The following is a 72,089-nucleotide window of genomic DNA, read 5'->3' on the forward strand; positions in this document are numbered from 1 at the left end:
CAACCAAAAAAAAATTCATTTTATATATAATTTTTTGTGTGTATATATAAATATGTGTGTCAATCTATACTATACTCAATATATTAAATATACCATATATATATTATAATAAACATGTAATTATTCTAAGTAAAATTGTAAGATATGTAAAATCTATGTTTTATCAATTATAAGTACTCTGCCACACTGTGGGCTCATTTTGAACTTAGATCCAGTGATTCTTTGTTATGAACTGTAGCAAAACAATTCTGTTTTTTCCAAATTCAACTCAGCAGGACCTCCTTATCCCTCAAAATATCACAATAAAGTCATCATCTTCTTAGCAAAGTCATAACATCATGGCGATGATAGGTTTCAGGTAACATGAAGAAAATTAATGTTGAGGGGCTATCACCAGGAGCTAGGACATAGGAGAAAGGTACATGTTCCTCATACTGACAAGGGATTAAATCTGAGTTATTTCAGGGGCACCTGGGTGGCTCAGTAGATCAAGCATCTGCCTTCAGCTCAGGTCATGATCCCAGGGTTGGGGGATGGAGCCCCGCATTGGGCTCCCTGCTCAGCGGGGAGCCTGCTTCTCCCTCTGTTGCTCCCCCTGCTTGTGTTCTCTCTCTCACTCACTCTCTTCTCAAATAAATGAATAATATCTTTAAAATAAATAAATAACTGAGTTATTTCAAAGTAATAGTTAAAATTGAGTAGCAATTCACATATGTCAAAGTAGTATTACATGTAAACTCTGATATGAACTACAACTCATATGAATAGGCATGGTGAATATCATTAGGCCCACTATTAAAAAAAAAAAAACCAGTCAAATATATAGGTGACCTGAATTCTAGGTGGCAAGCCTGGTTAAGAGCACATTACTTTAACCTATCAATTCACGAGTTAGTGCAGAAAATGGGTCAATGAAAACATAAAACAATGGGGAAAGGTAAGGCTAGATTCTGGGATTTCAAGCCAAACTGGAATTGACAGGCAAGATGTGACGTGTGCATTAGTTTATCAAGAAAGACATAGGGACAACCAGGCTATGTGGGAAAACAGGTAGAGACATGTCCAAGAACATAGACAGATCTTGGATCAGAAGTGTATGCTGAATATGAAAGATCCAAAATTTCTTTGAATATGCATAAAGCTAATCATCAAAGATAGATTCTTATACTTTGATATTTTGCCAAAGGCAAAAGAGTAATGACATACTGAATAGCTTAATATCAGTTTAAACAAATACAACATTATGAGTGTATCTAAAAGCTCTCTGAATTTACTTTTTATTTTTTACCTTTTGAATTTACTTTTTAAAAACTGGAGCTTTACTGGGAACATTTATTGAATATTAACATTCAACTGAATATTAACATAAAAGTGCACTTATTAAAAACACCGAGTCTGGAATAGAACTATGTGGTCTGAAGTCCCACCTGCCCCAATGCCTAACTTTTGTGCCTATGGCACAGTTTCCCCATTTGTAGAATGGAAGTAAGAATAGTCCTACCTCTTAGAGAGGTAAGAGAACTAAAGAATTTAATAAATGAAAGCACTAAGAATAGTGCCTGAAGCACAGAGTCAATACTCCTCAACTGTTAGAACTTCCCAATGTAAAAAGAAATTGCAATGAATGTACTCATTTTTCACTGATGCTGGAAAGCTGAATACTATTTCATAATCTGTCAAATTGAAGATATACAATTATTTATTTTTGGTAATAAAATATTTTTAATTTTTATTTTTGAATGTACATATTTTATTTCCAATTTTTGTAAAAACATATCAAAGTAAGTGGTGTCAGTGCTGAAATTAGAAAAAAATTATCACCTTGCAATATTCAAGTTAGAAGATAAATTATTTAAATCAATTTGGATTCAAAGTAATATAGGCAATGTAAGGTAATACAAAACATTAATTCATCTATAAAAATCTAATTTTTAGTAATATTGAACTTTCTTAAATAGTTTAATTCTGAGTATTGCAATGCACATTATGGACACCTTTTATTCAATGTAACTAATTTGTGTGTGTGTGTGTATGTGCACGCTTCAATAAAAATATTAATACTTGTGGAAATACTCTTCACTAATGATTTTTTAAATTTGCCTTTATTAGTTGAATCTTTGATTTTGTACCACTATAATAAAATAAGAGTAAGATTAAAATAAAAGAGCTCATACCACGCTAATAGTAAATAAAATTATTCAGGCATTATGTGTAATGTATATGAGGAGATATGCAAACACATCTGTAAGTTATTAAATATATAATTATGAAAGTAATATTAGTAATATCCTGAAGAGCAAATAGAAAGCATTTGAAAAAAATGGTTTTAATCTTACTACCCAAGATTATTTATATTGAAATATCATTTATCTTTCTGTTTTATTTTTTTAAAGATTTTTTTTATTTTAGAAAGAGAGAGAGTGCACGAGTGGGGAGAGGAGCAGAGAGAGAGAGGGACAAGCCGACTCTGCACTAAGCACAGAGCCCACCGTGGGGCTGGATCTGGATTCCACAACCCTGAGATCATGACCTGAGCTGAAACCAAGGGTGGGATGCTTTAACCGAATGAACCACCCAGGTGCCCCTAGGTTTCCATTTCAATACAATATGTAAAACATCTATCTCTATATTATCTTTCTACAAAGAAATAATTACCTGAACCAAATATTAATAGTGCTGATTGAAAAACCATGTGTGTGAGTTTATCCTTTTTTTTTAAGGCTTTATTTATTTGAGAGAGAGGGAGCGCTTGAGAAGAGAGCATGAGATAGCGAGTTCAGGAGTGGGGTGAGGGCAGCGGGAGAGGTAGCCTCCCGACTGAGCAGGGAGCCCGGTACCGGGCTCAATCCCAGGACCCTGGGATCGTGATCTGAGCCGAAGGCAGACGCTTAACCAGCTGAGCCACCCAGGTGCCCCGATAGGTCATTTATCTTACCCAAATTAAGTTGGCACTATCAGTCATGTTTGAACTATTAAGGATGAAGACAACATTCAATATCATAGTCCTGAGACTTCTGAACTCAGTTCCCGTCTTCATACTCTCCTTTGATGCTCAGAATGAAGGGTTGTCTTCCGCTGACTATATTTCTAAGGCTCCTACATCAGCCCTAGCAAATATCAAACTGTATTAAAAGGGTATTTATAATATACATGGATAATACATTATAATTATATAATTTACATCTATAATATTACATAAACAAACACACAGCTCTAACTCTAAATATACAGTTGTAATATATAACTGGATAAGAAGAGACTAACCATAATGAAATTTTTATTTCCCTACCATCATATTTTCTTATGTGACCTCAAATGTGAGTTCATGGATTATTATTTTTAAGCTACATTTTTTCTAAATATTGTTAATTTATCTTTTTAAGATATTTGGGTAATAACTATAATTTCATTCAATTTCCATTCTTAATCATTTTGATTTCAGCCATATAAATTGGTAGAGCTTCACCCATTAGAAAGTTATGAAAATATAATTATGCATGCACAATAATCACTATTTTGATGATTTTTGCAGTTGTGCTAATATGCAGTTATGGATTGTTGAGTTATGGAGAAAAGCACACAGGCTGGATAAATAAGAGCACAGAGCCTCTCGGTTCTCTAAATATACAACAAACACACAAGATTCAAAGAAACAATGCACTTCTTCAGTCAAATATTACTACAGCTGTTACCTATTGCACAAGCTCACTTGATTCTTCTTTCTCAAAACAGAATTTAAAACTCTCTTCATATAAAAACTCTGAATGATGCCTTATTTCGGTTTTAAAAAGAGACCTCTAAAAAATAGCAACTGCATTAAAGAAATAGGACCTTCATTTTAATTGTTATATTGCACAGAATCAGATTTGATTAAGTGATATTGGACTTATCATTGATCATCCAAACCATAGCAGATTTTGAGATTTAATAAATCATTTGAATTGTTAACAGTTACGTTGTAAATAACACAAACCCAAGTGACTATTTAATCATTTAAATCCCCACGATAAACAAAAACCCTACCACTCAATGCAAAGACACTTTAATGGAGATAAAGCCATCTCTCAAAAATTTTACTGGGCACATTTGTATTCTAATCATAATTATCATTATGTATCTTTAATAGTGACTTATTTTTCATTATCTCAATGATGTCATCACCCTATAATTTGGATTATAGATAAAGCTTTTTCATTATCATGAAGGATTCAGTGAACTCCTACTCCCAGTTCAATTATTGCAACAATTTTAAACCCATGTACAAGCTAATTATAAGACAGCATGAATAGCCAGAATGAATATAAATAGTATCAATGGTTCACATCCTCACAGCATGATTCTGTTAAACACTTACTATAAATAACCAAATTTTTTTAGGTGTCACTGGGAAAATGTGCTTATAGAATGATTTCCTGTGTTATAATATTGCAAGCCAACCATCCTACATTTCTACACCGTTCTGCTTCATGTTTTCTTCTGAATTAAAACTTTCCCCATCTATTGTTGCAACACTGAAGTTTATGGATTTCATTTGTATTGTGCTATAAGTTCAAAGAATATCTGGTTAACTACACATAGGGTAGCCATTAAATAGGTACTCCATTATGGATTGGATGATATAAAAACATATATTTAGGGGAAATTTTAACATCTAAAAGGATTTCATAATTACAGAATTAAAATTCTAAATTACATCTGAATGAGGCAACATGATGCTGTAGAAAAAGATCACTGTGAGCCAAGAAATGCAGACTCATTTACTGATCAACTCTGTAATAAAGGCCAAGCCACTTTATTACTTTGGTTTCTAGTTTTCGTTTTCTGTACAATAAGAGAATTGAGCTAAATTATATCAAAAGTTAAAACTATAACATCAAAGTTTTTTGCTTACAAATTAACAAAAAATCAATAAAACAGATGAAGAAAAATAGCAAGATACATAAAAACAATTTCCCAGAGAAATTTTTTTACCAGATAATTTAACGTCCTTAAAACTTTAAAGAGGGGCACCTGGGTGGCTCAGATGGTTAAGCGTCTGCCTTCGGCTCAGGTCATGATCCCAGGGTCCTGGGATCGAGTCCCACATCGGGCTCCCTGCTCCTTGGGAGCCTGCTTCTCCCTCTGCCTCTCTCTCTCTCTCTCTCTCTCTCTGTCTCTCATGAATAAATAAATAAAATCTTTAAAAAAAAACTTTAAAGAAATTCTAACATTAATTCTAGAGAAGTAAATACATGAGAAAAGGATTTCTTTCAGAAACATTTGAAACTTGTATTTAACATGAAAGGGAAATATTAATTTAGAATTTATATACTATAAAGATTCTTATACAATTCATAGGCAAATAAATTAAACATTTAACTGTTTTCCTTTACTACTCAGCATTTCAGAAAGATAATTTTATCTCTCAAAACAATCGTATTTTTATCTTACTAAAGGTGATTATGTTATAGAATTTCTAGATATTCTAAATATCTGTGGCTGAGTATATGATATTACATTGAAATTTTGGAAATAAATCCAAGATTATTCCAAGGAGTACTGATGTGGAAAGATTTAGTTTCAACATGAACTATTTTAACCTCAATAAAGAAAAGAGGACAGAGAGATTCTGTTTACTAAACATGTCTCCCGAATAATATTTATTGGTTACTAGATGAAAGGAACTGCAAGCTCACAATCATGCTCCCCAGTCAGGGGATATACAAAAAGGTGTTTTATATATGCAAAGATGTAGAAATCTTAATGTTCATTAACTTCCTGTTGTTACCTTATGCTTAGTGTAGAACTTGGGGTGCTGGAGTGTTTTACTTAGCGTTCTTCTATGGCTTCAGCTCTCATCACTCCCTGAAACACTTTTGTCACCAAAAACAAATAAATAAAAATAAATAAATAAAAATCTATCTCCTGTTCCTGCCCTCTTCCTTCTGTTTTGGTGGATTTCTAAGGCTGACTACTCAGTACTAGTCTCATGATGGGGCACACGAGGTTTCTAGGCTCTTCTGGTTCAAGTCTAGATTAGTTTCCTATTGCTGATGTACCACATCATCACAAACTTAGTGCTTCAAAACAATGCACATTTTTTATTGAAATTCTGGAGTTTCAGAGTCTAAACTTCATATTCCTGAGCTAAAGTAAGGTGTCAGCAGGGCTCGCTCTTTCTGGAGTCTTTAAGGAAGAATTTATTTGCTTGCTTTTGCTAGCATCCAGAGACATCTGCATTCCTTGACTTGTAGGCCCTTCACTGGCTCTGCTTCCATCAAAGTATCTCCTGCCCTGCTTCAACCCTCCTGTCTCCCTCCGCAGGACTTTTGCCATTACATTAGATTCTCTGGGATAATCTAGAATAATCTTGCCATCAAAAGATCCTTAGTTAATCACATACACAGGGTTCCTTTTCCCAGTAAGGTAAGATATTCAGAGGTTCCTGGAATTAGGATGTGGACATCTTTGTGAGGTTATTATTCAGCTTATCACAAACTTCAATCTTAGGGAGATCATATGGACTTGGGCCTGTGGACAGTGCCTTCCACGTCTTCCTCTCAACAAACTGCCTACTTTTTGGGGTTGGTTTTGGGCAGGAAAGAGGTATTATTATTATTATTATTATTATTAGATCTGTCCTTTGATTTGGGGCAGAATCTTCAGGCCAAGGATTTCTGTACACTTCTCTCTCTCACTGTAAGCCTGTCCCATAAGCAGTGCCTGAGTCCTGGGGGAAGGAGTATTTTCTATATCTCTTATAGTAGCAGATACAGTTTTGTTTTTCTGCCCTATTCCTGAAGCAGAGAATTTTTTATGGTTAAAGGGTAGTTTAGGGTTTTTTGCCCCTTCCCCATTGGTTTAGGGTTTCCAATTCAAAGAAAAGAGTGCAGGGAAAGCAAATGTCATCTGCTCCATGGCTGTAGCCATCACGTCCTACATGGGTGCATCTCCAAGGCAGAGGTGGTGAGCGGGAGGGCAATTTTCCTGGCTCACATCTTCCAAATCTTGGCATTACTGACATGTTGAGCGAGATAATTCTTTGTTGTAGTGGGCTATCCTGTGCATTTTAGGATGTTTCACAAAGTCCCTGATCTCTACCCACTAGATGCCAGTAGTACTCTATATTACTTTTCTATTACTGCATAACAAATCATCACACATGTAGGAGCTCAAACTAATACATGAATTTACTATCACAGTTTTTGTGGGTCAGAAATCTAGGCATGCTTAGCTGGGTCCTCTGCTCAGAGTCTTATAAGGAAGCAGTCAAGATGTTGGCTAGGCTGTGTTCTCATTTGGTGCTCAGGTTCCTCTTCCAAGCTCACTGGCTATTGAGATTTAGTCCCTTGCAGTTGTAAGACTAAGACCCTCAGTTTTCAGAGACCACCTACAGTTCCCTGCTACGTGGCCCCATTTATATGCTGTTCACATCGTAATAGCTTGCTTCTTTAAAGCCAGCGAGAGAGAAAGAGAGACCCATACTCCATGGCCAACATGGGAGTACTATGTGATGAAACACCATCAGGGGAGTGACATCCCATCACTTTTGCCATGTTTCTTGTTAGAAACAGGTCAAAAGTCCCACCCACACTCAAGGGGAAGTAGGAGGTGATAACACAAGGGTGTCCATAACACCTCACAACGGTTGTATTAACCAAAAATGTGTTCAGACATTGCCAATTCCCCTGAATTGAGAATCCCTGCCCTAAACTGATCACATTTGACCTTCTGGACTTTATTAAAATATTATCTGGTTTTGCCTTAACTAATTTTATTCTCCCTCCAATGCTCTGCCAAAGATGAAGCAGTCTGTATGTTTCATCCCTCCTCTAAGGGACTTGTCACTTTGGGATTCAGTTTACTGGATTTTCTTGTGAATTCAGTCGGCTGAGGTTCAATGTAATTTATGATATTGTAGATTATCTGGATGTTCTTACTGCTTATAAAGGAGCAATAATCCACAGTGGCTTTCTATATCCTATGTGGGAGTGGAACTTCCTCAATGTATAACTTTTTTATATTTTATCACATAAAAGGTAAATATCCAGGCTATTTTGGACACTGGAAATACATTATTTTATTGTTTCAGCAGTTACCAATAACTAATAGGAGTACTACTCTAGACAGCAGGGGTTAACTACAAGAAAAAGTTTTTGCCTTAAAGTAGCTAATGATATGAGACTCCATGATCATGGTTTCATGTAATATATTCAAAAGGATAATATAATAATGGAAGTATGAAAATTGAACTGTTAATTTGTCTTTGCTCCTGTGTATAAATACCATTTTACTTTTTAAATTTTACAATTCAGATATATCATTTTAATTAATGATACTGCCTTGTTTTCATGGAAGACAGACCATTTAAATATATATAGTGAAAAATTTTATTAATACTTAAAAATTATTTTATTATAGTCTGACTTCTCCTTCAGAAAATATAACATGTTTTATCATTTCTTTGAAATAGCAAAGACTTTTTATGTTTTTCAAGCAGGTGAACATTTTAGTAACAATACATTTTTAGATCAAGGCAAATAATTATCAATATGTGTACCTTAAGTTTCTAAGATCTTTCTAGGTATTAGAAATGTCTATGCATACTAGTCAACTTATTTCAAAAACACTGAAACAACAGCTCAAAGATTAGAAACTGCTATGGACTTATTCATCTTATTACGTGAGAAGAGCTAAAACGGTATTAGAATAAATCTTATGAAAATATCTTTTCCTTTGGTCAAAAGAGTAAAACATTATTCAACCTAACAATACAAAAGTGTTATTTTTTGTCATAATATTGATATTAAAGCATATTTGGAAAAGTTAAAACTATTTGGAGCTTATGGTATTATATCATAAATGTAAAAATTTATTTTTCTGCATCATCCCATTGTTTTTTAAAATATTTGCTCTAATGTAGCTTATTTTATTTCTTTTCAAACATATGCAAGATATTACTATGTTTTTATTACATATTGCTCTGGAACTATATGTCTACAATCACAGATCTGGGGCAATTTTAGTAAAAGAAGACACAGAAGAGACACACAGCACATGGGATATGAACATAGACACAAATGAACAAGGGACTGCCATGATACCGATTAGCAGACACTTGTTTCATTCTTTTAGAATGCATGCCTTACTTTAATGTTTTTATTCTTTTATGATATGCCTGAGATTCTTTTCTTTGCCCTTGATTGTTTATTGCCTTTTATTTGTAATAATCAAAACATACCAAGTGTCCACTAAATTATCCAAGTAGTTCCCATTTCTTGTATTAGCAGTAGAGCGTGAGCATGCTAGAATACAATTTTGTCCCTTTCTTTGTTTCTCTCTTTATCACTATCCTCTTTCTTACCTTGGAGCTCAAACTACAAAGCCCATTTGTTAGTGTCTCTCCTAAGGCAACAACTTTCAGTTTCAAGCTGATGTTATCTGTGCAACTGCCTTTTTCCTCCAGAACATACTGAATTAGTTTCAAATTGACTGAAAACCTCTTGTTGTCTGTTCCTATAATTGAACTTCCCAGAACCCATTGCAAATTTTTATTCTTCCTAGTGGGAACTAACCTTTGGGATTTGTTCTCCTTGAGCCTTTAAATTTATTTTGTAGTGGCTTTTCCCTACAGTGGGTTAAATCTTGGGTAACCTAGATTTATGGAAGAGTTAACATTGTTGTCACTCTCCTTACGGTATTTGTTTCTTACTGCACTGGGAATCAAATAATAGAAAACTGATCATTATTTTTAGTTGTATGAGTATTTACAGACACCAAAACAACAAAAAATCAGTAATAATACAGATTTTAATGTTACTCTCAATTCAGAGTATTAACCTTAAATACAGATACAAAGTACTTTCATTTTCCTGTTACATTTTTAAGCATGCCTATCTTCTATTTTACTAAAAAGGTACTTCAATTCTTTTCACCTGTTATGGTTAACAATAAAACTTACTGTCCATAATTAAGGAGTAATTCAAATTTTACCCAACTGTGTAAATTCCTTGGTATGTTTTTACAAAATTAAGATTTCTTCTTAGATTCTACTCAAGTGTAATTTTTAGAGAAATTTGCCTCTTTGCTTCTCCTTAATGGCATCATCATTGGGCAGTTCGGAGGTGAATTAGTAAAGATAACTAAATCACATCCTGAGGAAGGAGGATGCATAATGGGAAGAGCATAATGAGTGAGCACATGAGTCTAGAAAAACCACTGAGGATATGGTCATATGGAGGGCATCTGCATCTATGAAACGATGATTAATTAGAAATTACAGATGTTTTACGAATTCCTTCCAAGTTCTTCCCTCCAAGGAGAAAAGATATTTGCTCTTGGGTGACTATATCCTACAGAGCTTGTGCAACAAGATCTGACAGCCAAAAGGAAAGAAAAAAGCCACTCTGGAACTTGCTGCTATGAGGAAAGTAGCTCAGTCTACGGCTCTTTGGGCATTCTGATAACACAGCACCGCAGCGACTTCAGCAAGCCATTTCAGGATAGACATGCAGTGTCAACTTTGCGTCATGCTTAGGATAAGAGAATCTGTCAAGTAAAAACAACACTGAGCTTCTCGTGGATGAAAAAGATTTGCATTTACAATATGGTCAGAAATGTTACCACAGAGAGGGGCACTGGCCGGGGCTGAGATGGGGATCTGTTTAAGAAAGTCACAAAATCAGTGATTTTCCCAGCTGGAGATTTGACCTGATTCACCATAGTCCCCTTTAACTTAGAGAAAGAGAAGGTAAAAGTGGCAGCAGGCCTATGCAAGCAAATGAATTCCATATTTGGTTTCAATGCACAGTCACACACCTTTTACCTGTCCAAGGAAAAGACTCCAAAGCACAGAGTGTCAAGATGACAGAATGTGTCTTGGCCTGCCATTAATTAATGGCTTAAGGAGAAACACTAAAGCTTAATGCCTAAGATACTGTATCTACTTCTTAATCATTCTCCATGCAAGATATTTTTGCTCCCGTGAATTTGGAAACAAGGTATCCTAAGCAATATCCATGCTTCAAATATCAGTATATCAATACCTGTATCAATATGTCTATATCTGAAGAGTGTTGATATAGTTGCTTAAAAAGCCAAAGCTAAAGCTCTGATTCAAAATTTTCTGTTAATCCTATAATAAGCTTCCTGCATTGATGAGAATGCTGTCTAATAGAGTTTGTGCCTCTTGCAATTGCTAAGTTGAAAGTTGTCATCAAATACATTTTATAGTTCTGGGGCGCCTGGGTGCAGGTGCCTCAGTCGGTTAAGTGTCTGCCTTTGAAGGCTCAGGTCACGCAGGATCGAACCCCAGAGTCCTAGGATCGAGCCCTACATTGCGCTCCCTGATCAGCCGGGAACCTGCTTCTCCCTCTCTTCCCTGATTGTGCTCTGTGTCACTATCTCAGCCTCTCTCTCTCAAATAAATAAAATCTTTATATATATAAATATATACATATATACATGTATACACACACACACACACACACACACACACATATATATATTATAGTTCTAATTGTGTTTTTGCATAAGCTACTGCATTCTTTCAAGCAATAGGAAGTTTCCTTGGCCCCAATACACAGTTTCAACAAACCTTCAGCTATAGCATACTCTCTTCTTCTATGCCAAGTGTTTTCAGGTTATGTTATGCTGTTTGTGTGTGATGGGATGGGGCAAGGGGGGGTGGGGAGGTGATTTGGCTTTTTTTTTAAAGCCAATAAAAAGAAAAAAAACTAGTTGCTGTAGAATGAAGTATCATGTTCATAATAATATTCAAATATTTTGGTTAAATTATATATAGGAAATCCATAAGCAAACTATTTTACACAGTCTATTTTCTTAGTGAGTTTATGCTTTGTTGTGAAAAACAAGTAAGTAATAAGGTAATCTGATTAGAAGATTAAAAGATATGCTTTATATTCAAGATCTCAATGCCAAAGGCTAGGGGCAAATAACAAAAGATATTTATTTTTTTTTCTTTAATTTTTATTGTTATGTTAATCACCATACATTACATCATTAGTTTTTGATGTAGTGTTCCATGATTCATTGTTTGTGCATAACACCCGGTGCTCCACGCAGAACGTGCCCTCTTTAATACCCATCACCAGGCTAACCCATCCCCCCACCCCCTCCCCTCTAGAACCCTCAGTTTGTTTCTCAGAGTCCATAGTCTCTCATGGTTCGTCTCCCCCTCCGATTCCCCCCCTTCATTCTTCCCCTCCTGCTATCTTCTTTTTTTTTTCATAACATATATTGCATTATTTGTTTCGGAGGTAACAAAAGATATTTCTTTGTCAGAATAATGCAATATGGATCAGCAAACTCTTCATATGGCCAAGCTATATAAAATTATAGTTTAACTCTTGTCTCTTTGAATTTTAAGGTCATAGAGTCATAAGGTTCCCATATATTGAGTTTCATATGACATGATATTATAGTTGCACCTAATATGCTAGAATATGTACATATAGCCCAGAGCTTATTTCTCATCCAAAAAATTAGTATTTGCTGTAATCATACTGTTTTGTTAGTAATTTCAAGTCTGACTTTTTCTAATGTCTTATAAAAAATCAGAATTTGAGAACAGGGGAGCTAAGATGACAGTATAATAGAAGGACACTATACTCATCTAGACCCTAGAACACAACTAGTTAACTATCAAATCATTCTAAATACCCATAAAACCGACCCAAGACATGATAGAACAAACTGCACAACTAGAGGGAGGGAAGAGGCCACACTGCAGAAGGTAGGACGTGTAGACACGTGGTTTAGGGGAGAAACAGACTGTGGGTGCTGTGGAGGGTAGGGAGCCCTGGTCCCAAAGGCAAGAGAGAGTGGAAAGCATAGGGAAACGCACAAGGAGAACACTTCCCCAAAGCCATTAGCTAGGAAAATTAGAGGGGCTGATTTTTGTGAAGTTTTGCAACCATTAGGGCTCAAAGACTGGAGTTTTAAAAGTTGGCAGGGCTTGGCTGGGATAGAGCCCTGAGGGCACTGTGCTACTCCTGTAGGGGAGGCGGGCAAGCAACCCTGGGGCAGCTGCTGTGATCTGAGTAGAGCCAAGACTTACATGGGAGACATTATATGCTCTTCCTGGAGCACATCTGTGAGAGGTGGCAGTTTGCAGATACCCCTCCCAGGACAAAAGAGCCAGTGGATGCCATTTCCCTACCCTGCCCCTTGGCATAGGTGCAGAACCACCTACTGAGGGTGGCTAGTCCAGACACTGGCTACCTAGCCAGGTTACTTACATTATTATTATTATATTTACTTTCAAGTGAAACAAAATTCTACCAAGACATTCCCAACTGTAGATTTAATCGATTGTTCTTTGATCTTCCATTCTAGATAACTCCCAGCCATTGGTGTTTTTAATATTGTCTCCTCCTCATCTTTTCCATTGTCTTCTGCTTTCTTTTCAGATGCATTTTTTTTTCTTTTTAGCTTCTATCCTCCATACCTTTTAATTTCTTTTCTATTTTCAATCTCCTTTACTCCACGTGTTACGACTGATTTCAGTACTCAATTTCACAAATTCTCCAAATGTGTCTAATCGATACTTGAGCCTTTTTTAGCCTTTGTCAATACTTATATATGTTCAAGTTCTGCTTTGGACAGTTTTTATGTCAAATATTTATAGTTTCATAACTACTTGTGGTTCCCTTGTTATTTTTGAGCATTAAATTTTTATTTGTTAAAGAACTACTCATATAGTTACATTATAGTGCCTTTGGTCTGAATCATCCATTTTTGTTAGCTTTGCCTGGTTCCCTAAATGTGTTGCAAATTTCTGTTTGAGTGCTCATTGTGAATGACTGAATTTGTTTTCCTTTTTCTCTTAATGTTATATTTAAATGGATAGCTCTGCAGTGACTCAACTCACCAGCAGACTCAAGAGTTTATGGATTATAACTCAAACTTGTGTTAGTGGTTCTGATAAACTTGGTCTATGGATATTTTACAGTTCTCACAACTGGGTCAAAATATGACAGTCTCTTTCTTGGCTAACTGGAGGACTGGTTTCCTCCCAACTGCTTATCTAGTATGATGTAAATTTATTAGCCTGTTGAAGAGCCTAAAGTCAAGTTGGCTGGCTTCTCTCAGGGAATATGTCTTTGTTTTCTCTAATATCTTGCCTGGTAACTTAAATTTTTTGCTTGGTTTCCAGTGCAAAAAAAAAAAATCTGTTCGCATTCTTGTTGATAAAAATTTTTAACATTATTTACATTCCATTCTGCATGTCTTAAAAATTACCCATTATATCATGTATTTATGATGAATAAATGGAAAGACTCCCATATGTATATTTTTCTGACATTTTAAAAAAGTTTCTAAATTTCATTCAAGTATAGCAAGCTTACCACATGTTTAGATTTCACTAAGATATATTCATACATTTTCCACCCTTTCCATTAAAAAGTATTACAATTTTAGGCATTCAAAATGATATAATTTTATATAACTTTATTATAGATGTCATAAAACCTACTAGTGGCTGCATATTCACCACTCTATCATTTAGCACTTCCTTGTTACAGTAAATATCTTAACAAATACCAACACAGTAAGTAATACTTAAGGTGACTTCAGACATGTGGTATTCCAATTTTAATTTTTGAGATCAGGTTGGTTAAGTAATACTTAAGGTGACTTCAGACATGTGGTATTCCAATTTTAATTTTTGAGATCAGGTTGGTTCTCTTTATGGCTACACAATTGTACCATATTTTTTTACCCATGTAGTATTAATTTGCAGTGGATGAATTTCAATGTTCTCTTCATAGATTTTCTGGAAAGTCGCTACTAAATTATCCCAAATCTAACTAATATGAGAGTTATATTTGCCTTTCTATTCAAAACCAAGATATTGAGAACCTTGTCTCAATATCATTTATTCAGTTCTTTAACATGCCAACATTTTTTCTTTTCTTATAATTCATGTTAAAAATGATACACTGCCTATAGTAATTGGTATAATCTCTCTTTTCTAATACTTAGAAATAATATCTAATAATTATTTCTTTTTAAAAACTTTCAGATTTACCCACATAGTTCAGTGTATGTAACAGGCATAGAAAAAAAAAAAAAAACTGAAATCATACAAATAATGAGGTTTTAATGCAACACAACTATAAAAAGTGACACATACATTTCTTAAATTATTTCACACAGATTGAATTTATGTAGTGGGCACTAATATTTGACTTGTTTTAACAGATAAGAAAAATGTAGGTGTGAGAGATAAGTATTTGCCCACAATTTAAAGCAAACAAGTTACTAAGTCACTAATAGAGCTCAAATCTTTCAGCAAAAATTCAACTAGCTGTTCTTTCTATGACTGCACAATCTCCTTAAAATGAGTGCAATCTTACTAGACACCTTGGAATTCGTTATTTGCCTTACTTATTTGACTCTATCCAAGATTCTATCTACTATCTCAAAGTTTATGATTGAATGTTGACTCTTCTGATTTATGATATGGGCATATTGTGATAACTAGTTTTTTTTTTTTACTTTGAAATTACTCAAAGTTTCATGTTTTGGAAACCTTAGTGAAAAATAAAATGTCTACTAATCTTTCTGTCCATGCAGGCAGTTTGGTGGAAGAATGTTCACTCATTCATCATTCACTCTAAAAACATTTTTAAATGCCTTGTGTTTTCCAGGTAGTATGCTCAATGGCTGGGGATACAGAGATGACAAGCAAGAGTTCCTGCTTCAAGGAAAGTAATTTTTATGGTCTATATATCAATATGCATAGAATCATATAACTAAATAATATCAGTAAATACAGTAAAGATCATGGTAGAAAAATATACAGAGCACATTGGGATCACAGTATAGTTGATATGCAAGAATTCCCACAAATATCAGAGACATTGGATGTTCTATAAAATTGAAGTGAGATTTGCAGGGAAAATATAAATGTGCCCCACCAAGAAGGACAGAAATTCCACTTGGTCCAAGCAATATATACATGCTATACACTGAAAGGGAATCATATATTCTGAGAACTACACAAAGTGCTTTATCTTGATTCAACAACACTGTTCAGAACAGAGTATTTGAAAATAATATTTTGTAGCTAATGGATATAACATCCTACCCAGGTTATACATGTTAACCAAGGTATGCTCCTCTTCAGTTCAGTAGGATGATGAGAGGTATTGCATGAATACAAATATTCCTTGTTTAAATATGTCTGGATTAAAACTTAAAACAAATTCATTTAATAAGACCTTCTCATATTAATACATATTTTGAATCTCAAAGAGGAAGTGTTTCCCATACTTAGCCACAGATTTAATTTTTACAAAACAGTGGAGTGAATAACATGCATAACCACAGCTGTTCTCCAACTCAGACTTGACCAGCACATACTCATGTTTATTCATGCTCAGGCATGTTCACACTCACTGGACAAGAATCACTACTTCCCTACCTGACCCACCCATACACATACATACACACACACACACACACACACACACACACACAGTATTTCTTCTTCTCTCTCTGCTCTCTCACTCTTCCACCCTCTCTCTTTATCCCTCTCAGTCCTACAACCACACACATACATATCCAAAACTTACACTTTTAAAATCCTCTCATGAAACTAATAATTCATATTTTAGAAAAATGCTTTGAGTAAACTTTGTCAAGTTATATAATCTGTAAACGTACATTAATTGATAACACTTGAAATTAGTAAAATGCATATCATACCATATAGAAACACAGATCTGTTTTTAATGTTTTATTTTTATATTTAACTGTATACTCTAATACTAATAAAATATTCATGCATAATAATTTTTGGTGAAAAGGTAACAATAATTTTCATTAGAAAAATATTAACTGAACTTTAACCCTAAGGTTTTCCTAATAAAAGAATGTTTACTCTAGGATATTTCTTCAATCTATTACTTATGAAGGTAAAACACTCCCTATCTATCTATCTATCTATCTATATATATAAATTCCAGTTTAACAACAAAGTAAGTAAAATAAAGCTTTTAAACAGTATGTTTAAATTTTGGCTGACTAGGAACTGGTAATATATTCCATTTTACTCTTTTAGTATTTAAGTTGCTGCAAAACTGCATAAATCTTCCTCTATTTTATTTTCCACTATAAAAGAACCACTTGCTATAGCTGAGAACTGCTAGTGCTGTAGAATATAGTAAAATATTAAATATTTTATAAATTCTTTAATATTGAAAAGAAATGTATTAATTTATAAACCTGAAATACTTCAGAATCATTATGACATGTTTTATACTTAAATTTAAATGACATTTATTTACATTTTCTACTTATAAAAACAATATATGCTAGGCATGGAGGAACTGCAATCCCAAGAAATATGTAATATAATAAAAGCCAACTATATTACTATCTTCCAGGGATATTTACTATTGAAGTTTTGATGTTTGTTATTAGTTATTTTCCTAGGCCTATATAGACACACACACACGTACTTTAAACACTGAATATTTACTATACATACATTTTCTATAATAGTGTGTCACATAATATATATGGTAAACATTTCCTGAGGTTATTAAATATTTTTTTCTAAAATACAGATTCAATATAATTTCTTGTGGCAATTTCAAAGGTCTGTGAGCAATGATAGAAATGCTAAAACTCCTGTTCTTGAGAGAAGAGCTAAATTTTAGCAGATCAAGTTTGGTTCTAGGATTAACCCTACAAATATGTTGGTATGCAGAATATGGGGATGGCTGTGAGATATTAAATGTTAAAATAAAATCAATCATCAAATCCTAAGGATTTTAGGGGGAACACTCCACTGTCTTTTTTTATTATTATTATGTTATGTTAATCACCATACAGTACATCATTAGTTTTTGATGTAGTATTCCATGATTCATTGTTTGCGTATCACACCCAGTGCTCCACGCAGTATGCGCCCTCTTTAATATCCATCACCAGGTTAACCTATCCCCCACCCCCTCACCTCTAGAACCCTCAGTTTGTTTCTCAGAGTCCATCGTCTCTCATGGTTCGTTTCCCCCTCCGATTTCCCCCCCTTCATTTTTCCCTTCCTACTATCTTCTTTTATTTTTTTAACATATAACGTATTATTTGTTTCAGAGGTAGAGAGGTCTGTGATTCAACAGTCTTGCACAATTCACAGTGCTCACCATAGCACATACCCTCCCCAATGTCCATCACCCAGCCACCCCATCCCTCCCACCCCCCACCACTCCAGCAACCCTCAGTTTGTTTCCTGAGATTAAGAATTCCTCATATCAGTGAGATCATATGATACATGTCTTTCTCTGATTGACTTATTTTTACCCCCATTTTAGCTTCTCTCAAAAAGTAGTTTATCTGATAAATTAAACACCAAAATATTCTTAGGAATATACATATTTTTTTCCACTAACTTAAGCCTGGTTATCTTCTTTGTCATCTTTTCTATTTTTCCCTTCCTGTAATTAGGTGAATAATTTAGGGTAGAAGTGCTCTTTGCACCTGGAAGATGCAAATTCAAAGGGGGAGTACACAGAAGGACACAGAAAGATTCCTCCCAGCCTGAACTATGACCTCCAAATGATCTTTTACCAGGTAGATGTACAATGGTTTCTTGTCCCTTAATTTACCAATATAAGATGCAGAAGTTGCTAACTCTTCGTAATAATTCTCAGTACACAGTCATCTTCATGAACACTGATAGGGAAAAATATTCACTAAAAGTCTATCCCAAATTTGCAATGACCAACTCTTAGACATCTTGAGAGAAAGAAAAATAAAAGGCATTAAGAATTACCTTTAGACTTATATAGGTGAGAAACCTATAAAATAAACATTATCAATGTTACATAATCATATTCACAAAACAGAGGAAGCAATTGTATAAAATCCATTTGGATGTGCTTAATGTGTCCCTCTGGACAATTTCCATGTTCTACCTTTGTCATTATTTTCAGAATTATCTGAGATGTAATTGATGCATGAACTGGCCATATCATCTGTTAACTTAGTAAAAATGTCCCCAGTGGCATTTCTTTAATATCATATCAAATCTATTCCTGTTGTTAAAGGTCGTCTCATGAGAATTTTAGAAAATATCCATGAAATTATCTGATGTTACCAGACTTTTCCAGGTGCTATCCCCATGGATTTTACAACCTGATCATTTCTAGTAATTTCTTTTCAAATGGGGACAGATACCATATACCTATGTTGAGATATTTGAATTTCTCTATAGATTTCTTCTGCTGTTTTATACAATACCCTTTTAATAAGGACTTTTGTCAAAGTAGCCTCTGCTTCATGATGATCTGCTCAAGGTGAAAAATGTCAGCTGTTTTTATTTAATAAGAACGGATGCGATACCTTTATTTTTTTTAACATTTTATTTATTTATTTGACAGAGAGAGAGACAGCAAGAGAGGGAACACAAGCAGGGGGAGTGGGAGAGGGAGAAGCAGGCTTTCCACGGAGCCCCGATGTGGGGCTCGATCCCAGAACCCTGGGATCATGACCTGAGCCAAAGGCAGATGCTTAAGGACTAAGCCACCCAGGCACCTCGATGTGATACCTTTACATACACAAATGATTTTATAAAATCTGAAGATGATTTGCTTACTTTATCCCAGCAAGTAATTGTGCTGAGGCAAGGAGAATACGTTTTGGCTCTTGGATAAAGAGATAGGTTATGATAAGCAATGGGTTCTTGAGGTTTGCCATGTCGTTAAGTTAATGTTCCTAAAACAAGACCTAAATGTTCGTACACATAAAATACAGTTACATAATAACTGAGGACAACCTAATCTGAAATATGATATAAGCTCTGCTCCAAATGTTATACTTACAATCATAGATTCTTTCGAGGGTAGGGGTTCTGTAATTCGTATTTAATTATTGGGTTATTTCTCAAGACAGTCACAATGTATGGATACAAATATCGAGGTCAGTTTGCATTTGTGGGGACACAAAAATCTGAACTTCTATTAATAGTCTTCCTGCAGGACAGTTTATGTGGAAGTTCCATTTGTAAATTAATTCACTATTAAACCTACAGAGGTGTGTCACAGAAAATAAAGGAGTATTTTTCAATAATGCTCTTGAATACAGTTAGGAACATGGGAAAGAACTTAGTATTGGCAAACATTCCCACTTCGCTAGTGGGAATATCACAATATCAGGGGATCTGATATTGATGTAGTCGTGGTAGGGTACAATAGCAAAAATGCCAATAAGAAAGATGTATTTTGTGCATCTATTTTATGGAAATTTTCCTTCGGGAATTTAGAGGGAGTATACAATTGTTAGGGGCCATGATCTCCTACAGAGCAGCATTATTTTACAAATTTTTAACATCCGTCTTCCTGTTTCTTAATAGTAAACATTAGTGTTGCCACTGACCTTTCTTCTTGTAATCTCTACAGGTGTCTGTTTGCAGTCTCTATAGGTGTCCATATCCAGAGATTTCTAGTTCTTAGAGGACAGCAGATAAATCAATCCAGAGTTCTTTCAGAGAACAGTAAGTAATTTTATTTGAAGTGTCAAGTTTGTTTTGATTTTCATACTTTTTTTTTTACCTTTTAGTGCTTATTAAAAATACTGAGTCACTTGATAAGATCTTCTCACTTAGTAATAACCTATTCTAATTTAATTTTCCAATTAGTCTCCCTTTAAGACTTGAGCCCATTTACAAGAAAGAGAACAATGTTTCCTTACTTTAGATATTTAATCCACCCTAGAGCATTACTTGAAATATTCCTGGATTATCTTTCTTGAAGTTTCCTCTTAATTAATCTTACTTTCCCACAATTTTGAATCTTTTCTAATCTATTCTTAAGGAAGACTCCTAAAAATGTTTATGTAGATCATTTAGTTTCAAAGGTTTGGTTTTGGTTTTGGATTTTTTGTTTTGGGTTTTTTTGTTTGTTTGTTTTGTTTTGTATTTTTGCCTTCTCTCAAGGCCAAAACCTATTTGTTAAAAACCCTGAAGTAACAGGGACGCCTGGGTGGCTCAGTCAGTTAAGCATCTGCCTTTGGCTCAGGTCATGATCCCAGGGTGCTGGGATTGAGTCCCACATCAGGCTCCTTGCTCAGCGGGGACCCTGCTTCGCCCTCTGCCTGCCACTCCCCTGCTTGTGCTCACTCTCTCTCTCTGACAAATAAATAAATAAAATCTTTAAAAAAAAAAAACTAACGTAACAGAATTCAATAAAGACAGCTCAGTTAAATAATTCAGAGCTGAGATTGCTATTGAAACATTTATCGGGCAGTGACAAAATCTGAATTTGGGCCAAGGTGCTTAGTGATCATGTCTGCATGTCCAAAGTTCCTATAGAATGCTTCCAAGTGATAGTCTTCAAAGTAATTTTGATGGAAGCTTCAATTATTGAAGAAAGGTTCAGTATCAGAAACAAAAAACCGAGTTTATAAATTGCCAGTGAAGGAACATATGTTTTGAAACACTGTCTATCTGAAAAAAGTATCTTTTTGTCTTACTTAGGGTTATAAGAAATGTATAGGTCAAGTACTTCCTTTCAGAAGAGTGGGGTTGCCAGTCACTGATATTCAGCATCACAATTACTCATGGAAAGTTTTTATTGATTATGACAGGTTTAAAACTAGTCTCAGCGATGGACTCTGAAAAACAAACAGGGTTCTAGAGGGGAGGAGGGTGGGGGGATGGGTTAGCCTGGTGATGGGTATTAAGGAGGGCACATTCTGCGTGGAGCACTGGGTGTTATGCACAAACAATGAATCATGGAACACTACATCAAAAACTAATGATGTAATGTATGGTGATTAACATAACAATAAAAAATTAAGAAAATAAAATAAAAATAAAAATGCAAGTGCTGCCTAAGACAAAAAAAAATAAAATAAAAATAAAATAAAACTAGTCTCAGTGGTTGCAAGCTGCTATGTTTAAAGAACAATCTATCCTTTCCTTTTAAGAAGGATAGATGTAAGAACATCTATGGCTTCTAAGACTATGAAGTGAATCAGAGATAGCACTATAATGGTCAATTACAGATAACCACAGAATTATTTTGATTATCTGTAATTTATTACAATTTGTCTATTTAAAAGAGTTAAATCACATAGAGCTATGGTGATTCATTCCTCCAGATGGATGTTAGCGGTAAATGACCAAAGACCCCTTCTAGAGGGTCCATTGAGAAGTGGACTTGAGATGCTTGTGTATGTGCACGTTCTGAATATTGTATAAGGCTACTATGATTTATATTATATTACATAATGTCTGGCCACAGACTGCCTTGATTATCTTTGCCCAGGAATTTGCAGGATACCCTGCTTAGTCATATTATAACTATGAGGAAATTAAAACTATCCTTATTCAGTCTCTCGCTACCTAAGAAAACTAAGCTGGTAATTTACTCTACCATTTAAAACATACTTCAGTCTAGGTTCTCTGTCTCAGTAAAATGAACCATACACATAATCAGGCCAAAACAAGTGGCAAAACCATGACTTCTTGATTTTCTCATATTCCCAGTTATATGCAAGTGCTGATGGCTCTGCTTTCAAATAATGTTCATAATTTCCATCACTGCCACACTCCCTTGCCTAGTCCACTGGAACAGTTTACTATTTCTCACTATCCACCTGCTTCCCATTCCCCATTCTGTTCTTATTCAGCATCCACTTATTTTTTAACATAAATCTTATTTTGACACTCTTCTAGCCAAATCTCCAATGGTTCCTTAGCTATTCCACTTAGAGTACAATTAAACACAATTCCAGCTAATGGCAACTTCTCCATTCTTATCTCCTGCTACTCTTTCATTCCACTCCTTGTACACACCATGTAAATTGTCAATACAAAGCCTTTACGCTTGCCAGTTTCTCTGAAATATGCATCTTAATATATCTATGTGGCTTACTTCATTTTATTCATGTTTTTTTAGACCCACCAACATACAAACAAGAGTCATCCCTGTATACTCTATTCCCCCATCTTGCTTTCCTTTTTAACACATTACTACCTGATATATTTTATATTTATTTGCTTATTACTTCTATGTCTCACTGAAGAAGTCTTTTCTCCTTTTTTAGTGTTGCATTCCCAGAACTAGTCAAAATTTGACATGGAGTAACTCTTTAATAATGCATCATGTGAACTAAAATAAGCATTGATCACTAAATAGCTTATTCTAGGTTTTCCAGTGGAAGACAGTACAGAGCTTAGATGTGTGTCGTCCCTTCTTTCTGCCACAACAGCCATTAAATAGAATTCGAGCTCTCTATTTCAAGGGGCTGGTGTTGAGCACACCAATTCAAGCTGAATCATGGAAATGAACCAAAAAGGGCCTTAATGAACTGATATAAAATCCATTCTGAAACAACACTAATAGGGATTTTTCTATCCATCTGCTTGAGTCATGTAGCTCTCTTCTTTAATAAATAACAAACAAACAAAATAGAGCTTGAAATTTCTGAATATATTCTCTTAATGAATAATTTTTCAAACTCAGGTGTAGTGTTAACTACTGGTGACCAATAACGGTGAACTCCTCCTTCAATTGTGCAAGCACATTTAGTCCCAGAATAACCACTTAACTTATTTTTCCTCAGCTAAGGAACTATACACAAATGAGGAACAGATGAAGGTTTAAATATAAAAAGTTGTTTAGTTTTTAGTTCATAACATTTATATTAATCCTGTATCTTTACTCTTCAATTATTCATGGGGAAACGCCAAATGCTTAGATTGTTTTGTTAACAAAAAATAAACAGGCATTGTTTTTGTATGCAAAATGTGTCTTTTGTCACTACTTTCAAAGAGAAATATTAAAAAAAAAGACTTTTTTGGCATTCAGAAACTTTAACATACTCCCAGATTTGTTAATGCTGTTCACTCACTGCTAGATTATTGTGATTTCTGTTTAAGCTATTATTAAAATAAGTATCTAGCAGCCTAAAAATTATTCAAACTAGCCTCACAATAAAATTCCTTTAAAAATCAAAATAAGGAAGTGAATAAAAATTCAGTTGACTTTAACAGGATTATAATTATTTTCTTTTTGTCCAACAGTACAGTTCTAACTATATCTAGGCATTTTCCCTTTTATAAGATTTCATTTCAAAGATAAATTAAGTATATATTTTTTGGCTATTAAGCTTTTTTCTGATATATGGCTTGCAGAATTTTTCTCCTAAACTGTACGTTGCCTTTTCATTTTCTTGTTTCTTTTTGTGTGCATGATCTTTTAAGTTTGTTGCAGTCACATTTGTTGATTTTTGCTTTTGATGTTTGTGCTTTTGGTGTCATATTCAAAAAATCATTGCCAAGACCAATGTTGAGGAGATTTTTCCCTACATTTTCTTCTAGGCATTTTATAGTATCAGTCCTTATGTTTGTCTTTGACTCATTTTGAGTTAATTTTTGTGAGTGTTGTAAGATAAGGATCAAATTTCATTGTTCTGCATAAGTTTATTTAGTTTTCCCAATATCATGAATGCAAATTGATATACATACTATGGAAAACAATATGGAGGTTCTCAAAAAGTTAAACATAGATTTAACATATGATCCAGCAATTCATTTCTGGATATATACCCAAAGGAAATGAAATCAGGATCTCAGAGAGATAAATGCACTCTCATATTAACTGCAGCATTATTCAAAATAGCCAAGATATGGAAGTGTCCCTCAACAGATGAATGGATAAAGAAAAATGGATAAAGAATGGAATACACACACACACACATGCACACACACACACACACATACACACACACACAATGGGATACTATTTAGCCACAAGAAAGGATTCTATCACTTGCAACAACATGGATAGACCTTGGCACTTTATGCTATGTAAGATAAGTCAAACAGAGAAGATATGTACTGGATGATGCCACTTTTATGTGAAACCTAAAAAGCCCAAGTCATAGAAACAGCAAAATGGTAGTTATGAGGGAATGGGGGGCTAGGGGATGGTATAGATATCTTTAAGGGTAAAAACTTACAATAAGTAGTAAATAAGGCTTAGAGATCTATTGAATAGTATAGTGAATACAGACAACAATATTATAATCAACAAACTTGCTAAGAGACTAGAACTTAATTATCCCAACCACTAAAAAAATTATAGTTATTAAATGTAATAAAGGTGCTAATTATTGCTACAATGGCAATCATATTACAGTATATAAATGTAATAAGTTAACATGTACATGTTAAATTTATACAGTGTTATATATTGAACATATTTCAATTTAAAAATGTAATTAGGCAGATGATATGAAAGTATTTATGTCTTGAAATATGGACCACATGGAGAATTTTTGTGTGTGTTTGTGAATAATTAGATGGAAATAATCACCAATTAAATCATCATGATAACTTACATAAGGATTATTTATCAATATAAATGTTAGGTAGTAGTTACACACAATTCCTTCTTCAGAAAAATAGAGCCTTTTTCAGTCTCTCTGGCAGTAGAGTCCATGACGGTTTTCATGTCTTCCATTGTGTCTCATACAATTGCATGGGGATTACGAGTGGTATGCTTGAGATGGCCCAAACAGGGCTAAGAGAGAGGTGATTCTGTGCATCTCTTCATGACTCCACTTTCAGTGATGCCATGATAATAGTTTGAAATCCATGATGGGAGTATTTAAATCATGTAAACTGGTAAAGATCAGTTTTTGTTTTTGTTTTCTTATGAGAGAGTATATAATTTACTAGCACACTACTACCACTGGTAAATCAAAAAAATTATGTTGAATAAACATTTGAATAAATGTATTATTGCAGAAGATCTATTAAAATATTTTGTTTTCAAAGTCTTTGGACTTTAATAGAATCCATAAAAATACAGGTGGTTTTGGAATTAATTTGAGGTGATCAGTACATTTCATGAATTATTAATGGTACCTATTCTAAATTTCACATTTCTCTATAATAGTAACTCAGTGTATCACAATTCCATAAGCTTCATGAATAAGTGATATAAGCCATTTATTCTTTAGTATTACTAAACCTAAAATGAATTTTCAATGTTTGGAAATCCACTCTAGCTGTGGAATGCTCATTTTGCATTTCAGAAATGTACTTCACAGAAAGTGCAACTCTAGGTTAACAACAAAATATCCCCAGTGCAATTTTTATTATTTACTAGGTGTGTTTTAAAATATGATATAAAACTCATGCACTGTATTTTTTTACTTTTTTTGAAAGAGAGGATTTTTTTCTCCTGAGAAAACAAACCTGCCTAGCCACATTTTAATATTTTTAATATTAAGGTATTAGATAATTTTTGAAATACTACTATAGGCAAATATTACTAAAGGGTCTCAATTATATTATTTTGTACTATGATCAGAACCAAAGTAATCTTTTTTTTTTAAGATTTTATTTATTTATTTGACAGAGTGACACTCAGCGAGAGAGAGGGAACACAAGCAGGGGGAGTGGGAGAGGGAGAAGCAGGCTTCCTGCTGAGCAAGGAGCCTGATGCAGGGCTCGATCCCAGGACCCTGGGATCATGACCTGAGTCGAAGGCAGATGCTTAATGACTGAGCCACCCAGGTGCCCCTAAAGTAATCTTCTTTTAGGGTAGTAAAATATTCTCTAGCATCTAGTAGCTATAATTGATAACCCCGTTCTTGGAATATGAGAGCAAATCATATGCCATCCTAATCTAATGTGAAGAAGAAAATGTTTATATTTTTGGTTGTGTGAATATGTGAAATAGAATTCTTAAATGTTTTGATAAAATGTCTTTTTAGATTGGTTTGTCAGGAATAAATAAAAGATTGACATATTTCCAATTCCAATCTGAATTTCTGAAGTCCTTCATTTTAATAATGCACTATTGAGTATGGAAGTGTTGAATCTCTTTGTTGTATACCTGAAACTAATATAACACTGTATGTTAACTATACTGGAATTTTTTAAAAATTGAAATAATGCATTACTGAATAATTGTTAGAATTGTGAACTTAGACTCTGCTGCTTACTTCCTCTGTGATTCCAAGGGAGTTAAGTTCTCCATCTACACAATATGAGAATAATCATAAGCACAAAACTCATTGGAAGACTTCATGAAGATTAAATGAGAAAATATATATAAGATTATATATATTTAGAACAATATCTGGCCCATTAATGAGTGGGCACTAAATAAGCTTTTAATTTTTTTCTTCCCATTCTTCATTTACTTTCACTTACTCATTCTTTCAAGACATATGCTGAAATGACAGCTATGTGGCAATCTGTGCCATGGAAATTGGTATTGATGGGGAAAAATTTAATAAAGACTTAGAAGTATTTTCACTGTTAGAAGTAAGAGAGAAATCCAGATGAGCATTATTAAGCAGCAAAATTGCATTCAGACATGTTATTGTTAGTACTTTGTGCCATTAAGTTCTTTATGCTTTGTATCTGCTAAATAGTTTCTTTCCATCTTGAAGCACTTACCCAGCCACAGACTGGCACTCCTCCTCTCTGTCTCCCTTCAACAGGTTTATAAGTCAATACTCCCAAAGAGATCTCCTACTATTAAAATTAATAACGATGAATACTCTGTAAGAAGGATAACTTCAGGGAACTTGTTGCAAATATGCTTCAAGTTTTTTAAAAAAAAACACTATTAAATATGATTCATTTAGGTTTTAGTTAATTGTCACTTTTTTCTCTATATTAAATTTGTAAGAGTAAACCATAAATAATTGTGGTTTTCAAAATTATGTGTAGTTTATCTTTGAACCACTTAAAAAATGGAAAAAATCAGCAGTTTTGCATTACTTTAAGATATCCATAATTTCAGTTCCATTTTCCAATTCCCTTTGATATGGAGTATTATGTGACTGAGACACTGCAGTGACAAATGGAAGGGTAAAAAGAAAGAACAGCAAATAAAAATTAGAATCATGAAGATAAAATTGATGATGGTAATCAGCTCACTGAAAATTATCTAAAGAAACAAATTTCGCCCTCCATTAGCTTTAGTACACACCGAGAGAGGAGACACAGGATGCTGATTTCTTTCTCCTTTACAGGCTATATTCCAGGAACATTTATTTGTTAGTTTACAGGACTTTCATGCAGTGGCACATTTTAACCACTAACTTTGGTAAAGAGCTAAACAACAAGAAGTTCAGAATGTCCAGTTATAATAATAAACATGAAAAGAATGAAAAGGAGTCAGAGATGTTTGCCTCTGTTCTGCCAAGCCATCCTGTTAATCAAATATTGAGAGGAACTTATTATAATTAAATCAAGAGGGTGAACAAACACATTTGTGTAAGGCTGTGTTAATTTAACCATCTGGTATTAAATCCATTTGAGCTTTTTACTGGAAGATTATTTTATACAAAATATGAAGATATTTTAAGGAAATTAGTGGATACTTTAGTGTCAATGTTTTATTATTTGGATATCCATAACTTTGCCGCTACAGCATTTGAGTTTCCATAGAGTAGTTGACATATGAGCACTATTACTATCTCACATTATTCAGAAAAGATAAAAGGATTCTTTTGGTAAATATTATGAATTAGCCCCAACATTTTATTTAAATGTTGAAAGTTAAAAAGCATTTTATTTGTTAGAAGCATAATTTTCGCTCCTATGGAAGTCTATTAACTCATACTATATTACACTTACTCTCATCATATTTCACAGTAATTAAAATGTTATTATTAAATTAATCCAGACTTAACAATTGAAGAGTATATATACAATATTATTGCATGGCTATTCCTAGATAACTGAGACTGTTCAGGATGTCTGGTGAACACTGAAGCTTTTGGTTAAGAAAAACAAATCAGAAATATATGACTATAACCATTATTACATATTATATATATATGCACACATACAAATACAAATATATACATACACCCTTATATGCTTTCCTCTGAAAAATAAAAGCTATAGAAAACAGAATATAATTGATTCTTGAAAACTCTAAGGCAAGGAACATTGACTATGCAACTGCGCTCCAAAGAAAAGTAATACATTTAACGTGATTTTCAACAAAGAAGGATCGATTTCACAAGGTTTACAGTAACACTCTTCAATGTGAAATAAATTTTTCTTTACATGAAAGAAAACATCTGGAGATCCAACAAATTTTAGCTTTGTTATATTTGAGTTTTTCTTAAAATATTTTGACTTTTGAGATTCTTGTTGAGTATTTTGCACTTACTTGTCTTATAGGGGTCCATTCTGACAACTAAGAACCTGATCTGTGGAAAGAGAAATAACTCTACCATATCTTTGCAGGTTTTTCACTGAGATGATCATATAGTTGTGTCCATTAGTATAAGTATTTCAAATACTTAAAACTCTGTTCCATTGTTTTCCAGCTATCAGCAAACTAACTTAGAGAAGGAACTGTTTAACAATAGTTTTTTTGTTTGTTTTTGTTTTATTTTGTTTTGTTTTGGCGTTCAACAGTTGAAACTTAGAACCTAGCTACATAAAGTCTTCCCCGGATCTGGAAATTTGTTATATATTCAGATCAGTGCTATCATAGAGCTACTTAATTTTGAAAGTTGAGAATTTCTGTCTTATAAAGTTATACTGGGGGAGGGAAATATATAATTTTATGAAAATCATACTCTTATCTAAGATAATGTTCCACAAGGAAAACAAATGTTAAATACATTTAATTTTGACTGAATATATAATACCTTCATATATCAAACATTGACCTGCTCTAAAACTTAATTAGAAAATATATGTATTTTAACTAATAAAATACAGAAAATCAAATCTTTCATAATACATATGAAAATTCAATTCTGAGTTTTTTGCAGTAATAATAAGAGATCTTCATTCTATTTTTTTAAAGATTTTATTTATTTATTTACTTATTTGAGAGAGACAGAGAGAGAACATGAGAGAGCACAAGCAGGGGCAGAGGGAGAAGGAGAAGCAGACTCCCCACTGAGCAGGGAGCCCCATATGTGGGGCTCTATCCCAGGACCCTGGGATTATGTCCTGAGCTGAAGGCAGATGCTTAACCAACTGAGCCACCCAGGTGCCCCAAGAGTTCTTCATTTTAGAAAGTCCAGAAATTACTGATTCATTTTAGATAAAAGGGAACTAGTTTCCAAAAGGAAGAAATTATAGGCCCTTCATTCTCAAGAGAAAATATTCAATATATTTTTAGATTTCAGTTTATCTTCCCAGCAGGCACAATTATTATGTTATCAAGACATCAAGAATGCAATTAAAATTGCATAACATTGAAGAAAAATAAAAGATTAAAAATACAACTATTTAGGGCGCCTGGGTGGCTCAGTTGGTTGGGCGACTGCCTTCGGCTCAGGTCATGATCCTGGAGTCCCGGGATGGAGTCCCGCATCGGGCTCCCTGCTCAGCGGGGAGTCTGCTTCTCCCTCTGACCCTGCCCCCCCATGCTCTCTCTCTATCTCTCATTCTCTCTCTCAAATAAATAAATAAAATTAAAAAAAATACAACTATTTCATAGTTTACTATGAGAGTAACAATACTAAAATTCAGTTTTACTTTCCTTCTAATAAAGAAACTTAACATTCAAGCAAATCAGGAAATCCGGCTTTGTGTCTTTAGTAATGATGAATTTAAATATCTATCCAACAGTGATTATTATTTCATTTATGAGTAATCCTGAAATGGATTTGAACTAAAGCTTTTTGTAGAACAAGTAACAAATCTACAGATAAAACACCATTCTCATCAACTCCTTTTTAAATAAGGAAAGTTCAAACATACCAAGAAGTTCAGAAAATTTTGACATTTTATTTCTAAATAATAATTCCAGGCTCAGTTACTTGAAAGTTATCATGCCGCAATTATATATATGTATATATATTTTCAGATACTTTCAAGGATATTAGGTATAAAAAATACAATAGAATTCCTGTTCTTATTAATGCAGTAAAGAATTAATGTCCTATTGTATTTGGAGATAGGACTTAGAGGCCTTGTGTTTTGAGTCCTGATCCTAGAAGTTTTGTAGCTTCATGATCTTGTAAAAAAGTTAATTTTTCTGAGTATTTATAACTTTATTTTAAAATGAAAACATCACTCTCACAGAAGTCATACAGGGGAATAAAAGTGATAATATTGGTAAGTGCCTTTGTAACTTATAAAGGTTCTGTGCATAAGTTTGTATTTATATATACGAAAAGGTCTCATTCCTCATCTAAAAATGAAGTGCTTTCAATGATATTTTAGTATGTTTATTCATAAAAGCTTTTAAATTACAATAAAAAATGACACACTAAAATGATAGCCAAAAAACTCATATGATGTTACATGACTGATTTTATATTTGTTTTATAAACATAACATCTTGAAGTTGTTCCAAATAATTAATACTTTTACTATAAACAAAAGGGATGAACTAAGAATTTAAAAGTGTGGACAAATTATGATTGTGATGATTATTTCATTGTATGGAAATTTTAGAAGGAATATATTTAAAACTAAATATGATTTTTCTTCACACTGCTAGTGATTATAAGAACTTTAATAGACTCCTTGATATCACCTAATATCTCTAAAGACTACCTTCTTGCTTTCTTTATTCTAAATTGGGGATGGGAATGCTTGATTAGCCTTCTAAAATGCCATTTTGAGAATGAAATTAGATAATGTGTCTATGTTCAATTTTTGTACATGTGTAGTGAATCATTTTCATTATTCTTATTTTAAACGATCAGAAGTACTACTTGGGATGCCTAGTGATTTCTTGAGATACCCATTGGTTGATTGATTTTAGGAGATTTTTAAAGTTTCTTTTTTCTATAATGAATCAGTTCTTCCATTTTTTTGCATTTAAATATCCATTTTTAGCTTCATTAACTACTTTACACATTTTCCTTGAGTTGCTATATTTTAACCACTTGAGTTAAATACTTCACTTAATTTTTCATTTTTTTATATTTTATGACACTTAAATACTGTATGCTATTTATTTTATCTGATTTACACTTTAGCAATATCCTACATATTTTAATAGGTTGGAATTTCAATTTTATAAACTTCCGGTTATTTTTCTCTTATTCACTTTTAAGAGATTAGTTTTCAAATTTAGAAATCATTGTATTAGTTTGTAAAAGCATTCGTTTGTGGATAAATACAAGGTTGGTTTTATATTTTTATTATTACTTTCCAATCTCATTTTCAGAAAACATAGCTTGTACAAGTTCTACTACAATGTCCATTGTAATTTTGTATTTGCCCAAATATAAAAATCATTTTTGTGTTGGTTTCATAGGCATGAGGAAACATGCACCGAAATCAGTGGACTTTCAACTTTTGATTGCAATCCACAATAAGAAAGACATTTTATATCAAAATCTTTTGCAAAAGCACACACACATGCATACACAGACACACACACACACACACACAGACACACATACACACACAGGCATATGCAGTAAATGTGGAGCAAGAGTTTGATGAAAATCTGCCAATTCTATTTTGTTCTATTTTATTTATTTTTTTAACATCTGGTTGTACCATCAGTGGGATTTCCTGATCCATGGTTTGGGAAGTATTGTTTAAAATATGCAAGTATTTGCTTATATTAAGAAAAAAATTGTTTTTTTATTTTTGCTATGTTCATAGAACATTACAAAGATATATTGATTCCCAGTGTACTAAATAATCAGCTGCATTATCAGCTAAAATTTTTCTATTTAATACCAACATTTGTGGCTCAGACCACACTTTTAAAAAATAGTTTGATTTGGTGAGAACTTAGAAACTATCACTTTTATTAGTTAGAAATTTTTAATCACAAATTAATTCTTAAAGCCAAATGAATCTTAGAGATTTGCTTATACATTCTCCACCCTATCAATAAACTTTCTTTTTGCATATCTACTTAAAGGAAACTACATGTTAATGAAGTTCATCAATCTGTGGAATTAATTTGCACACTTCTTTTCCACTATTTAAAGCTGTCATTCTTTTTCCTCCAGTATTTTATTTTAGGCCCTGCCAGTCATTACTCAGTAAACTTGTATTCTACTTGATCATTGAAACTATACTGATAATTATGTATGAATGAAAGAATGGATGAGAGGAAAATCCATTTAAATATTTTATTATAGTATATTAAACAGATAATGATAAGGCATAAAAATAGTGTATCAATTTAGCCTAACACACCAAATACATAGGCAGTTGTTTGCAAATCAACAATTTACAAGGAGCTTTATAAAACCTCATGTCTAATTCTAAACTTTATAAAAAAGAAACTTTGTATCTCAAATCCTTTACACCTTTCATTACTTAAACATAAACATGAATAAATAATGAAAGGTGTAAAGGATTTGAGATACAAAGTTTCCGAAAATCTCACTCACTCTAAAACAGAGTGTTACCTATTGTTGTGTATCTCACCACCCCTAAAGTGAAAACAGTACTTAATTTATTCACAGTCCTGTGAGTCAGGTATGTTGGCTACTCTGCTCAACTCAGATACTTCTGTCTGTCTTGGCTTGATACTCAGTGAAGTCGCCTTCTTCTTCTTGTGGTGTATCATATAAGATGGCCTCATTCATATGTCTAGTGTTTAGTGGTGACTTTTTTTCTTCTGGCTCTATTGGCATATAACCAACATAAAACACTGTGTAAGTTTAAAGTGTACAACATGTTGATTTGATACACTTATGTATTACAAAATGATTAACACATTGAGTTAGCAACACTCCATCACATCATATAATTACCATTTCCTTTTTGCAGTGAGAACATTTAAGATTAACTCTCTTAACAACTTTCAAGTATATAATACATAACTGTTAGCTATAAACACAATGCTGTGCATTAGACCTCCAGAACTTATTCATCTTCTCACTGGAAGTTTGTACTCTTTAATCAACATCTCCTCATTCCCACCCCATCCCAGTTCCTGGTAACCATCATTCTATTCTCTGTTTCTACCAGTTTGGCTTTTTTCAATTCCACATATAAGTGCTATCATATAATATTTGTCTTTCTCTGCCTGACATTTCACTTAGCATAATGCCTTTAAGTGCATCTATGTTGTCACTAATGGAAGGATTACCTTATTTCTCATAACTGAACACCAGTCCATTATAAATATATGCACTTTATTACCGAGCTTCTTGCTGCACGTGGTCTTTCATCCTCACAGAGACTACATGGGACTCATTTTCATAGCCTTCTCAGGGGCTATGGAACAAGTGGATGAGAGCCAAAGAGGCAAGATCTTTTAAGGACAATTTTCGAAGGTCCCACGGCATCAATCCTATGGCATTCTGCTAATAAGAGCAGTCATAAGGTAAGCTACAATTCAAGGTAGTAGAGAAATAAATCCTATTTATAGATAGTAAGAACATCAAAGTCATATTTCAAAGGGTATACACAGAAGGGTAGGATGAATTTGTGGACATTTGTGTAATGTACCACATAATATATCTCAAACTTTAATGAATTTAGGATACACTTTAAATAGGAAATAAAACTCTTATATGTACCCATGTTGACATGATTTTTTAAATCATTAAATTACATATCCACTAACATAACCTGTTCTTAAAATCCTACATTAATTTTCATTCAAATATCAATTTATTAATTATATAAAACTTATTAAATCTAATTCAATATATTTTAATATTATAAATCGTATTTTCTTGCTTTGCTCAATTCTCTAATCTGGGTGTAATAGAAAAAATATGCATTTGTATTTTTCTATATTTACTTGTTGTTTGGATTTTATTTTGCGGGTGATGAACCATAACATTAATCAACATTATCACTGCAGAATAATAAATGTGTCCATTATTGAAAGCTATACCATGCTCACAAATTAGAAGAAAGAATACTGTCAAACTGTTCATACTACACAAAGCAACCTACAGATTCAATGCAATACCTATCAAAATACAAGTAGTATTTTTCAACAGAACTAGAAAAAATAATTCTAAAATTTGCGTGGAACCACAAAAGACCCCAAATAGCCAACCAATCTGAAAAAGAACAGAGCTGTAGATATCACAACCCGGGATTTCAAGATGTACTGCAAAGCTATAGTAATCAACACAGTACGGGACCAGTGCAGAAACAGACACACAGATCAAGGGGTTAGGATAGAGAGCCCAGAAATAACCACATTTACACAATCTATGACAAAGGAGGCAAGAATATAAAATGGGTAAAAGACAGTCTTCAATACATGGTGTTGGGAAAGTGGTCAGCTACATGCAAAAGAATGAAACTGGACCACTTTCTTATTCCAGGCACAAAAATAAAATCAAACTGGATTAAAGACCTACATGTGAGACCTGAAACCATAAATCCCCCTAAAGAAAACAAAAGCAATAATCTCTTTGACATTGGCGTAAGCAACATTTTTCTACATATGTCTCCTGAGGCAATGAAAACAAAAGCAAAACTTAACTACTGGAACTATGCCAAAATAAAAAGCTTTTGCCCAGTGAAGGAAACCATCAACAAATGAAAAAGGCAACCTAGTGAATAGAAAAAGATATTTGTAAATGATATCTAAAAAAGGGTTAAGAGCCAAAATATATAAAGAATTTATACAACTCAACATACACAAAAACCAAATAATCTGATTAAAAATGGGCAGAGGACCTAAATAGACATTTTTTAATGAAGACATACAAATAGCCAACAGATACATGAAAAGATGCTTTTCATCACTAATCATCAGGGAAACGCAACTCAAAACCAACTAACACCTGTTAGAATGGTTACAACTAAATAAGAAACAACAAATGTTGGTGAGGATGTGGAGAAAATGGCACCCTCATGCATTGTTGATGGGAATGTAAATTTGTGCAAACACATGGTTGAAAATAGTATGGAATTTCCTTAAAAAATTACAAATAGAAACACCATACAATGCAGTAATTTCACTATTGGGTATTTTCCAAAAGAAAACAAAATCACCAATTTCAAAAGACATATGCATCTCTTGTTTATTGCAGTGTTATTTACAATAGCCAAGATATGGAAGCAACCTAAGTGTCCATCAATAGATGGACAGATGAATGAATAACGGTGTGTGTGTGTGTGTGTGTGTGTGTGTGTGTGTGTGTGTGTGTGTAAGTTCACATACACAAGAATAACAAATAGAGATCTTGCCATCTGCAACAGCATGGATGGACCTAGAGTGTATTATGCTAAGTGAAATAAGTGAGATAGAGAAAGACAAATACCACATGATTTCACTTCTATGTGGGATCTAAAAAACAAAACAAATGATCAAATCAGTAACAGAATCATAAATACAGAGAACAAAATGGTGGCTGCCAGAGGGGAGAGGGTTGGAGGATGCATGAAACACATGAAGGGAATTAAGAGGTACAAACTTCCAGTTTTAAAATAAATAAGTCACTGGGATGAAAAATACAGCATGAGGAATATATGAGTCAGTAATATTGTAGTAATGCTGTATGGTGACAGATGGTGACTACACTTAATTATGGTGCGCATCAGTAATGTACAGAATTGTTGAATCACTATATTGCTCACCTGAAGCTAATATAACATATGTCAACTGTACTTCAATAAAAATCATTTTTAAAATAAGTTGATATAACCAATTATTTCCTAAGTTTTGAAGATGCAATCTATTTAATATCCAGAATGTTTTACTAAAGAAAAAAATATTTTTCCATGAGCATTTCTTCATGGAATATTGTAATGAATATATTATTTTGGCTTTGGGCATGTGCCTCCTATTCTTCTTACACTATCTTTAATTTTGGTAAAATATTTTTTCATTCCTGGGTCAGCTGATTCAAGCTGATCTGATTCTATCATTTTATCCCAGCATTGGGCATAATATCTAGGTTTGCCCATTAAATGAATTCTTCCACCTGGGAACAAAGATCATGGGTTAGGCGTGATCTGGTAAATCAACTTGACCAAATTGGAATCAGACTGCTGATTTTGAATAGAAATACTGGCATCATACTATATGCATTTTTCTGGTGAAACAAGTAGCAATCTTTTCTACAATGTGGGCTTAGTTTACCCCAATACCGAAGCCAACACACCTGAAAACAAAGCTAAAGGATATAAACTACAATGTCTTGATGACATTTACTATGTCTATAATCCAGCATGTTTGCCATCAGAGCTATCTCTGGAACTTTTAGATTCATGAACCAAGCTTCCAATTTTGCTTAAGTTACTTAGAACTGGTTTTCTATCACAAGCCATATATATAGTACCAAAGAGAAAATATTTATCAAGACTCTTATGTGAATATAATATTACAAGTGGGTATGAGCAAACAGGGAATCAGTACAGTAAGTCTGTTGACTTTGTAAAGATGGTACACTCAGCTCATTTTTATTTGAATGTCTACTGTGCAATGAGCATAATCTATCACTGCCTTTTCCTATTTGGAACACCATAAAACCTCTGTTCCTAGTACCTGGCATCATGTAATCACTTAGCATGGATGCATCATTTGCATAGTAAGTTAAGTAATTTTATTTCAGTGAAAGTATATTACTTCTTCACATTTTTGTTTTTTTGTGTGTCAAAACAAATTTCAATAATACACTTTATAGGATTAAAATGCAAACACGTTTTAGTCAGGTTTATCAGGGTAAAGACACAGCAGAATTCAGTATCAGCAGAGGACAATTTCAGTTAATGTTAGTGTCAAGACATGAGTAGCAGGTAAGCATGTATACAAATACATCAAATTGTGTGGCAGAAAACAATTAGAAGCTTTATAATAAGTCTTTGATAATTATTTAAACACTACTTAAACATTTAAACATTTTTCATTTAATCATTTTTATTTAACCATTTCTCAAAAGTGATTTGAAAAACTCAATTTGAGTAACATATTTTTACATATAAATATAGGTAAATTATTCTACTGATAATGACTTTTTAAAAATTGTCAGTTTCAAAAACATTAATAAAAATGATAAAATTGTCATAGTTTCAATGTCTTAATCTCAATGAAATTTGTTTCATTGTTATTAGTAATAGTGGCAACTATTGTAAAGAGGTTTATGTTTCATCTTTTTAAAAACATCCCTTAAAGAGTTTGTAGTTTTCATTCCCACTGTCAAAAGTACATGTTACCTCAGAAAACCAGTATACCTCTGTTTAAACTTTGAGCCAAAAGAAAATAGCTCTGTCTCAACACAAACAGTAATAAATGCTTCATTGTTTTTCCCTTGCATAATATAGCCAAATATCATCTAAGGGAATTTTTTTAAAATTTATGTTATAATATGAGGAAATAGAAAAAGAAGATGAACAAGATGTGTTGGTTTTAGAAGAGGAGGCAGTAGAAGGAAGATGAAAAAGGAAACAAATTTAAAAGAAAAAAGTAAAATTAGCATGAAATGCCAACTTTCCAGGATACACCTAAGAAATCTAACATAAATAGTACAGATTTAGAATAGTCTGACTTCCTTAATAGTGTCAGAAAAGTTTCTTCAAATTATACTTCCCATTTTTTTCTGTTTATTTTTCCTCCCCTCTGGGGATGCCAATTTTAAGCATATGTGACATATACATTCAATGAGATCACCATGAGCCAAAACAAGTGTCCGCAATAAGCATATCCTAATTAATTTAAATTTATGGAAATTAAATCTAAAAAAATCCTTTGGAGAGTCAAGTGAAGTTTTCTACTTTGTTTTAAGTGACAAAAAAAAATCTAGGCTATCCAATTTTCTATGAAAACTTAGCAATATCTACAGAACATTCAGTGAAAAAAAGTAGAAAATGAGAATTTTATCAAGACAAGGTATATTCAAATATAAACTCAATAATTAAAAAAAAAAAAAACATACCATGATGGGAATTAAGGAGGGCAGCACCTGCTGTGAGGAGCACTGGGTGTTGTATGGAAGTGATGAATCACTAATTGCTATACCTGAAACTAATATTACACTGTGTTAACTAACTAGAATTTTTAATAACTTGAAAAAAGAAACAAAAACAATAAAAAAATAAATAAATATAAAGACCATACCAAGAAATATTGTTCCCATGATCCTTCTTGGATCATGGAGGAAGAGGAAGACATTTGTAAGATTAAATATCTCCCAATAAACGTAACTTGAGAAGTTGCAGCAAGAGACCAGAGGTTAAATGTTGATACATTTAATTGCAGAACTAAGATGAAAACCAATGTGGTGTAGGAGTGACAAAATAGAATGTGTATGTGTGTGTGTTTCACCCAATATCAAAATGATGCAAGAAAAAAAAAAAGAGAAATAGAAGGGAGACCATAAAGTAAGCTTGCTTATTTCTTCTTTTATAACAGTCAGAAGCCATCAATGATCATGTAAATATGGCAAATGAAGTAGGTTATATCCAGAAGTAGGAAGATAAACACAAAGCAAAGTAATAATTTTGATTAAAGCTAAGTGGTGAAAGATAGACAACGGGAGAGAACAAAGAAAAAAGTTTCTATTGGAAAAGAAAACATGTTAATATAATAGGTCAGTTATATATTATATAAATATACATAATGTGCCAGAGGTTCTCATGTTCAGACTCAGGTTCAAAACGATTTGGTAGAAAGATCACCAGAGTTCAGAAAAGTTGTTATTTTCATGATTATAGTTTATTACAGTGAAAGGATACAAATTAAAATCAGCAAAGGCAAAAGGTGCATACGGCTTCAGGAGAAATCAGTCGTGAGCATTCAGTTGTCTTTTCCCCATGGAGTCATGAGATAGCGCTTAATTCTCCCAACAGTGACATAGAATTGCTAACCAGATGCTCATCTGAGGCTTGGTGGCCAGGGTTTTTATTGGGAGTCAGTCATGTGGGCATGGGGCTCCCACATGACTGACCTTAACTACTCAGTGTTCAGCTCTCTCCCTCTCCTGTGCCCAGACGTCTAACTGATATAGCATAGCCGAGACCACAGGTGAACAAAAACAAACATTCATCATTAATCACATCATTACTGCAAATGGTTTGGAAATAGCCAAATATCCTACATACATAAGTATACAGACACACTTCAGAGATATTCTTATCAGGCAGAATATTCCAATGTTTTATAGAGTATCTCCCAGAAGTATGTCAAGAGTATGTCCTTTTTTTGGATGTCCAGTTTTTGAGCACCCCAAGTTCCCACAGAATTAATCCTTTATTGTAAATATATATCTACAGATATATACATATATATACATATATATATTTCATTATATACCTATACACATACATACATATGTAACTACACATGACCATATATAACTATATGTGGTAGCTCTATTCTATAGTATAGTATATGCTCTACTATAATATAGAGTATTTAGCATAGTATAGATACTATATATAGAAATATATATATATATTTATATATATATATTATATTATATTATATTATATATATATATTATATATATTATATATATATAATATATATTATATTATAATATATTATATTATACTATATATAGATACTATATATAGAAAGGCTGTACATGGCTTTATATATTTAGGTGACTGCTTATAGAAAGAAAACGTAAAATTACTATAAATCAGAAATCAAAATAACTGTCACTCAATTATATATAGGTTTTAAATTAATTATAAGGAAAAATATATCCCTTTTTGTATAATATTTAAAAACAAGAAAATTAGCACTAATATTATGCAGCCATAAAAAAAGAATGAGATCTTGGCCATTTGCAGCAACCTAGAAGGTATGCTAAGTGAAATAAGTCAGATTGACAGACAAATACCACATGATTTTACTCATACGCAGAACCTAAAACAAACAAATGAATTAGTAAACAACAAGCAGAATCAGACCTATAAATACAGGGAACAAACTGATGGTTGCCAGAGAAGAAGGGTTAGGGGTGGGCAAAATGGGAGACACAGGCTTCAAATTACGGAATGAGTAAGTCATGGGAATAAAAGGCACACCAGAAGGAATATGACCAAAAATATTATAATAGAATTGTATGGTTACAGAACAGTAGTTGGACATGGTGAGCATTGTATAACATATGGGGAAGCTGAATCACTATGTTGTATACCTAATACTAACGTAACATTGTATGTCAAGTACAATGAAATAAAAAATTATAAATCAATAAAAAATAAAAAGCCACTACTAAATGTAGTGTGGTACCCTGGACTGGGTTCCAGAACTGAGAGAGAAAAGAAATAGAAAAAAATGATGAAATCCAAATAAAATCCACAATTTAGTTAGTAGTAATGTAACAGTGTCAGTTTCTTGGTTTTGACAAATGGACCATGGTAATGTGAGACAGTAATGATGGGAACTTGATAGGCTATAAGGGAATTTTCTATATTTTATTTGTAACTTTTGTAAACCTAAAATTATTCTAAAATAAAATTTACTTAAAAAAAGAAAATAGCACTAATAAAAATTTAAAGTTAATTATTTTAAAAAATTTGCAGATAAATTGATGGATAATCTGATGACTGAATAAAAATCTTATTAAAGATAAAAATAATCATCAAATAACTAGTAAAAAAGACAAAATCATGACAGTTTACTTAATTTTATGCAAATGTATTTTTAAATTGTAAAAAATGGTTAATTTTCTAGAAAAATATGTATGTATTGCCAAAAACAACTTACAACCAACTTATTTACAATGACAGAATTTTTCAGAGAACTAACCTTCCTAAGGCCCCAAGTTTAGACACTTTCTCCCTGATAAATTCAAATAAGCATTTGAAGATATGATGTTCTTATAATGCATTAATACTTCCAAAATAGAAAAAGAAGGAAAACTTTAAAACTAGTTTTGATTTTAATATATACACACACACATATATATACATATATATGTACATATGTATATATATATTTTTTTTTTTTGAGAGAGAGAGAGAGAGAGAAAAGGCTTGTGCATATGCACAGGGTGGGGGGTTAAAGGTGCAGAGGGAGAGGGACAGAATCTTATGCAAGCTCCAGACCCAGCCCAACACGAGGCTAGATCTCATGGCCCTGAGATCATGACCCCAGCCGAAATCAGAGGCTTAACCAACTGAGCCACCCAAGTGCCCCTAGTATATTTGTTTGTTTTAATTTTATTTATTTATTTGAGAGAGAGAGAGAGAGAGAACACGAGTGGGGGAGAGACAGAAGCAGAGGGAGAAGCAGACTCCCCACTGAGCAGGGAGCCCAATGCAGGGCTCGATCCCAGCGACCCTAGGATCATGACCCGAGCCAAAGGCAGACACCTAACAGACTGAGGCACCCAGGCGCCCCAGTACCCCTAGTTTTGAATCATGTATAACATTTTCATTAAAATTTAACAAAGATTGCCCCTAAAATAAGTAATGGCATACCAGCCTCAATTATTGATACAAATACACAATTCTTAAACTATTAGCAAACAGATTTTAGCAGACTGGTAAAACATGACCACATTAGCTTGTCCCAGAAATGCAAAAAGAGTTCAATGATGGAAAATAAATAACAATCACTCATCATATTAATAAACCTAATGAAAAACATATCCTCTTTTCAAATGATGAAAATGCATTTGACAAAATTCACTACGTGTGCTAAATATTCACTTATCAACAGGAACTACCTTAATGAACTGACACACATCTCACCCCAAAAGCCAACATCATACACAATAGGGAAACAATGAAACACTTGAGACACAATCTCTAAAGCCAGGACCAATACAATAGGAGCTAACTATTGTGCCTGTTATTTATCATCCTATTAGAAATATCGGCTTACACTAGACAAAGGGAAGAAATTACAAATGTAACAATTGGGAATAACAGGAAAAACTGTTGCTATTCACCACTGATATGACTGTATAATGGAATGATTTTCAGAATCAACTGAAATTACTATAAACAAGAGAATACAGTCGAGTAGTCAAGTATAAAATTAATGTATAGAACACAGCTCTCTTTTTCTGCCAGATAAAGGATTCTACTTATTTATAATCATATGTATATATGTTAGTATATATGTGTCAGGTAAAATATTTAATAAAATAAAAGTTCCATTTCACTATTAATATTCAAAAAGAATTCCATTAAAATGATATTTAATTAGAGTGATGTTTTAAGCATATATATTTTAGCACTATGCCCCATTTTCTTGACTTACGAATCTAATTAAAAAGTCAAGAATATTTGAGTTACTGATGCACTACCATTGTGGTGTCTTTCTCTGGGTGAGCAATATTCACTCTAAGAATGTTTTCTAAGTTCTCACCCTCTCTCTTCCCACCCCCTCTTGTGTTACATCTGCCTCAGAAATAGAAAAAAGGAACAAAGCTTGAATTTGAAAAACAGCAGGAATAGAAGCTCATTTGTTGTTGTACAAAGATTTATGTCAAGCAAACAAAAAGGATGCTAACCTCCTCTGGTGGACAGTAACGCCCCCATCTAAATGCTACTGTGGTTGGTCTTATGCTTTGAAAACTCTCACAGTCAGAATATTCACCACAGAATGGCAATCTGACAACTGGGTGTGTTTAATGTCATTTATCTATAGAAAAGGCTAAAAATTGCCCCAAACAGACTCTGATAAACAGTACCTCTTCCCACTAATATTTCTATTATTTGGTTTATTGTTCAATGAAAATATTCTTTTCCAAGAGATCAAAGCTATTTGTATGTTTTTTGTATTTAGAAAGTTCAACAAAAATTAAATAATCCACATAGCCTACCAAACATCTTAATTTAAAAATAGTACCAGTTTCATTCTTACAGCTTTCAACAGAGTACATGACAATGAAACTCAAAGCTGTGAAAAACACAGCCATGTCTTCTGAGTCTCAGAAGCCGGAGTCTGGTTTACTTTTGTCAATGTATGCAATGAATCAGCATTATTATTAACATGATTTAATATTAATAAGTTATAGCATAGAGGATAGAATCATCAATTTTGAAGCCAAGCTGCCTGGGTTTAAATCCCATATATTCAACATATGACTATGTGACCTCAGGCAGATTGCTTAACTTTCTTCACTCAATTCCTTCATCTGTGGAATGGAAATAATAGAAGTAACCCTTCAAATTCAAGTAGATAAATCTGCAGCAATCAGAAGAGTATTTATCACCTAAGCAGTACTCTTACGTGTTAGGTGTTTTTATTACCAATATTAGTGTTATTATTACCCTCTTATCAGGATGTAGTACATAATAAATTGATTGGCCAAAAGCACTAGAAAACAATTACATCGCTTGGTTCCTTTAATTTCAGTTTTGTCCATTTATTGACATTAAACTAACACTCAAAGCAGCCAATAAATTTAAGGCAGATTTTACAATTCCTTAAATTACCATCCTAATTGTGCTTCTAATTTGCCAGTCATAGGCCATGACAATCCTTGATATGCCTGGTTTAAAAAAAAAAAAAAAAGTACCATAGCTGTCAAGTTCAAGGTCAAGGTAGAACATTGAGCACATATGAACATATACCTACTTACTGCTCAAAACACTTTAATATGGTCAGTGTTACTGAAATGAAAAAAATTCTTCAAAATATATTCCCAATTACAAAGGCAACAAAGAGAAATCTCCAGAACTAGACTAAAGAGAAAATGTGTTAACACTGAATGTAGGAGAAACAAAAACTGCAAAACGGATGCTGTGCAGACCTCAAAGCAGACTTTAGGATTTGTGGTTTGAAAGCCATTGTTAGATAGGAGCTAGGGCCAATGCCCCAGAGTTCTATAGAAAGCCCACTCTGGGCTTCCTGTTGCATATCAAAGAAGGATTATGCACAAATGGGAACCAAGCTAACTCTTTCAACCTTAGCCATGTTTGCAAAAAAAAAAAAAAAAAAAAAAAAAATCATCCATTCCTCACCATGCTGATCCAATGGAATAACTGCTTCAAGGCAGGAGAATAAGATCAGTACAAATAAACACACACACACACACACACACACACACACACACAGACTAAATATAAACAACTGTTACCAAGGGATATGCCAGTACCTCCTGGGAAAAATAATATACACACACACACACACACACACACACAGTGGAGAAAATTGAAAAATCATAAAAAACAGTCATTCCCAAGAATGTGAGAATCCATACCCAATATATTAAAGATAGGGGGGCAATCTTAAAAGAACTCAATTTGATTTTATTTAATATTTAAAAGAATAAGATCTATTCACATCACCCACTGAACACAAAAAAGGAATTAACTATGTAACAAAAGCCACATTTAAAATAATCAAGAAAATATATATCACAATGATATTAATAATGGTTAAGTATACCGAGTGCTTAACATAACATTCTTTTTCTAAGGCCTTCATATACTATAACTCATTTAATTCCTATAAAACCATTACTACTAGTCTTATTTTTCCGAATGATGAAACTGAGTCACAAGATTATATATGGCAAATAAACTGGGAAAGTCTTTGAGAACATATTTAAATGCAGAATTTAAAAAAACTGTTTTACATCAATCATCTACAGAACTAAAAGCAAAACACACTGTATTCTGTGAAGCTGCCTTTGGAGTAAGTAAGCTAACTTGATAAAATGAAGTGATCTGTCTTGATGCTGGAGTAATGTAGAGAATGGTCACCAGACCCTTATGCTTCCCGCACATCCATGTTTCAGCTGACATGAATTGGGATTAGCTCTCACTGTAGTGAAAAAGCCCCAAAATTGCCATACTAACAAAAACATGCTAAGTGTAAATAATATGGACAGATATTCTCAGATCAATGCTTTAGAGAAAATTTATGAGCTCTGGCAGCACATTCTGTGACATACTTATATACATATATATACATATATACACACACACATATAGTGTTTTATAAATTTAACATTTTGAGAAATATATGCAGAATGATTCGGGCTATAAATATCAACACAAACATTCCAGTTACAAAGAAGAATCTGGATTTTAAATGAATATATTTATTCTTTTCTTTTGTGGCTTTTCTATTTTAAGGTAAGGTGACAGCTTTTGCCATTTGTGATTCAGACTTACATTTCAGGAGAGATCTCAAGCAAGCTTATTGACTGCATTACTCTGGAATGTCACAAATACACCTCAAGATTTCTAGTAGGAGACATTCTTTTTCATTTACTACAAATAATATATTAAAGCCATTTTTGTCATTCCAAAAATAGTCAATGGGACTTTAGATAAATATAGAACTAAAATTTCTGATCTATGCATTTCTTTTCACCTCATCTACATTTCAAGTAAATCATGCACTAGTTTTAAAAAGGACTAGATAAAGTCTGTTTACAGCAGTTACTTACTCCCCCAAATGTTGACTCTTTATTTCCCCATCTTTGACATTCCCATTTTAGGGGCCCAGGGTCCTCTTTCCACCTCTCAACTTTATTCTACTTCCCATGCTCCATTATCTTCTCACAAAATACTGCTTTAGCTGATAGAGTATTCAGTGTGACTATGCTTTCCTTTTAATGGCATGTTTATTCATTATATTAATATGTAAACAAATTCATGGTCACATATTCACAGCTATTGGACAGCTGATCAGTCCTTCTTCCAGTTAATGTGTGACTCTAAGAGGGATTTCCTAGCTATCTTTTTCAACTGCACATCTTAGCCATGACAACCCTTTCAGTTAGAGGCAGGTGTTATTTGACCCACTGAAACATGTGAGAGAGAATGTTCAAGTTCTGTGCCTAGACAGTGAGCTAGCTACTTTGGGGCAACCACCAAACATATTTAAACCAGCTATATATATATATATAGTAGTTGGCTCCTCCATTAGAGAAAAATCTGAGTCATAGAATCATGGTCCTTTAAATGGTGATGGCTAGAATAGCCCCACATAATGCAGTGGAAATAGGTGCATGTACTTACATACATAACCCAGATATCAAGTTATTTTTTTTTTAATAACCCACTCTGCTAAATCTGAATTAGGAACCATAACATTTACTGGAGTTAGTACATTGTGCTTCTCTAATCTAAGCCCTTTATTTTCAATATCTTGTAATTGTTTGCCTATTTCTCTACAAGCTCCGGGAAGGAAAGCTGATTTTTCTTTTTTCTTCCATGACACGAGGCACAGAATTTGAAGTGCAGATGTTAGTAAATACAGTTGGAGAGGGACTGCTTTAAAATCTTTCTCTACATTCCCCCTACTCACATAAACCCAGCATTCATTACAAGTTTAAGTACTCTAGACTGTTTAAAATTATTCACTGTTTGAGTCAAGTCTTCTGTAAACAGGCCCATTTTTCTCCTTTTGTTTTATTTGAAAATTTAGAACTTGTGAAAATTGCAAAGTCAACTAGAGGTAAATGTCCCTGAACTAATGCTACTGTATCAGTTCTATGTAACACTCATGAATGGGTTTGTCTGGACTACAATATCCTTAAACTAGCCATTAGTCTTTAAAGCAAAGTCACTGTTTTCATGGTAATAAACCACATTTTCTGTAACATCCCACTCAGGATCATCTGTATGTTCATGAGATACAATGATCAAGTCCTCAGACAACAGAAGCTGTAAGTCCATTTACAACAAAATCAGGGATTTACTTAGTTTTACAGAAAAGTTAGAATCAGGGAGGCACTGTTTCTGTTAAAACAGAAAATCCTCATTCAGGTGAAAAATAGCGTTGGACAGAGAATATATTTGAAATAGAGAAAATTCCCTGAGGTAACGTGGCAGGTGAAATACGAGAATAATGAGATTTGAGCTGGAAAACTTGGCTTATTTATATGAAATGAATGGGTAAAAAATATGAATTAGAAAAGCCTACTCTGAAATAGCAGCTATTTAAATTATTAAATAAAACTTTAAATAAGACAATTTAAAAATATTTGCATGAAGTCTGATGAATTTAGCTTTGGCGTACATAAATACAAGATGAATTAAAAGATGTTTTGAAAAAATGAACAAATCATGTTTATTTAAAAAGTTGATTATATACTGTCTGTCTCATGATATCACATGTATTACATGATATAAAACTCCACACTGGGTGCAAGGTTGGAGGCCTCTGAAACGACATATCTGGATGATGCATATGTATTTACTTGCCTTTCATAGGTAAGAAACACCTAATATGGACATAATAAACTTCCTTCAAATACACCTTATAACAAATACCTGAAGAGTTTTGTTCAAGGAAATATAACGCCAAAGAAGACTTCATCAAATTAAAAAAAATAGCTTTTGTAATATTCGTAGAACAAAAGGAGTATCACACTAAAGGAAAAAATAATTTATAAATGAAAATTGAATTTGTGCCACATAGAAAAACATATTCCTAAATCAGAATGCTTGTTATAAACTATTTTTATAAACATAGATCCTCTGTGAGTGCTTAAGATGGAACTTTTCCAACAAAAAGACCTCAAAGACCGCACAGACACTTTGGATTTCTTATGAATATGTTCCTTTTCTTCCTCTCAATTTCTTTCTCTCTTAGAATATGGTTCAATTCAAAGGAAAAAGAGGCTCAACAAAAACTTGGAGCTATTATCCCAAGATTACTTTCTTTCCAGTTTTTATAATTTTACCTTTCATTTGATAATTCATTTCTTTGTTGGTAAAAGAACAGAGATCAACAGAATTTGAAATGAATTAAAGATATATTTCTCTTAAATCTGGATATTTTGCATTATAATCATGAATTGAATCAAAATCCCATCCAGATATAAAGTTTAAATAAAAATGATGGGAGATAATTCTGTGACTCTGATGACCTAATCTTGCCATCAACTAATTCATTCCTTATCATAAAATTTTAAATGTTAATTATCAAGAAGTGAAGGTTTTGAAGTGTTAGTATTTGGCAATATTCCAAATACAAGACAAAGAAGCCATTTATTTGAGAACTGTTGGCTTTTGCCTTGTTTGAATAAAACATTTAAATCCTAAGCCAGCCATAAATAGCAATAGGCAAATGTCCAAATATTAGAATCTGTTATACACTTTTAAAAGACTTCTACCACCTTCTACCACCTTTTTTTACAGGTCATTATATTCATTATCTCATATAACCTTCAGAAGCACTTGATTTTTTTTTTTTTTATACAAACAAGGTAACTAATGCTCAGGTGGAGCATTAGTTTGCCCCAGGTGGCTAGTGCTGGATTTGACCCTTATATTGACTTCACTTGACAAGTCAAAGTGAAAGATATCTTGGAACATTAAAAAGTTAATAAGGATGAAAATGATCTCAATTTTCTTTATAGATCTTTAAAACATTAAGCAGATTCCTTCTGTTTTGAGTCTTCTCTTCTAAAGTACAATGAACATCACTATTTCAGATTTATGATTTTTATGGAGAAATCGGCTTGAATCAATAATCATCCTTTTGATTTAATGAAGATCTATCAATAATCATCCATCTGATTTAAGGAAAATCTATCCTTTAAAATGTAGACAAATATATGAATCATTCCAGAAGATCTGTTATGTGTTAACTTTTTTATGAAGCTGAGTCCCAATATCTATGGAAACAAAACTCAGAAGAAATATTTTATACTAATATTTGCTATTACAGTACTATTTCTAGATAAAGTAGAAAATAATTCTGAATTGTGTGTTCTACTTTTGGTATATCCCCTCATATTCTAATATTTTCTAGAATTTAATGTCAATAAATTCAAAGAAAGCCATGCAGTTGTAGCTAATTTTAAAATCGATTCATAAAACTGTAGATGAAATAGATAGTTTGTGTTGCTAACAAGATGACAACTGTACTCTAAGGTTCTTAGAGTCCTTGTTTCAGAATTTTTTTCCTCCTTGAAAGAAAAAAATGTAGAATAGGAGTAAAAGTGTTTTATTTCTTCCTGCAAAAATTTTACACATTGATTTATATAAGATTCAGACAAAAAAAAAACATTTTGAATTTATATATATTTATCTTCTCTCCATGTACCATTATAGACTGATTTTTCATTTTGTAACTTCCCTTAGTGATACATTCCTAGATGCATCAAGACTATTTCAGAATTTTTTAAAATTTTTTTTAAAGATTTTATTCATTTATTTGACAGAAAGAGAGCACACATAGGGGAAATGGCAGGTAGAGGGAGAGGGAGAAGAAGGCTCCTCACTGAGCAGGGAGCCCAATATGGGGCTCCATCCCAGGACCCTGGAATCATGACCTGAGCCAAAGGCAGACACTTAACTGGCTGAGCCACCCGGATGTCCCCTATTTCAGAATTTTTAAGTCACTATCTATATTCTACAATTTCAAGATTATTCACAAATCCTGAAGTGTTTTCCTATTTGCTTGGCACATTTTGGGCAATTCATTAGCTAAAGGGGTGCATTAGGTATTGCTAAGTCGATAAATTCAGTTAAATAGCTTACATTAAAAATATGAAACCTTATATTTGTAAAGCTGCCTTTGACTTTTCTGAAAGAAATGGGTAATGTTGGAATGGCAAATGGCAAATTTAAGTCAAAATGCAGACCGAACAATAGGTTATAACCTAGATGTTTGACTTACCCTGCCATTCTTACAATAAATCCATGAAAGTAGTTGCCCATTTGATCTAAGTACAATGCCAAATGTAGTCCTTCAAAATATGAAGAGTTGAGATATACCTTTGTAATTTAAAACTTTATTTAGGTCTTGCTTTTGCATTTGTATTGTTCCCTATGAATGGATTTTGTTATTTTTTTCTTAATAAGATCATAGTCAAACCAAAAAGTATGGCAACTATGTTTAGTGAAATGGTTCCTGGACTATGCTTCTCTTACTTTAACTGTAGCACTATGTTTCTCTAGTCTCGGGTACTTCTGAGTAACCATCTGATGTACTCACCTCTAAAGTCTGGCACCTAGACTCTCTTCTACATCTGCCCCGGGACTACTAGAATCATTTGCTCACAAGGACAAAGGTTCCAAAGTACCTAAGAGTTTAGTCTACACTCAGTCTCCAATGACTGACTGCTGCCAGGGCAGGAAAGCCCACCTTGCTTGTCTGGCGTTGGACAAAATTCTGAGGCATAAATTGCACTGCAGTGTTTTGCTGCATTATCACACTGAAGCTGGGACTTTGCCTAACATCACATGTGTTATTGGTATCCTTCTCTCTTCACCTGCTTCTCTTAACTCCCTTCCATGTTCTTTTCTGGCAGGAAATTCTTCACAAACCTTTGCACAAGAATCCTCATCTAAGGTTCTGCTGGGGAACCCAACTTACAACAATGATATTACATTTTTACTTTATTTCTCCCAAAGCTCAAGCACATTAATTCAATATGGATTCAGTGATAAATATGTGTTGTGATTTCCAGTAGGGGGAGAATATTAGTGGTAATTAGGTCAGGCTGAGGGGGACAGCAAACTTAAAATAACAGTGGATTCAAAAAGATCAAAGTTTCTCTCTCCCATATGTATGGGCAACTCAGGGTTAGCATGATTTTTTTTTTTTTGACCATCATTGATAAATTCTCTTTCTATTTCTATCTTGTTCTAAAGAACAAGACATTGCAATCAAATATTGTTGAGTCTGCTTTACAAACTTTCAGAAGATGCATGAGAAAGCAGAAAGAATTTCCTTCCATTTAAAGACACTTTTCAATAGTTTAGATCACCTTTGGACTGAGATCACCATAAGGACAAACTGTGGCAAAGGAGGGTGGGAAATCGAGTTTTTTGTCTTTTTATTTTTTTTTTAATTTTCAGGGGTCGTATGCCTACTAAATTTTAATAAGGTGCTTTAAATGGAGAATAATGGAAGAATGAGTATTAAGGAAGAAAGAAAAAATGGACTTCTTTTTTCTCCCAAGCATTGAATTTCCCATATAGGAATGTTTCAGGCATTACAAAAATGTCAATTAAAAGTATCTCAAAGCCTTCTTTATAACCAGTTAAGTGCACTTTTGTTATTTTAGTTGAAGAAATAAGTCTAAAATATAAAAAAATAAAATTGAGGCAAATCTAAAAGGCATAAAAGTCTATGAAATGACTACAGATGACTTTTAAAGCTACTCAGTGTATTCTAGCATACAACTCATTATCCCAAAAGTCTGTTTGAAGGCAAGACTTCCTCTCCAGCAAAGATTCATTCTTGTTATATGACTCTAAAGAACTGTTTCAGCTACTTAAATAGGCAGAATTGTTGGTCTCCTTTGTGTTGTGATTTTGCAGAAAGATTCCCATGAATAAATATTTTGAAACCATCAGCTCAGGTATCTAACATTCAGCAAGTCTGTTTAGAAATATGTTTACTGAGAAAATTACCATTTTACATAGAAAAAAGAATCTGTATCTAGAAAAGTGTTTCACTGGGATGACAAATATTTGATTTTAGTCTGACTTCCAAGAGAATCTCAGAAGCCCTAACACTAATTGTCATCTAGGTTTGCAGAGAGATTTACCTAATTAATATAGTCTATTTAATAAAATGTGGTTTAAAATAAGTTTCACATGGCTTTTTAAGGGTTTTAAACTCCATGAAGATGAGAGTTATGGGATCTTTTGTATTCACATTTTACCACCAACACTTAAAATAGTGCCTGGCCTAAAGTAGAAATGTGATGTTTGTTGAATTAAGTATCAATACAGGAGTATGTTTAATAGATAAGGATACTAGTATTTTAGATTATTTAGTGATCCAAAATCCACTAGCTAGGGAATTCCAGTTGTCAGAAATCAAAACTATGAGTGTAGGTTTACTTCCCCCTGCAAAGGTTAAAATCATTTTCTTTATGACCCAAATAGTAAAGGACACTTGAAAATGAGAGCATACATTTTCTAAAAGTCAGTGTACTCATGCTTAGTGTCTGTTATCCCTGTGTCACTCTAAATTATAAAACTATGGAGACTGACACCATAACTACATTAATGTAGGCATAAGGTTATAGATGTTTTCATGGTATAATGGAAGGCTTAGTAACTGCTTTTTTAATACACAGATGAATGAATGAATAAAAGTTAAATGAATGAAAGATGTAAGAAAAGCTAAAAGAACTGGAATTTTTACTGACAGTATAAACAAATACCTGTTCAGTCATTGGGGATTTCACTCTGGAAAGTGTTCTATATTGAGAGCAATACTTTCTCTGACATAATAGATGTTACTCCAGCTTCTTGGTGAGACTCAACTTGAGTTCTGCAGGCAAGATTCCTAGATCCACAGATAGTATGTTTAGTCAGATATCAGAGGTAGAATAGTAAAGGGCACTGAATAGCCTGTGGATTAAGTCACCAAAATAGAGTTAGAATTCAATAGGGATTCATCTGGACACAGAAGACTCAAATAAGCTATTAATGGAAAACCATAATTGGAATTGAATAGAGCTAATGAGAGAATCTAAACCACTGGGAGAAAAGATCTAGGAGGAACCCCCCTCCCCCCCAGCCAATGTACAGAGTATGAAATACAATCACTCCAACTCTGCAACTTCTTCACATATGTTTGAACACTGCCAACATGTTACATATGCAGTGTTGTCTATAGTTTCTAAAAGATTGTAATATGCACCTGTCCCATAAATTACTTATAAATAACAAGTGGATTTTTTTTTTAATCTCTTACCTTTTTTTCTTTATCTCTAAACCCAGTATTCACTCTCTAACAAGTTCTCTGATCTTACTCTCTGATACAATGCCAGTGTTGCTTTAGAGAAACAGAGAAAAAATAATCAGCCTTTCAGTAGGGATACTAACTAAAGAAAGGATTCAAGTTGGGAATATATAAATTCATTGAGTAGAAATATGTTTGTTTCTGTGTAAAAAAAAAAAAAGCAGCCATGGCTTTACAATATTGTTATATACCTAATGATTGTCATTTGTGTGAAATAAATATAATATGGATAATACAAATGTACCAATTACATAGTAAGCACCTACTATGTGCCTGGACCACTTCCTTACTTTCAATACAGACAGAATTTCACTTATCAAGTGATGATTATTTGACACAGTTTTATTATGCATATTTAGCTTGTCCTTTTGTTTACCTAAAAGATAAATAAAACATTTATAGAATGATTATAAATTTTAAAAAAGGATGAATCTAATATATGTTGCTTAGTAAGTAGTTGGGGAGTCATGAAACAGATATGTTCAAACAGTTTTAGTGTGATTTTAAATTTTCAGTTGAGCAATAGATGATGGATTAGAATTCTTTGAAAATAAAATCTCCTCAATTATAACCAGAGCAGGAAAAAGAGAAAATAAAATAATCCAAGTCATTAGACTTATCCTTAATTTTTATAATTTAGCAAGAGATAATTATGATTGTATTAACTATTTTATTATCACAAATAATTTAGAAAGGATATTATCAAACATTAGAAAGTTATGCAGTTATAACTATTTTCATTAAAAATTGTAATATATTATGCTTACAGTTCAATATCAAGGAAAGTAACTTTTATCTCCAAAATTATTTTCTGTTTAGAGTTTTTCAGTATCTTATATTTGGATTATTTTTTTATAGAAGACAAAATAACATAAGATGAATACAAATGTGATCAGAGATATGTAATGGCCACTCGATCATAATCACCCATGGTGAGAAGAAATTTCATGGAGTGAGAATCAAAAGGCACTGCTTATCTTCCCCTTAAAATGAAAATCTACTAGTCAGAATGAGAATGGGTTGCTCACAGGCATGCCTGAATTCATTGAATAATGACAATGCTTTTATGGCAGAAATCCCAGTCAGATGAGGGACTGAAAGAGTCCTCAGCGGGAAGGAACCGTACTTCTTTGGAGATGACGAACCTTGAGGTAAGTTGAGGGGAAAATGGAAATCAGGCATCCTTCTGTATCTGTGGCAAGCATTCACAGTGATAATGGAATAGATATTGATGCCTGCCCACAGAGATGAATGGTTGAAGAAGAAAAGAGGCATTTTTCAGTTCTTCTTGATTCCATATTATTCTTCTCATGAGTACTGCTTGAAAGCTAATAAAATGATTCAAGAATACCATTATCTCTGAGATGTATCTAATTGGATAAATGGCAGCAGGTCATGGTTCCCACGGATGGAGAGGTAGTTACAGTTGTGTCATATGTTTGTTTAAGGAGGCTTTGTAAAGCTCAGTGAATTTTGTTATCTTTGAAAGACTACGATAATAATGCTTTTATCCTTATTTCTTTGGACATGTATTGGTATTTCAAGCACTGTATCCAAAACCTATCATATTCCATTATCAGTGAAAAACTATAAGGATAACATCTACCTTGAAATTAGGAAAAGAAAATAAAGCTTTTGTGTCTCCTATAATGCTTATCTAGTACTGAGTTATTCTTCAGAAAACAAAAATAAAACTTTAATAACCTAATTTTAGTCTAGTTTCTACATAATTTTCTTTATGATAATCTATTGATAAGTATATTACATGATTATGTGAAAAAAACTTTGCACAGGTTCTCTATGTTATTTTAATATTTGACAAAAATTATCCTTTGGTTAAATTTTTAACATCAAAATATAAGGGTTTTTCAACACAAATGCAGTCAAAATATATATGATGGAAGAAAATGGACAATTTCTATAAGAATAGGAAAAATATTCTAGATTTTTATTATCTTACTCCTTTTGAATTCTATGTCATTTTCTGATTCATTTGCAAGCTATTTTATCATTTTGGACTTGATATTGTTAAAATAACTATAAAAAAGAGGGTGAATGATGATTTTTCTTCAATTTCAAATGGGACACAATTGTTTTCACTTCTCAACATTGTCACTGTGTAAAATATTAAATAATGCATAGTACTTGAACTACACATGGGATATTCTAATATTATTTTAAATCATGGGGCACTTGGGTGACTCAGTTGGTTAAGCATCTGCTCTCAGCTCAGGTCATGATCCTGGAGTCCCGGGATAGAGCCCTGCATCGGGCTCCCTGTTTAATGGGGCGTCTGCTTCTCCCTCTCCCCCTGGTCCTCCACCTGTTTGTACTTTGTCTCTCTAATAAATAAAATCTTTAAAAAATTATTTTAAATCAAAATTTAGTAATCTGAAATTTGTGGAGGTGATTTCATGCTTTGATATTCGTGAAAAAGTGAATGATTCTATGGACAGTATCCTCTTTAAATTAAACAAAATGTTTCTGTGTAATTAACATGCATGTATGTTCAGAATTCTCTGACAGAATTCATGCTTGTGTGTGTACAAATGCAGATAAGAAGGGTAGCAACATGCCAAATCTCACAATTAATACCTTCTAATTGAACTACATTGTAATCATATTGTTTATATAAAGTATACATTTGGTATTTTATTTTATTTTAAACTCATAAATTGTTTTAAGGAGGACTAAAGTTTCATCTCAGAGAATTACACAGAAGGAAATTGACCTGTGAGTCACTCAGTCTCACGAGATGAGTGCTGGATTATTTTAAATTCCTGTGACATGGTGAGTAAGTGGACCCAAAGCCAGAATATCCCAAACAGCCAGAGGGAGTTAGGAAGCTATAGAGACACCTGATAAAGGGAAGATGTAAAGTTCTCCCCACTCCACATATATGGTATCAATGGTGATTGTGCATTCATGGAAATGTGGGGAGCTGAGAAAGTTCTATCTTCATCTGGGAGCATTTTATACCCTCTTTTGCTTTATGTATCTCAATACAAACAAATATGCTTCCATATCCTTTCATAAAGGAAACCTAGATTTTAACTATAGCTAATGTCATTTTTCCATCGATAATTTATCAGACTCACCTAGAAGGTGACTTTTATGTATGTTTTATGATCTGGAATTATTATTAACATAATCCAAATAAAGTCTATCAACCATAATAGTCTTTTTTTTTTAAGATTTATTTATTTTAGAGAAATAGAGAATGCGGGAGGAGGGGTAGAGGGAGAGGTAGAGAGAGAATCACTCTTAACCAGGCTCCACAGCCAGCATGGAACGAAATGGGGGGCTCAATCTCATGATACTGAGATCATGACCTGAGCTGAAACCAAGATACAAGAGTCAGACACTTAACTGTGCCACCCAAGTGCCCCTCAACCATAATACGCTTGAAATATTTTCTATAGAAAAGATATAAGAAGGAAAATACAGATCATTTTCTGTTATTTCTGTTCTATATTTTGCGAAAGGCCCAATCAATATTCCTCAAATACATATATAAATTGTAGAGTAAGTTAGTATAGAAGAAAAGGAAAATTCAATTTCTTCCAAGCAACTAATCAAAGAGTTTGCTTTTTCTCCTTTTCCCACCAATAAAGTATAATTTATAGGTATTTTAAAATTTCTAGAAATCCTAAATAATGTATTAAAAAACCTAAAGTTTTCTAGCTTTATAAATACAAAAAAATGTATATTTTCTTCAGCTTGATTATGAGAAGGTGTTCTTGTACAAGGTTATGATGACTGAATCTAGTTCTGGCATAGTAATAACAATAGTTAATTTAACAGGCTATTCATTTTTATTTTTATTTTACAAACCTTATATTTACTCAATTCACCAAACTTTTCAATGAACTAGATTAAAAATTTCTTACCAATAACAACATTTATATGTAAGTGTAAATCACCTAGGTTGCCACAAAATAATGTAAGCAAATATAACAGACATGGAGTTGTTCTAACAGATAGTATGTCTTTGGATATGAATTTACATGATAAGAGAAAAGTCATGATAAAATACAGATATTAAAATACATTAATTGCTATTGCCGGAGTATACCCTGTGTGTATTCTAAGCCTAGTGAATGCAAAGGAGCATCACTTTAAGGCCTGTCCTTTGGGGTTTATTAAAAATCAAAATAGTAAAAACAAGACAAAGGAAAAACCAAAAAAAAGTATATACAATCAAAATTATTTCATGATAAACTTACATTCTATGACAATTTTTCAATATATTCCTACAACTTCTGTCTTTTCAGCTCACATCTTAGATTTGCCACTATATTTCATAGAATCATCTCTCTGTAGAGGTCTAACACATGTTTAATATTCTTTAATTTGTTACAGTAGTATAGATTATAATTATGTTTAAACATGTAGAATATGCAGCTAAATTCCATCAACCCATGTTCACAAAGATCACCACCACAATTTTATTGTGATTGTTTTACCAATCCTTTCTTTGACCCCATCTTTGCACCCCTCTGACTAAATAACTATGGTTGGTTTGAATAAACAAAACAGACCCTGTAGAGTGAACAGCAGTCTTGAACTAATCTTTCTTTTCCCATGGTTAAAAAAACCAAAAAGAGAGATCAAATGTCATTTATATACTATGCTTTCTGAGGAAAGAATGTAGCTAACACACACTTAATTCAACTAGAAGAGTATATCCAGAGATTCTGATTAAGATTTTATTATACTTAAAGATGAGGGTAGCCAGCTTTTAAGGAAATTTCCTTTATTCTGCAGATTGTCCATTATGCTCTTATTTGCATAAAACTACAACAGATTTTGCAAGTGTAAAATTCTGCATACACTAATCAGCAGGCATTAGTACTTAGAACTTAAAGCCATAAATGTTGTTGATTAGAGCCAAACTTGGTACTTTTGAGTTTCATTATATAATTAAATAAATATAATGTATTATCTTAAAAAGAAACTCCAACCAAATATCTCTATTGTATTAAGTTATTCGTAATTCCTTGTATAGCACTCAATACAAACAAGGTTCTCTCATCTTAGGATGCTGAATAATTTAACAATGGAATTGACCTTTTCTGAGGAAGAAGAACCTTTACAATTTAACCTGTCTCTAAAAAGTTAAGATTTCATGTTTTAAAGGTGTGGACTATGTATTAGGGTAGAAAAGGATATGCTATAGTGACAAGCAATGCAAATCTCTATAACAGAGGGCTCTGTTCTTAAAGACACCCTGGGATCCGGGTTGACAGCAATTCTACCATCTTGTCATAACAACATTTGGACCATGTGGGCTACCTCAGTTGCTGCAACAGGGAAACACAAAGCGAGAACTGAATGTTTACTTCTCCCTGTGTCCTCTTCAAGTGACCTACATCATTATCATTCAGAGCTCACTGGCCGGAATAAGAAATATGACCTTACCTAAGTGCAAGGAGGACAAGAAAATATGGTAGGGAAAAAAAAAAAAAAAAAAAAAACATTTGGTGAGTACTGTCATTGCAATAATTTGTACAGCACAAGGGGAAAATAAAAAAGAAGTCACAATTTATAATATAGATGTTCCTATGTTAAAAGGCAAAATGATTTGAAAATGAAGTGTTTCACATATGCATAATTATACTTTACATTTACATGTCTGTATCCTGATCTGGCTAAGAGTAAGTGCTTAACTAAACTGAATTTCATAATATATATTAACCCTTTCACATACTACCACAGATGATTTTCTCAAGATCCCTGTGACAGAAATTTAAGAAATTTTCTGTTCTGTGATTGAAGGTGCTCTCCCGAAAGAGAGAACTGAAAGCAGTTTCCCCAAAAATGTTCTTCCTTAACCCCCACAACACTAAGCTTTCCGTACTTATAAACAAGATTATAAATCATCTTCCACTCTTAATTAGCACTTTATAAATTTGAAATTTTACAAATTTACAAATAAATGTATAAACATTACCCAATATTAAATTATAATTGCCTCCAGTAAAGGTAAGAAATGAAGCCAATATGAGCTCTTTAAATTCTGAAATACGTGTTTGTGTTAAATTAATCAGCTAAACTCTTATGGACAGACATTGGGCCAGATAACCAGCAGGAATGGAAAGTAAAAGGATGGAGAAATATGTCAATACAGAAAGTCTCTAAAACAGAATTTAAAAATTAAAATTTGTAACTATTCCCTAAGGAAAAAGAAATACAAAGCTACAAAAATACTACAACCTTGGGACTTTAATAAAAGGTAAAGAAAAAAAATATGATGTAGGGAAAACATTTTGCCACTAAGAATATAAATTGTTAAATTGTTTGTTTGTAATTAATTACATCATTGTTTATCAAACCTCCTACACTGCACATTGCACTAGTTCTAACAGCTCTTGCACATTTGTAGAGAAATGTATGAAGATGTTCAACATTGCATTGCTTTTTATACCAAACATCACAAAGGGGTTCAGGACAGTCCCTTATCCCCAGAATATGCCACTTTGACATGTGGATTATTTTGAGCTGAAGGCACTTGAGACCCTGTGTGTCCAAGAGAAACTTTTTATAGTTTTTGCTCCACAGCAGTCAAAACAACCTTACAAAAATGTAATACTACCCTGGAAACTAATACTACACTATATGTTAACTCACTGGAATTTAAATACAAACTTGAAACAAGCAAGCATACAAACAAAAGAATAATAAAATAAGTAATGGGACATTATTCTATGAAATACTACCAAGCTGTTAAAAGAGTTTCATATGAAGTAACTTTAAGTGGAAATATTCCTGGCAAGGAAGACTCAAAAAGGCATAGGATTAAGAGGTGGAAATTCATAATAATATTACTATCACAGCTAATATTTACTGGGTTCTTTCTCCATGTGCAATATGGTTATACATACCTCAAATGTATTACCCTTATATTCGCATAATGACTATGCAGTGTCGATAAAATTGCAACGCTCTTACTATACATGAGAAAACTGAGTCACTGAGAGATCTCTTTGGGTCATGCTTCAGATTACAGGACTAGTGAATGGTGGAAACTGAAAACAAATCAAAGCAGCCTGTTCCCAGCCTATGTTACTCACATTGGGGGATTGTCTCCCAGGTAAAATAGAGAAAGAAAGAGACACTTAAAGGGAAAAAATAAACCCTATTTATATGGGGGAAAAAATTCCTGTAGCTATATACTTATTCAAATGCCTTAAAAAGAAAATGAATGGTAGGATAAACATCAAACTTCCACCTGATGAGCCAAAATATAGGCTTCATAAAAGCTGCTGCTGTATCTGTTTTGTATGCTTTATTTTCCAGCAACAGTGCCTTGTTAAGGCTAAGCATTTGATAAGTATTTGTTACTGATTAATGAGTCATGGGCTAACTATATCCTCAGTGCTTACCTTTGCATAAAGCAATGCATTGGCAAAAGCATGGTGGCATACTTCACTTCTTTTATGTTTTAATATTATCTGAATTCCTGAAAATGAGACTATACTATTACTTACACAATTTTATGCCATAATAACAGATCTTTTTTTTTTTTTTTTGCCATAATAACAGATCTTGAAAACTGTCTCTAAAGACAAGTAAGTTCGAGTTTCCTAAATGTTTTATGTTCATGCCATCTTAGTGTGTAGGATTTTCAGGCCATCTCTAGTATTAAAAAAGAAAACAAAACAAAAATTAAATGTTCTGTTTTGATTAAGTATATGGTTCACTCAATTTTATTTATTTATTTATTTATTTTTATTTTATTTATTTATTTGAGAGAGAGAGAACACACCAGCAGTGGGGAGGGGCAAAGGGAAAGGGAGAGAGACAAGCAAGCAGACTCCCCACTCAGCAGGGAATGCGACTCGGATCTCAATCCCAGGACCCTGAGATCATGACCTGAGCTGAAGGCAGACACTTAACTGACTGAGCCACCCAGGCACCTTGGTTTACTCAACTTAATACATAGTTAAACCTAAACCACTTATTATATTATTTTAGATGATGTTTGACAAATGTCTGTTTCCCTTGAAAATTTAAAATACCCTGGGCATCTTTTAAGTTCACTGTGGCTTGGGGGGGGGGGGGAACTCTGCATGCATTTGAGAACCACAGTATTATAACAATATTTAAATTCCCTAATAAATATTTTAAATGTGAATTTTTATTCTTATGTTCATGAGCATAAGCTTGCACGCAAATTTCTTTCCTTAGAACATCATGCCTGCTTAGGTTTTGCATTTATTTCTCTTATAATTATTTATTTATAATTTTAATCTCAAATGTAACTTAGTAATATGCACATAATGCAAAGTGTGATTGTGATGAGAGTATTCTTTTTCTAGAATATAATGGATAATGATGAAAATTTTAAACTCAAAAAATGTATATTTTTAAATTCCCAATGTAAATTATTTTAGAATTATTTGTTAAGTAACTTAGAATTAAATAATTAACAGAATTAAGTTATATAAATACCTATGCTCTTGGCTAATATATTTTCTTCAAGTTTTAATGATACTGATTTTGTTGAGGGGTATGATCCCTCCCTGACCTGAATAGTAATTGGCTATTTTATGATGAGTTTCTTCTGTTTTTAGAAAAATAGGTTAAATGTATAGTTCTTTAGAATGTTGCTTATTGTTTTCATACCCTATTCATTTCTATGTCAATACTTATAATGTTAACATGTCAAAATGAAGTATAAGCTTGATAACATCTATAATAGATTCTTGAATAGTGACTGTTATAAAAATAAAGACACAGATGAATACTATTTCATATTTTATCATTTTAAAAATGTATTTTGTTTTCCTTATAATGTGTCATATTTTTATGATGTGGGAAATCCATAAGCCTGCCACCACATAAGACTCCCCAGAAATTAAATAGTGAGTATATTTAATGAAGATGTTGACATAAGATAACATTTTTGAAAACCATGTGTGTAAATCTGTGAGCTTTTCAATTACCAAACATTCTATATTGAAAGGCAACTAAAGTGCAGTAGGAACACTAAATTACCTGATCCATAATTAACAGTAGTATATCCACAAATGAATTAAATTCTCTTTAACTACTCCTTGAGACGTTAAATAAAGATGATATCATCTTCCTTACAAAGTCAGTGCCAGGGTCAACTGAGGTAAACCTTATCACTAAGTCTGACATAAGAAAGTCATTAAACTAATAAGCACATAATTTTTAAGAAGCTCAAGTAATGAAATGTCATTTTATAAAGTTGCAACTTACTCTTATTTCTAAGAAATAATAATGCTTTCATTGTTCATCTATTATTTTGCTTAATTAGCTGACATTTCATCAATATTTACTCAGGAAAATATTTACCAATAATTTTCTAACGTGTCAATCATTGTAGTAAGCACTGCAGATATATAACTGAGCAAGACAAAGAAGCCTTTGCCCACCATGGAGCTTCTTTTTCCCAGTATGTGTCTCAGAGGCAGGGATACAGAAAATTAATTACACACAAGGGAAATATATATGATATTACAGAGAGTGATCAATATGGTGATAAATTAGCATAAGAAAACTAGTGATTGGGAAGTTACCTTAAATAGAATGGTCAGGGCAATGAGGTAACATCTGAACTAAGGACTTAATGATGAAGGAGAACCAGTCACATACACATCGTATAAAAATTCATTCCCATGCAGAGGAAACAGCAGAAACAAAGACCAAGAGATGAGACTAAACCAGACATTAACTGAGAAGTAAGAAGAATGCTAATGTAGCTACAACATAGTGAGTAAGTTTGCAGAGGTCTCATTGCAGGAAGACGTAGGGATCAGATTTTTAAGTCATGACAGGAAGCTGGATTTGTTCAAATTCCAGTAGAAAGGCTTTAGGTGATTTTAATCAGGTGGTTGACAAGATTGAATCTATTTAAAACAGCAATCCAAATCCAACTAATTGTTAGGCTCTTGTATTAATCTAAGCAGGAGATAATGGATGTATAATAAATAGAATTAGTAGAGACAGAGGAAATAAGCTCATTTGGGAAATATTTTGGAGGTAGAACCAAGAGAATGAATTTTGACAGCAGTATATGAATAGATATATCCAGGGTAATTTAGGTTGTACCAGAATGCTGATTCCGTAACATGAAAATGGATCAACTGTGAACTGATGAAAGGGAGTGGAAACGGAGCAGTTCGAGTACCCAATTTCATACATGTAAAATATAGATACCTATCACATTTCAAAAAGAAGAGCCTGAGTAGTTTGTTGGATACATGGACATATGAGTCTTGAACTCATAGGAAATATCAAGACTGTTGCTATCAATCTGGCAATCATCTACAGGTTGTTTCGAAGCCCTAAGGCCGGATGACATGATGCAATAAAAGAAGAAAACCCACGCTGAAGCCCTAAAGCAGTCTGGTATTTTGAGGCCTAGAAGGAAAGCCCTGGCAGTGGCTGGGGAGTAGAGCAAATTATCAGGATATTCTATTGTCATTGATGCGTGGGAATGGAGGTTTTTCAAGAAATTGAAGGTTGTTTTCAGTCAAATACTGCTGAGAGGAAAATTAAGATGAAAATATGGGATTCATATCTTGCACCATTATACAAGGTGCTGGTGCCCTTGGTAAGAACACTTTCACTGGCACATTGAGAAAAAAAAACTATAGCAAACCAAAAGAGTAAGAATGAAAATGAGACAAAATTTATAGACAATACTTGTATTAATCACACGGTCTTGGGGAGAAAATGGACTTCAGATAAGGTTGTGGCACTTCAAGTTATTTTTAAAGTAACAATTTAGTTGTTAATATAAGAATTATATTCATTCTGTTTATGAAAATACAGAATGGCAAAGTTTTGTTCCTTTTTTCCAGCATTAATTAATGAATGTTCACATTCTTTATAGTTCTACTCACTTAAATCCCCATGATTATATATACCAAGGAGAAATTTAATTGTTAAGAAGCTTATATTTGTATCATTTAAAAGAGCAAAATATAATTCAAACCATTTCTTAAAATGGAAAGGATTCTAATTCATTATCAAGAAATGTTTGGTATATTCATTGATAATGCATTATTTGTCAAGACTCAGTTATTGGTAATTTGACTATATTACTCTAAGGCAATCCTTTCGGTAATTAAAAATGCATGTATGTGAGTTTGTGTACAGGGACAGAGAAGGAGACTGACTCAGAAGGAGAGAGAAACAAAGACAAAGGGAAGAGAGAATGAGTTTTGAGAAATAATTTTTTAAATGATTATACATATTGATTATGTAAAAGCATTAATATTTAAGTACAATTTAAAGGAGATACATTTTACTTATTTTCCATACTATATAAGTCATTTTTTAAATGTGATACAATTATTAACAAGTTGTTGGACTGCTTAGTAGAGTTCAGAAGATAAGTATTTATGAACATGCTATATTGTGTCATATGTTGATTAATGATTAATTCTAGAGTGTTATAGACCGTTTTACGTATATTTTAAAAAGGATAAGCTTAAGTTGCAAATGAATACTAAATATAAATGAATATAAAATATTTCTTAGAAGAGAAAGACTATGGAAGTTTAAAAAAATTGATATCCCTCTTCAAATATTTACAGAGTTGTCTTATGGATGAAATTTGGCTTGCATTACTCAAAATGGTCCGATTCATACTCAGAAAGGAATGGTTCCTTGAAATTTCCCACTGCTAATTGGAAATGAAGCCAGATGACAGTAAAGCAATGCCCAATCATGGCAAGACTACAGTAAATTCTTGAATTTTTGAGAGTGAACTACTTAGAAAATAGAATACTCTTTTTTTATTTTTATTTTTTTTAAGATTTTATTTATTTATTTGACAGAGATAGAGAGAGAGAGAGTATAAGTAGGCAGAGAGGCAGGCAGAAGGAGAGGGAGAAGCAGGCTCTCCGCCGAGCAGGGAGCCCGATGCAGGACTCGATCCCACATGACCTGAGCTGAAGGCAGCCGTTTAACCAACTGAGCCACCCAGGCACCCAGAATACTCTTTTTTTTTTAAGTTTATTTTTTTAAGACTTTATTCATTTATTTGTCCGGGGGTGGGTAGAGAGATTGAGAGAGAGAGAGAGAGAGAGAGAGCACACACCAAGCAGGGGGAATGGCAGGCAGAGGGAGAAGCAGGCTCGCAGCTGAGCAGGGAGTCTGACGTGGGATGGATCATGACCTGGGCTGAATGCAGATGCCTAACTGACTGAGCCACCTAGGTATCCCCAAAATAGAATTCTCTTTGTGTTACAGATCTCTTAGCATCACAGTTTGTATTATTACACTGAAAACTCCCCTTACTACCAGATGGTAATGATTCAGAGAAATTAATGAAGTAAAAACAAACCCCCATAACACCACACATTAGCCCTCACTGAGATTTTGTAATGACATGTTGAATTAGAGCCCTTTTATAGGGATCCAGTGTTAGGCGAGAAGAAGGAGAGACATAACCTGTCTCTTGTGAATTTCACAATATCTTGTGAAATTGTTAAACCTGAACTATGTTTATATTTTAGCCTGCCATAAAATTTTCTTTAAGCTTAAGCATCTATGTAGAATTCAAACTTTCTGTAAAAGAGAATTTAATATTCCCTATCACAAAAACATCTGAACACATAGAGAGAGTTGGAGAAAACAAAGAATCAAAACTTGATTCAAAACAAAAATGTTTGGAGTTGAAAAATTGAACTATATCATTGAAAAATAAGACTCCAACTCCAGGTAAGAAGTAGTCAGCAATTTATAATGAATATATTGAAATGATGAGGCATGCTAAAACCAATGGTCAAATTTGTTTTAAACAGTGAGCAGATGAACAATCAAATACTAAAAATATTTTGGGAAATAATATTGTAGGTCCTTATATATAATATTTTTATGAAAAAGATAAAATTAAGAAAATAAATTAAAATCTGGAACTTACTATGCTAGTTATATCTATAATTTATTTAACTTTATATAAGCCCATATCTTTATAAATATAATAAAGTATATTTTAAAGCTTTTTGCTAGTTTTTCAAAGCAAATATTATTGTTCCCATTTTAAAAAGACGAAAAAAGAATCAAAGTTGTTTGATAATATTATTGAGGACTCACAGCCAAAGGAATCTATTTCATTGCATACTGTTTATCTCCTCCTACAATCAAAAACGTAGCTCTTCTATTAGGCACACTTGATAATTTTTTTTTTATTGTCAACTACTTGTTGAAGAATTTATATTCAAATCCAATAGTGATTTCACTATGTACAAAAATACCATTTTATTTCAAAGAATATATTGAATAACTGAGAATTCATAGTTCTTTGACAGTGATAACATGTCTTAAAGTATAGTATTTTAGCTTTAGTTTTTGATTTTTTTTTAAGATTTTATTTATTTATTTGAGAGAGAGAATGAGATAGAGAGAGCATGAGAGGGGGGAGGGTCAGATGGAGAAGCAGACTCCCTGCTGACAGCAGGGAGCCCGATGTGGGACTCGATCCTGGGACTCCAGGATCATGACCTGAGCTGAAGGCAGTCACTTAACCAACTGAGCCACCCAGGCGCCCTTTAGTTTTTGGTTTTTGAAAAACAGGTTAATGGATCATTGTTGATTACTGAATGCAAGAATCTCCTCTATCAAATAAAAAAAAAAAAAACTCTAGATGTGCTAAGTGGAAAACTCTCTTACTTAGCTTTGGGAATCAGAATACTCTCATACCTTGGTAATATTCTTCTAATAACAGCAAGATTTTCTTTGGAAATTAATAGAGAAATCTATTCCTAGCATCTATGTATGCTTAAGTCAATAAATGTTAGTTGAACCCAAATCTGGCTCTAACTTTTTCATACAGATGTATCTATCTTGTAAAAACCTTATTAAAATGTACATGTTATATAAAATTACACAAAATATATATAAGAGAAAGTATGAGATATATATAATCTATACATGTGACTTAAATTGACAGACTAAAAACAATTTGGCAAATAAAATATTTTTAAGTATATATTCTTCCTTCAAATACTAGATCTTCTGGTTTATATAAAATATAATTCAATTTTCAAAAAAATGAAAATAGTCAATTTTCAAAATATGTTTATGCTAAAGCTGGTTATAACAATCTTTCTGTACAAAGTGTTCTACACATTAAGTATAATAGAAAACAATAGGACATACTATTTTAAAAAGACATGATTAACGTGCAATATGTGGATTGTATAAATTATATAATATAAAAATATTGAACTGCCCTTTTGGCAGATTTTTTTCTGCTTTCTGACACAACACCATCGTCTCTTGTTTTGACCATTTGACGAAACTCTTAAGTGATCTCCTCACTGCCATTAAACTTGTCACCTAGGCTCTCTTTTCCAAACGATAGCAAGAGTGTTATTCTGTTGTTGTTTTAAAAGGCAAAATTATTCCTGTTGCTTTCTCACTTAATACCTCTCACTCTATTCCTATTAAATTTAGAATGAATTTCAACACGCCTAGCAGACAGAGTCTCTTGCTTCATCTCGACTTAATTTCATGGAATTCTGCCTCATTCATTAATCTCTAGCTACTTTGATCTCTTTTTCTGATGGCCTTTATTGATGCAGGGACTTGGCACATCTTTTCTCTATATTGTGAATGATCACTCCCCTTTCCTTCACCTCACAGGCTTTAGATTTAGTATCACTTATCATTTCAAATGAACCTAGTTCCACTTTTTCAGTGCTTCCATAGGTTATCATTTTCTTTATTGTTGTTTTAACTTCATTTTTGAAAAAAAATGTTTTGTCCCCAGCATTTTTTTTTAAGATTTTATTTATTTATTTGAGAGAGAGGGAGAGACGTGCACGCATGCACGGGGGAAGGGCAGAGGGAGAGAGAGAATCTTTTTTTTAAGATTTTATTTATTTGACAGAGACACAGCAAGAGAGGGAACACAGCAGGGGGAGTGGGAGAAGGAGAAGCAGGCTTCCCGCGGAGCAGGGAGCCCGATGCAGGACCCAATCCCAGGACCCTGGCATCATGACCTGAGTCGAAGGCAGACGCTTAACGACTGAGCCACCCAGGTGCCCCATGTCCCCAGCATTAAGTAGAAAACTAAATGTGTTAGGGAAAATATTGTACACACAACTTTATCATTAATGGCTAGTCTAGCATGTAACATAAAGTAGGTACTTAATACATTTTGGTGACTGAAAATAAATTTAAGTAGCCTCAGTGCTTTGTTATGTATAGCTGTGTTACATATTTGGGGTGAAAATCTGAATTTGTAGACTCAAAAAGTAAAAGCTAATGCAACGTTTTTTAGGTAGATTGTACAAAAATAGTTTAATTTTTGATGTAGTTTAAGCAAATATTTAGTTTATTTGCTCCCTTAAGAATACAGTATTTTCCAACTACCTAAGCATTGAAAAGAACCTGTTTAAAAATCAGAGTTCTCTCACAATATCAAAAGATACATGCACTCCCATGTTTAGCATGGAGTGGCATTATTCACAATAGCTAAAATACAGAAACAACCTTAAGTATCCGTCAATGGATTACTGGATAAAGATGTGGTATAAACACATACATATGCACACAATAGAATATTATTCATCCAGAAGAAAAAAAGGAATCCTGCCATTTTTGACAACATGGATGGACCCTGAGGGCATTATGTTAAGTGAGATAAGTGAGACAGACAAGTATTGAATAATCTCACTTATATGCAGAATCTAAAAACAAGTGGAACTCACAGACACAGAGAGGAGAATGGTGGTTATCAGGGCCTGGGCAGTGGGGGAACTGGGGAGATGTTGTTTAAGGATACAAACTTATAAACAGTAGATCAATAAGTTCTAAAGATCTAATGCACAGCACAGTGATTACAGGTAATAATACTACATGATAAACTTCAAAATTGCTAAGAGACTAGATCTTAATTGTTCTGACCACAAAAATGAAATGATGTGCAGTGATAAATGTGTGAGGTGATGCCACAGTGGTAATCATACTGAGATAATATAAATGTATCAAACCATAATGCTGTATACCTTAAACTTATGTAATGTTATGTGTCAATTATATCTCAATTTTTTAAAAATCAGGGTTTTCTTTGATGTTTTTATTTGGTCCTTTTGTATTTTTGTTTTTTAGAATCTTTTAGTGGGTATTTCAACACTCAGAATGATAAAATTCAATTCTCAAAGTCTGAAAAGCATTTGAACAAGCATCAGTATGTTTTATTCTAGACTGCTCTCTAATATTGGTGCAAAAAATTACAGTGAGTACGTAATAAAAAAAAGCTTAGAAAGAACAAATTGAATTAAGTTCCTATTTGCTTTTTAAATATTATCTGAGGTTAACTAAATTTTGAATTTTGCCATCTATATACCATAGCAGAGAAAGTAGCATAAAAAAGAGCCAGAAAATAATTATCTAGGTCAATTTCTTTAATGATACAATTTATCAGGCTTACTAAAATGTTACCCTGTAGGAAAACGTAGAGTTGACATAGCAATATTTCATTGGCATTACAGTCTTTGGAAAACTGCCTAGTTTAAAAGTAAGATATTTTGGTTATGGTTGATTCAACTATTTAAACAATTTTTCTAGTATATATCGCTTGTCATTAGATAATCTAAAATAAACACTTAAAACAAACAGAAAATATATTTTTCTCCTGTGATTCACTGCTGTGTATATTTTTTTTTTTTTATTTTAAATGCACATTAATGTGGTTTTTAAGTTGACTCTGTTCTGGATTGAAAGTATTTTACATAGAAGTGACTCAGTCACTTTCCCACTGTTGCAGTAGATTGATTCACACATACAAAGGAGAAGCTATCCATTTGGCCTTTTTATTGTTTTGATTATATTTTGGTATTAAATTATTTATAACACATTTCAATGCAAATTTATTTGACCTGTGGAGTGGATTCTAAACATTATGAAAGGTTTACATGTCACCTTTACTTAGCCTCATCAATCCCAGCATTATGCTGAATAGTGCAATATTTATAATTACTATTTTAAATTCTTTGATGGAAATTATGTTTCTATGCTCATTAATTCAAATAAATATGTTTGATAATAACCAGAATTGCCAATTCCAAACATTCTACTTTCTTCATCCTAGGGACTTCATTAATATAAAGAATAAGCAATAGGTAAGATTTGCTATCATATTTACTTTTATACACTTTTATTTGGAGGGTATTTTGGTTGTTGTTTATTTCAGTTGCATGTGGCTCCTCCTGATTACTATTCACCAGTTCATGGATCTATAAATCTCTTATGATTTTTCAAACCTCAAATACAGTTTAAGTTACTTAATGCAGAAATAAAAAAAAAAAAAAAACACCATCTTAGGAAGTTAATGTGGCTTTTTTCCTTGCATTTTATGCTAAATTCTAATCCACATTCCTGAAGATTTTATAGTTATTTATCTATATTTTTGGAGGCAGGCAGTACAAAATGCCTTTGTACAAGATGAGTCACTCCAAGGACTGTGACTAGAGACAGCATATTAGTATTGCTTGACAAAGCAACTTATTATTTAAGCACTGAAAGGGACAAGAAATTGTATTTGAGTGAAAGGGAAAGGAGAGGCAGAAGAGGAAAAACATCAGTACAAAATATCAACCAGAAAATTGGATGAAAAGAAAGAAGTCAAAGTTCTAGGAGGAATACCAAATATGAGTATAGCCTGGCGCACTACTTATCGGCTGCACACAGGACTTGGAAATCCAATTTGTTTAGAGGAAGTGACCAAAGAGATAGAGCCAGGCAAATGATCCGAAGTGCCCTGTAACAAAACATACCAGAGAAGCTGCTTTCTATAGTTTGAAAGGTTTCCCACTGGGCTTCCTCATTTATAAGAAACCATCCACTTTAAAATGGCACAAAGAATTCCTAATTCAGTCAGAGGTACTATTATATATCATATTTTTTTTAATTATGTAATGGAAAAAGGTGCTGACAACTGAACTAGTGAATTCACATTTTCTCAAGTTCTGAACCGTTTAAAACATGAAGCAGTTTATTCCAAAATATATGAAAATACATCCTTGATCATTTCAAGACATCCAAACCTAATTAGGGAAAATAAAAATCAAACAGTTCGGCAAGACGTATTTGAGATGAAGATTCAAAAGTTAAAGTAGGCTGAATGGACCAGGGGCTAATATTACTTCAAAAGACAAGTGAGATACCGATGGGAATTGGGTAGTAAATTGGTAATCTACAAAGAAATTACCAAAGTTGAAGAAAATGGAAGGAACATTGTCCCTCTCATCTTGAATGTAAGAAAAAAATGATGTACGACAACTGAAACAAGAAAAATGCAGACTTAAAGAAAGAACACATTCTACATCAAGGAGGTAATTTACACAGTACAATTATCTCCAAAGTTGGCCACAGAATCATGAAATCACCAAATTTCAAGACAAATATATCTACAGATACAATGCTGGGTTAGTTATAACCATTGGAATCTGATAAAAGACTGGTTTGTAGGTCTTTGACAACCTTTTCCCTCTACTTTTATCAGTTTGGAAATGAATCAAGAGAAGTTGCATTGTGGAAGCATGCAAACCAGAATGATTTCTCTTTACCCCAAATTTCTTCCAATTCTAAATTACTTTGTTGACCATTTCT

The sequence above is a fragment of the Eumetopias jubatus genome, unplaced genomic scaffold, assembly GCF_037043125.1.
Source record: "Eumetopias jubatus isolate StellerSeaLion01/CBP00866 unplaced genomic scaffold, mEumJub1_p1.0 scaffold_5, whole genome shotgun sequence".
Lineage (NCBI taxonomy): Eukaryota > Metazoa > Chordata > Mammalia > Carnivora > Otariidae > Eumetopias > Eumetopias jubatus.